Below are 72,089 nucleotides of genomic sequence, written 5' to 3'. Positions count from 1 at the left end.
CAAGCCTTGTACACACCGCCCGTCACTTAAGATTAGTGACATTTCTTGGACATATTGTGTTCAGTGAAGGTATCATGGTTATTCCTAAGAAAACAAAGCAGTTAATAATTGTCCTAGACCTCTATCTCCTTTGGATATTCAGAGTTTCTTGGGTTTGGCCAGCTATTATAGAAGGTTTGAAGAAGGGTTTTCACCGACTTCTTCACCTTTGACCAAGTTGACTCAAAATAAGGTGAGATTCCAATGGTTTGAGTCATGTGAGAAGAGTTTCCAAGAGTTGAAAGATCAACTTACTTCCGCTTCTATTTTGACCTTACCGGAAGGGTCCTATGGTTTTATTGTGTATTGTGATACCTCAAGAATTGGAGTTGGTTTTTTGTTAATACAATATGCTAATGTGATAGCCTATGCTTCTAGGAAACTTAAGATGTATAAAAAGAACTATCCGACACATGATTTGGAATTAGTGGTAGTTGTGTTTGCTTTGAAGATTTGGAGACACTACCTCTACAGTGGCTATGTAGATGTGTTCACCGATCTCAAGAGTTTTCAATATGTATATAAGTAAAAAGACTTGAACCTTCAACAAAAAAGATGACTTGAATTGTTGAAAGATTATGATATGAGTGTTTTATACCATATAGGTAAGGCCAATATGGTGGCCGATGAATTTAGTAGATTGCCCATGAATGGTGTTACCTATTTTGAGGATGAGAAGAATGAGTTGGTTCTTGATGTGTATAGACTATCCCATTTGGGAGTTCACTTGGTTGACTCTGATGAGGGCGGTGTGATTGTTCAAAATGGTTTTGAGTCGTCTTTATCATAGATATTAAGGTAAAACAAGATAATGATCTAGTTTTAGTTGAGTTGAAGAAATGAGTTGTCAAAAAAGCCATTGAGGCTTTATCTTAAGGAGGACATGGGATGCTTCATTATGAAGGTCATTTGTTTTTCCCCAATGTTGATAGCATGAGGGAAATGATATTGCTGAAGCTCATAGTTCTCGATATTCTATTTATCTGGGATCTACCAAAATGTATCTTGATTTGAGAGAAGTGTATTGGTGGAATGACATAAAGAAGGACATTGCAGAGTTTCTGGCCAAATGTCCTAATTGTCAACAAGTTAAGGTTGAGCATCAAAACCTGGGAGGTTTAGCTCAACATATTGAGATCCCTATTTGGAAGTTGGAGTACTTGGATTTTGTTACCGGCTTGCCTCATACTCGAGGAAACATGATTTGATTTGGGTTGTCATTGATAGAATGACTAAGGTAACAAATTTTCTACCCATTGTGACTTCTTATTTGGCCAAAGATTATGCAAGGATCTACATTCAAGAATTAGTAAAGCTTCATGGTTTTCCATTGTCTATTATTTTGGGTTTAAGGTACTCAATTTACTTCACAATTTTTGAAGCCCTTTTAAAAGGGTCTTGGTACAAAAGTCAAGCCAAGTACCATTTTTCACCCTCAATAAATGGTCAACCTGAAAGGAAAGTTCAAACTCTGGAAGACATGTTGAGGGCATGTTTTTTTGATTTCAAAGGAAATGAGCATCTAGAATTGATTGAGTTTGCCTTTAACAATCGCTACTATTCTAGTATCCAAATGGCTACATTTGAGGCTTTGTATGGTAGGAGATGTAAATCACCGATTGGGTGGTTTGAGATTGGTGAGTTCGCTTTAATAGGTCCCTAGTTGGTGGTTGAAGATATGAAAAAAGTTAGGCTCATTATAGAAAGGTTTAAGACCGCTCAAAGTAAAAAAAAGTCCTATGCCAATGTGAGAAAAAGGGAACTTGATTTGAAGTCAATGATTGAGTTTATTTGAAAATTTAACTCATGGAGTTGGTATCGGTGCAATTGGTGTTTCGTTTCTCCTTTTTGAAGAAGTGTATTAGTGATCCTAAGTTTATTGTTCCTTTGGAGAGTGTGGGTGTAAAGGAGAGCTTATCCTATAAGGAAGCTCTGGTTGAAATCCTAGACTAACAAGTAAGAAAACTGAGGAATAAGGAAGTTGCATCTGTTAAAGTACAATAGAGGAACCAAGATATTGAAAGTGCTACATGGGAGGCCGAAGCTGCTATGATTAACTACAACCCTTATCTCTTTCCATCTCTTTCATCCCAATGAATCTAGTTTCTTCATGTTCAACTCCTACAAATTCCTATATTTCAGTTTTCCATGTCTCTCATATGCATGCATTCAAAAAGTTGATTTTAAATTATGTTTTATGTTGAGTTTGAAAATTTCATGATTTATGTAATTTTAATGTGTCATTGCAGTCATGTTGGGTTGATAGTCTCTTTCCATGTCCCACTCATGCTATCTTGAGTTCCATTCGAGGATGGATTCTAAGGGGAGGTATTGCAAGACCACGAAAGCTAGAAGACTGATTATATATGTTGGAATAAAGTTCAATGGAAAAAGTTGCACGGGAGATTTTTACGAGACCCTCCACGGGTCGTGTAGGGATTCACGGTAAGTGGAGACTACCTATGAAAGGGCCCTCAAAATTAGAGTTTTGGGGTCACCTCCACTAGCCCCTCCACGGCTAGTAGTACCCTCTACAGCCCGTGATAGATTTCGTGGTGGTCATTCCATAATTAGCATAGACCTCCTCCCTACCACGGACCCTTGTATAGTTCGTGGTGCCCTCAATGGTCCATTTATAGATCCATGTAGGGGTTCCATTAGTTATTCTTCCAAGGACATTTTGAGTATTTTCCATTCATTTAATACCAAGGCTAGGTTATTTTGAGTATACTCCAAAGACCTATTACTACCCAATCCTTTAATTTATTCCCCCATTCCCTCTCAAACACTTCTTCTAAAAATTCTCTCTTTAAATTTCTGTCCCAAGGATTAAATCTTCTTTCTATGTACTAACACATATGTTTGCTCACGTACTCACGCATTCATATAGATGAAAGGTTTTCTCACTCTTGTATAGATTAAGATTTTAAGGAGTTATTCTTAAGATGTATTTTATGATGTGGATTGGTATCTAATTTTGCCTTTTCGAATGGCTATGATTATGATTAATGATTTAAATATTCTGTTGGGATATTAAATTAGCATCGAGAGGACTTTGAGGTGGGGTTCGGCAGGGAGTTCTATCAAGACCTCTAAGGGAGTTCTAGTAGCAACCTCTAGTCCAAAAATACGCCCCCATAGGTTTGCCTTAATGGCCTAGCTAGTTGATCCACATATATCTTATGAGGTTAAAAATGTTCTCTTGGAGTCTACCTTGGCAAGTAGTCACTCTCTTTTCAGTGTTGGAGCAACATCAGATTCCATGTTATAGCTCACATGGTATTAAATATCGGTTAAAGGTTATATCCCACAAATGAACTATGATTTCTTATGAGCTCTTACTATGTTTTTAAGTGATGCATTGACCATGCTCTTTTGATTTATGATTTTATTTCTCATGATTTTATGATTTATGATTTTGCATCTCATGTCTCATACTCATGATTATTTCATGTTTATTTTATGCATGTTTCTCACATACGTAGTACTTTCTATGTACTAACACATATTTTTGCCTATATTGTCTCATAATGTAGGGTTTGATGATCATCCTCCCATTTTTGTCTAGATTGGACTACTTAGCTCTTTCACTTGATTGGTGAGTCCTAATGCTTCGAGGGAAACAACCAATATGAGTTTATATTTCTTTCATGACTTTTATTTCCTATGTTTAGGGTGAGCTAGGGCTTGTCCTACACCCCATCTATACTAGTAAAGGCATATTTAGACTACCATGTTGAGTTGTAGTTCCTATTTATTCGGAGACTATTTTTTATTCTATTTCTATTGAGCTTCATGATTTCATTGATGTCTTTACTTACCTTATGTATGCTATGCATGCAAAGAGGCTTGGTTGGGGTCACTCAGGATTCTAATCGTCAAGTCACGTTTAGGGTCTAGCTTGTGTCGTAAAAAGACTTGGATTTGCACGTCTGATTCCATGAGCCCCTTGTATGATCCATACCTAGGCCTACGACCCATAGGTCCTAGTCTTTGGTCACTTCGACAGTTTTTAAGTGAAGGATATTTTGGACTTTTCTTATATACTTAACCCCTAAACTACAATGGTTTGGACCTATAACTACCCCTATAACCATTTTTACTCTTAAAGAGACTAACCTATTCCCTCTCATTCATTAAAAATCTCAAAATTCCCCAACTTATCTTCTTAAAATTCTATCTCAAGCTTAAGGAAGAAAGGTTTTAGGGGTTCAAGGTTCAAGTCCTTCAAGTTTCCATTGATTAGAGTTTGCTTTAGGGCTTTTATTTTCAAGGTATGTGGAAAGTAACCAATGGATCCCTTTCATCCATTGGATCCCAAAGGAATCTCATTCTTTCAAGTTTAATTTCACTCAATTCAACTAGGGTTTAGTCCAATCTTCATTGGTACATTTTATTTTGATTCAATTAATATTATTTTTCTTCATTATGCATGAATTTATCGAGATACATGATTTTCAATTGATTTCATATGGACTCATGCATTATGTATGATTTTTACTTATGAACTATGAATTATGATCATAAATTTGATAAATGATTTATGTATATTTTATAAAGGTAATGAAGTATATTTAAAGGATGATTTTAAATAAGTATCAATGATTTGTGAAAGTTTTTCTCACAATATGAAAGGAATCATGATTTAGATGCTTAGAACGGTAAGTATCAATATGAACAATGTTATGAATCATGATTTTTAAGGAGCTATTCTTATGCTATTTTATGATGTGGATCAGAGGTTGATTGTTTCCTGTTCTAATGTTATGATTAATGAAATTGATTTATCTATTCCGTTGGTATTTGACTTAGCACCGAGATGACTTTGCGGTTGAGACTTGGTAAGAAAGTCTCTAGTAGCAACCCCTAGTCCCAAATTATGTGCCCTCATAGGTTTGACTTAATCGACATAGATAGTGGATCCATATATAGCACATGATGACATGATACAGAGTAGCCTCTCTCTTTTCGGTGTGGGAGTTATATCAAATTTCATCTTATAGTTCACATGGTCTTAAATGTCGATTAAGGTTAATATCCCAAAAAAATGAACTATGTTTCCTTCAAAGCTTTTATTATGTCTCTTTAATAATGCATTGATCTTATCCTATGATTTACGATTTACTCACATGCTTTCAAAGGAGTTTGGTCATTTATTTCATGTTTATGTCTCTCAAGATATCAAGTTTTACATTATGCACCTTTCTCACATACTTAGTCGCACATAATAGTTAAGCCTCACAGATTTCACATTTTTATGAAGAACAAGTGATGAACAAATATAGAAATATGTAGAACCAGGATCAATAGTGTAAACACACATAAACCAAATAAGTGAAATTTATTGATAATCATGTCTTGTTCATCTTGATCATTCCTCGTCTCATAGCATAAGCTTGTGAAGTAGCCCTTGACTCACTAGCTTGGTTTGATCTACTTGCCCCCACTTCTTGGGTGTTTTTAGGTCTTGCACCGCTATTAGTTTGAGGAGGATTAGTAGAAGGCTTCTGAACAGAGCCTTCAAATCACAATGAAGGAACATGATTAGGATTAGGACAATTCTTCACTTTATGATCAAATCTCCTACAATTAAAACATGCAGTAGAAGCTCTCCTGCATGTACCATAATGATTCTTTCCACATTGTGCCCAAGTGAGAATGAGTGTCTTGCCTTGTCCATAATTCAGAGTGCTAGCTGTAGAAAAATATTATCTGTTTGGCTCATGTTGAACTGACTTATCAATGCTACCAACCTTAGAATCATCGAGCCTTTACCTTTTGGATGGACTCCAAAATCTTATCTAGGATTTCAAAAAAAATTTGTCTACTAGCTTCTTTTTTTATCAAGTCTTTTCCAAGTAAAAGCAAAAAAAAATATTTTATAAAAGGTCTCATATTGCAAGATTGCCACATTCTTTCTGATGGAATCATTCAAACCATCTTTGATTCTCCAGTACTTATCTTTTCCTTATTAATAATACCTCTAGTATAACGAGAAAGTCTGAGAAACTTTTGTTGATACTCAGCAATAGACATTTCCCGTTGCCTTAAATTTAAAAACTCCTTTTTTTTGCATTACTATAAGCAAGTGGGACATACTTCATATGAAATTCCTTAACAAAATCATCCCAAGTAAAGACCGACCAGAGTTTCTACCTTTGTATTTGGAACACTTACCCACTAATCGTAAGCACCCTTTTGTAATAGTAAGACAACATACTTAAATTTAGCAATATCTGAACACCCCAACTGCTCAAATACCCTCTCCATGCACTCTACCCATTGTTCAATAATTATGGGAGCACCAGTGCCTTTAAACTCAACTTCACCCATTTTCCTCATTGTCTCAAAATTTATCCCATTAGGATCATGCATCGTTTCAACTATGTGGTGGAAAGATTATGCCATCTGTTGGAAAGAAGGATTTATAACCCGAGTACTGGCTCATATGAGGATATGGACCAGCTTCGACATCATGTTTGTTTCCCACTTTAGACCCACTATTACGGGGAACAAATTGATATGAGGAATGTTTGCCAACCCCTTCTAGTGGATGAGGTTGGGAATAAGAGTCACTTGAACATTCACAAGCATCTTACATAGGTCTATTAGAAGAAGAGGCCATAACTTAAGCCCTTGAAAAGGGAATATCACATTGCATTAATGACATGTACATGATGCATATGCAATCTACATGCAATAAAAATAATATTAACCATGTAAGTGAGCAAATAAAATAATCTTATACCTTCTCAAAAAGAGACAAGTATAAAAGCAATTCACAACTAAACTCCTAAAACCACAAACCTAGGCTTACCAACACTTATAGCGATCCCTTTGGAAGGATGCCACTTTTTAAAATGAAAACTTATATAATACTTGCGAAATTTATAAGTATATTAACATAAGACCTATTAATCATAATCTAGTAGTAAAATTAGGCCTATTCAAATGTGTTATAGGTATTAAATTTTGTCATTTAAAAATTCTTATGATCTGGATTAACCAAATAAAAAATCCATTCTATGGCGAAACAACTTTTCAAAATAATTTAAGAAAATACCTTACGAGATTTTCATGTATCATTCCATATCACTACAACTCACGTAATAAACTATTACCAACTTACGAGTACCAAAGTTAACTGGTTCATGCTTTATTAAAAATATTCCAAATCAAACAGTAAATTTAGTACGTTACAGGATTTGGGCTGACACACCCAAAACAACAAAACATGTCATCAAATTTAAGTTGCAAACCATAATGTCTTGATCAAACTAATCTTCAAAATTTCATATGCATATACAACCCATGGATCATATACATGTCCCAATACTACTACAAAATATAGATTCCTATATGCAAATGTGATCTTTCTTAAAGCTCCCAAAAACTCTATCTCATATAGCCAGCTTCAAGTATCTCTTCGGACATTTCCTACATTAGAAACAACTATTGCTCGGCCTAAAGCTTGGTGGTGTAAAAACTATAGGTTTGAAGCCATGAGATTCACCAACTTACCTTTCTCAAGTCGTGGGAAGAACAATTGAAATATAATAAATCAAGTAAACAAATATATCAAGCGTATCAAGTTTGATATTTAAAGATCTAAGTGTCAAGAACTCATAGACCCATCTTTACAGGATATTAAATAGTAAATTTTGCTCAATATGTACATAATTCCATCACACCAAATATAACAAAGTATCAAGAAGAATCAAAGCCCTGTATCAAGAAGGGTCAAGATCCAATAATCAAGAGAACCAAGAACACTATTAAAAATGACTTTTTAGTTCGTACTTATAATGGATAATTTTCATACTTTAAATGAACCAAAAATTAAGATTCAAAATGGGATAATATCCAAATCAAGAGGAATGCCAATAGTGAAAAAGTACAATCGCAATAAGGACAAAGTCCCAACAAGAATGCCAAGTGATTGAGCAATCCATTCAAGTGGACGAGTTAAATAAGTGTCTTGCTAGTATTTAAAGATACCAACACGAAAATATAAACTCACAAGAAGGTAAAAAAGGTACCATGATAGAATTTCAAATATAATAGTATAAGTACAAATTATTAAAAACACCTTGGCTTTTTAACACATAACAACCCTACCACAGTTCAAACCATGGATAAACAAGTGCGTTAAATTCCTCAAACTAATTTCTTTAGTTTGTACAAGAGTATAAATACCTTGTAGACACAATCAAATACCCATTTAACATGTAACAATTTCAACAGCTGAAAAATAAACAATATAGATATCAAAAGTAGGCCTAGTTTATGAAAATCACACTGAATTCTCAAAATCCTGAGTACTTTGTGTTGTGAATAAATTCTGAATAGGTAAATGGAAAAACTAGACTTTTTAGCCTCATACAATCTGTAGATACATATCCCGGAATTGCAAGGATTCAGAAACCATCACAAAATATTATTTGTACAAAACAATATTCTTAAAATATAACAGCAGTACATAGAAGGTTTCTTAATCAAAAAAATTCACCAAAATTTTTTGTAATGACCCTCCAGGTCATTTTTATCTTTTCCTAGTAATCTCAGTATTTAGACCTTTCCTGTAGTGACCCCAAGTCAATTATAACTTGCTAGGACTGACTATATAGTCGCATTGTCTTTCATTTGGATTTTATGCCTGCTTTTCTATTTTGGAGTTCTTAGAGTTTAAATGATTGACTTCTATCAAAACTCTAGTAAAACAACCTTAGAATGGAATTTTGATAGTTCCATCAATTTTGATATGGTCTTTTTAGGCTACTAGCATGTTCGATGCGAGTTTGAGCCATTCGACATTTTATCCTTTAAGCTTTAGCCTAAGTATGACTTTGGTCAACATTATTAGAAAATGTGCTCGAATTGAAATTTTGTCAACGCAGTTAACTACAGAATGTCAGGTTTGGTCTAGAATGACCTTTCATAAAGTTCTCGAGGCTTTCGACCTTATTTTGAGACCTATTATAGAATTAACAAAATTGATGCTTGGGTATGGGACAAACTTTTATTTGATGACCTCGGATGGAAATTTTGACTACGTCATTGAGTTCAGAATATTAAATTTGGTGAGGATATCATAGTTCATTTGACATTCACGAAATTTTGAACGAATTCTGAGCACACCGTTAGAGATATTGGACTTTGTCAAAATATTATTGCCGCACTTTACTGGTGCAGGCCATTTTTGGCCTTCGCATTCATGGTCCCTCATAGCCATATTGGCGAAGTAGTGGCCCATTGGCCTCGATCACAGACCCTTGTGTCTTTGACATTCACCCTTGTGTCATAGCCATATTGGCGAAGTAGTGGCCCATCTGCTAGGCCTTCACATTCGTGTGCCAGTTGGACCTCATTCATGAAGAGTAAAGTCCTGACATTTTAATTAAGGACCATAGATGAACTGAGCATAGTTCCCAAACTTCCAACTTCGATTTCTCCCTCATTACCTCGCGTAAAGAAAAACACCATAGAAGATTTATAATTAGCCCTCAGTCGGGTCAAGTCTGATTTTGGTGATTCAAAGTTTTTGGCATTCAGAATTATGGTGGATACGTATTGGAATGCTTGGGAACTGTTGGGTATTCTATGTGAGAGGTAAATTCCATCAAATACATGTCGTCCTAGTTCTTTAATGATAATTTAATTGCAAAGTTATTGTTGTTTGAGTTCGGGCTATTTCGATCCCCGATTTGTGTTCTATTTTGGAATATATATTTTGGGAGGTAATTGGAACCTTTTCATAGAGTCAATTTTGATATTCTCAGTGTACGTCCCACAATTTCATTTTACACCCAATTTTGGTCTGTCTTCGACAAATATAATTTTGGTGTCAAAATGTCTATATTGATGAGGTAATCAATATTTTAATAGCGTGGCAGAAAATTGGAGGTGGTTCGGAAAGGAAGGATTCATATTCGTGAACTTTGGAGCATGTGTGTTTAGCTTCGAGGTAGGCTACATCTAATTGTTCTTAGATTATTCTTCATAAGATAATATTAAACATATATTATATGTGTGTGAGGAGTGTATGTGATGGGTTTAGGATTCTCTTCCCTATCCCTATTTCTTGACTCCCGTAAGAGCTTTGGGCTAGTTGATATTAGGAAATCCTTAGTTTCGATTGGTAATTCCTTTCTTATGCCTTAGTCTAGTGTGTGTTGGATTCCTTTGGAGTTGTTGAGAGATACTTCATTTCAGTCATGTGGTTAGTACCTTAGGTTGGCTTTTAATTGATCCTTAGTTATTATAGTGGTGTCTCATGAGAACTTCTTGGGTTTGGTGTCTTCGCTAGTGTAAGGACTGTGAGGTTGTGTTGAGATTTGTGAGGTTTGGCCCTACTTAGGCCTATAATTGTGATGAAATCCTTATCTTATGATTAGACCTTGTATCCTTCGATGAATATTACTTCCATAGGATGGAGTTAAAGGTACTTTGGTCCTTTAAAAGTATCTTTAGGTATATGTTGAGGTTCTTAAGTTACTCCTTTGTTTGTTGACTCTTTACAATTCCTTTAAATTCCTTAGTAGAGATGTGCCTTTTTGTACTATTGTTTTTGAGATGGTTGGAGTGTTTTGGGCCCGAGGCCATGATAAAGAATTAGCTAGATTCCAGGTTAGTTTTTGTACTCTAAGAGTGAGGTCCCTATTGTGTATATTATGTTGCTATTTGCTTGAGTTGTTTAGATGTTGGTGATGGCATTTATTTCATTAGTTTCTCATTTACACGTATTTTGTGGTAAGATGCTGGTGCATGCATTGGTTTGCTCATCAATTTTTGAGGAAGCAGGGTTGTTTCCCTTGTTACTAATAAACTTATCTATTAACGGGAGTCATATCACCTGGATCTTCTTGATAAACTAATTTAGAGGCATCTGGGATGTACTAACTATTTACTTGGTCGGTCAGGGTTCGTGGACTATTGCAATTATTCTGTTAGTTATATTGATCATCTCAGTCACACTGAAGGAGCAGAAAGTCCTGGATTGGGACTCCCGAGTTCCCCATTTATTCCTCTATCCATGTGACCCATTGAAATCAGAAGAGGAAGATGCACATGGGTCCTACCTCACTAGACGGGACTGAGGGGTAGGTATATATATCTTGGTACTATGGAATCACTGATTTTATTGCATTACTCTCATTCATATCCATTGCCTATCACCAACATAATTTGGTGTGGACATGTCTTATAGAAGTCGTACCGATTTTAGTTTGTGATTGTGTATCTACCAAGCATAGAGGGGCTCGATAAGGTTTTGGTTGGCTATTTGTATATTTCTTGTAGTCCAAAGGATGGTTCTTTTGTTTGAAGGTAGGTACTTCCCTTGTTCTCTTCTATTTTGCTCTTTTTATGTAGGGCATTTTAGAATAGCCCTCTTAGCTTTTACTTGTTGTGATTATTTTTTGCTGGTATGTTTCTGGCTAGTTGTCTCCTTTATTAGGGTTTTCTTTGTATAGGTTGATGGGCTAGAACATCCAGGTTCGTCCTTTGCTTCTTTTATCTGCTTCCTTTACTCTCTTGCAATGTTTCAGCTTGTCCATATTATGAGTTTCTTGTTGTTTCTTTGTTACTTCTGATCTATGTTCCTGTCTTACATGCCTATTATGATGATATTATCTTTGGAGCTCAGTTGGTCTATGCCTACTAAGTGCCACTTGTTGGTACTCATACTACATTTCTGTACCCTGCATATCACAGTACGAGTTTTCATTGCTAATTTGTATCTCATGTGGAGCTTCTCTTGGGATTCATAGACTGGGTGAGCTCCTGGCGTTCTGAGTTGCATATCTCCTTCTACACATGATAGGACTAGTCTTTACTTTATTTTTAGAGAAAGACTTACTTAAATGTTTCTTTGTAAAAGCTTTTACTCTTATTTCGATTAGAAGCTCCATTATTGATTAATACTAGGTCTTGGGAGTTTATTTCTATATTGATTTGACTCTCTCTCTCTCTCTCTTTCCTATATTTGTTGTTATTATTGTTATCTTCTACATTCTTCACTTCTGTGTGATTTCCCATTGTCTTTGGCTCCAAGCTATGGGTTAGGATATCTTATTGGTGGGATATGGTAGGTGTCACCATGACCGGAGAAATCAGGTCGTGACATTTTTTCTGTGTTGCATCCTTTTTTTTGACCCCATAAGAAAAAAATAGGCTTTTAAAATAAATATGGGAGTTTTAGGTATATATGTTATCTTTTGAAAATATATTTATTCACTCATGAAAGATTTATAAACAACAAGATATTCTAAAATTACTAACAGCTGCACAATTTCAAAAATGGATTTGATCATTTACCAAGAGGTAGAGAGTGTCTTGAGTTTCAGCCAAAAGGAAAAAGTTTTTCCTCTAATTTAGAGCACTAAAATTGTTATAAGAGAGTTCTCAAGGTTTCCCACTCTTAAAGGAATCTAAATCTCTAGAGGAGGTGGAAAACACATGTTATAAAATTGAAACCTATCACTTAATATAACTGTAAAGGGGTGGATGTCCAAACTTAAAGAGTTGGTTGTGCAAAAAGCATATATATATATATATATATATATATATATATATATATATATATATATATATCGCCTCTTTTTATCAAATTAAGGGTAATTTTAATTAGTATATTACTTAAATACCCCTATACAATCCCTTAAATTACAATCACAATTTATGGTAAGCAACTTTTTAAATATTGCAAAATTCCAAGTTCCTAAAATGTGAGTATTATCTTATATAATTGGGGGTGTTACAATTCACAAAGATGATATTAAAGTGTGTTGATAAGTGGTGGATTTACCACTTATTTATAGGCTTTTTCTTGTAAATTTGCACCTTCTAATAATCAAAAGAGACTACTTATGTGTGTATTATGTGTATTTCAGGTGAACAACTTTAAAAGAAGAATTGATGTGGAAAAGTACCAAAAAGGAGCTAAAAAGAGGACTTTTGACTATAAGTGAGCAGCCATGCCCTTCGCACTTGCGAAGAAAGCCATGCTCCTGCGATCCCGCACCAGTGGAAAAGTATTCGCCCCGTCAGAAGTTAATGAATAGGAGAAATTCACACCTGTAAAATAAAAATCACCACAGCGAAGGTCGCAGATGCGACTACTGGGCCGTATTTTTGCTTAACGGGCTACCGTGATGCCCACCAAGGTCTTTTCACACTTTTGGAAACCCAGTCCGTATAAAAGGCATCTCAACCCACGGGAAATATATCATTCACATCATTGACACCATTGATCATCAACCCTAATTTGCAAAGGAGAGAGCCACCACTCAACTTAAAGAGTGAAGATTGTGAGCTTAAATATGTGAATATTTTCAAATAGTTCATGAAATCTACGTCTTAAGCTGAGAGAGATGATACGGGAGGACTTGCAGTTTTATTGAAAAAGAAAAGGTAAAGAGAACTATTTGAAAATATTCTAAAATAATCAATGTCTCAATACTTCTTCCAACTTTTGAAAATAATATGGAGTCACAACTTAATTTTTAAAGGAAAATCAAGAAATCTTTAATTAATTTCGAAAGACTTAAAACAAAAAAAATCTTTTCAAAATTCCAAAAAGCAAAAAAATATTTTCAAAATTCCAAAGAACGGGTACAAGGTTCTCAGTTTCACTTTAAGAAGGTATTAGCAATTAAAGAGTCCACTAAGATGCAGTTATCCGGCAAATTATTTATTTGGCTAGAATTTAAAATATTTGCTTATTTAAAATTATGTGATAATAGAAACTTAAATTGATTTAAGGAAAGAACTTTGAATTCATTTAAAATATTTAAACAAGTGATGAACGAAATTGACATTCATTCCGTATTTAATAACATGCGAATTAAATAAGAAATAAAAGAGATTTTATTTACAAAAAAGTCAAATTTAACGAGGAATTCATTTAGATTGCAACTAATAGAATTAAACAAGAAATGATTGCAAGGATAAATAATTACAATTGAAATAAAATTAAACAAAACAAAACAAAGTAAATGTAATGACCCAAGCGTACGACCTAGACATGAAACAGCGAATGAGGAGCCCAGAGGTGCCTCACCCAAATCTCTTAGTAATTAATTATCTTTTCATAGGTAATGACAACAAACACTAAGAGGAAATAATATGGGAAAATGGGACTAGGGGAGAACCTCATCGAATAAGATCATTACCAACTTTAGATATTCATGCATTTGTGTCCAAACATACCTCTACTAATAGACTTTGTGAGGGCTAAAACATGTCCCTAGATCACCGTCAAAATGAGTACCAAGATATGCCATAATAGAAGTCTTAGGGTTTTACATAACATAAGCTAGAATAAAAAGCGATGTTGTTCCCGAAACATAGAAACTCACCACAAGCAACCTTCAAATCAATCCAATCTAGCCACGTAGAGGAGATCGAGTAAGAGTATTGGTTCCTACATGGTGATAACATGTAGGCAATAGAATATGCCTTAGTACTTTTATTGTACTACATATGTAGGCATGAATTATACAATGCGAAACATTATATCATTATATGATAAAGTACATGAGTAGGTGCATGCATGAGACACCAAGTAAATACCATCGAAGCATTCATTTGTGGAAAGATGACTATAACCGACATTAAGAACATAAGGGCTATTACATAAAATCCAACATAACCCCCTATGTTGGCACGCAAGACTACTTGCCGGATAGAACTCTATCAACTTTATTTATTTCTTTAACTTTAACTTTGGTGGCTATAGGTAGATCCACTATCCTAAAGTCTACAAGGGCTCCTGTGTTGGCATATAGTTAATGAGACAAGGGGTTGCTACTACGATTTCCTTACTGAATCCCACATCAATGCTTCATTCAGTGCTAAGTCAATCCCACAGAATAGTTTAATACTTCAAAATAATCATAGCATATAGCTTGAGAACTTGAACAACATATTAGGTAGAATAGATAATTGAAGCCTCTATGGATTCAAATATATGAAAATTGTCCTTATCACATAAAGAATCCTTCATTCATATCATTTCATCATTTCCTTCATTTCATAAAACTCCCTTTTGATCATAGACATTGCTTTCATAAACATTTATTTGTAGTCACAAGCTTAGTCAAACTTTATTGAAAATATAGTAAAACTAGGTGGGTTCTATTCAATTCAACTTTCAAATCAACAAAATCATTGTTAGCATGCATGAGAGTAATAGAATGCATCAATTAAATCATACTTGAAACAACCCACCGATTCACTTTAAAACACTTTTATACCTTCACATAAGGGCCTTTGATAAATCACAATTCAATGCATTTGAGAGTCAAAATAAGCTAAGATAGGTAAATAAACTCCAAATACTCAATAATATATGCATTTGAAGTTTTGATATGGAAATCCATAAAATTTCATACTTATATTAAAATAGAAGACTTTGAAAATTCATTTGGGATTCATGGATGAAAGGATCCATAAAGTAATACCCACATACCTTGGGGAACAAAGCCCTAATGCAATTCTTAAAAATGAAGACTTGAAGATCATAGATGGAACCCTAGCTTGGAAGAGGAAACCTTGAGAGAAATCTTCTTCCCTTAGAGTTATTTTAGACTGATTAAGAGTGGGGGACTTTAGAGGGATTGGTTAAGTATAATATAGGGAAAATGCCCAAAAGAGCCTAGGTTCTTAGAATACGACACTGAGATCGATGAAAATGCCCTTCATTTAACACTAGCTTGACGAACCTATGAATGACCCTTACAAGTTGTAGAAGGGTTGATGAGTCATAGAAATAACTCATCCTACAGGATTTGGAAAAACCCTGAGAACTAACCCTCGGCACTTTCTATATGACTCATCTCTAAGATTTGTAGACCTTTCTACGAGTCCCAAAGGGGCTTATACTTCAGGGTCTGAGAAACCCCTGAGGAATGAGTCTCTAAAGTTTCTCTACGAGTCATTCTTATGAGTCGTTAAAGGGCCTACGAGTCGTAGACTCAAGTTGTCCTGCAGGGTCTGAGATTTCCTGCAGTGCTCAGGCTCTATATTTCCTTGATGAGTCATTTCTACAACTCCTCTTACCTTCTACGAGTTGTAACATGGACTCGTAGTCTCTCTTCTTCCCTTAATCAAATTCCAAGCCTCATCTTTCCCTTTTTTGAGTTAGTCCTATGACTCACAGAAATACTTACGACTCGTAGGTTGATTTATAGAAGTCCATTCAGTTTATTTTCCAAATTTTGTCCCTTTATTTCGACTTTTTGACTTATGGTGTCTTACAATATCTTCCCCTTGGGAACATTCATCCTTGAATAAGATTCAACTAGCATAGAAAAGACACGAAACAAATACTAGCAACTCAACATGAGAACAATGACACATAAAATACATGATCCATGAGATCCTTATAGCATAAAACATGACTTTAATCAACTTTGTGAACATGCATGCATCTAAAAGACTTTAGGAAAAACTTAAACGTAGGAGTCTTAAGACAATTTGAGCATGAATAACTTAGTACCTTAGGCTTGAGTAGAGTGAAAGAGATGAGGTTATCGCTTTATCCTATCTGCTTGTGCTTCCCATGTAGAACTTTCAATTTGTTGATTCCTCCAAAGGACCTTAATGGATGCAACTTCTTTGTTCCTCAATATCTTGACTTGTCAATCCATAATTTCAATTAGAACCTCTTTATAGGTCAAGTTTTCTTCAACATCCACTACTTCCAAAGGCACGATGGAACTTGGATCACCCACACATTTTCTTAACATAGATACATGGAATATCAAATGAACCATAGCTATTTCTAATGGCAAATCCACCTCATAAAACCCTTGCCAACATGTCTCAAGATTCTATAAGTCCGTACATACCTAGGGCTCAACTTTCCCTTTTACCAAACCGAACTACACTCTTCATGGGTGAAACTTCAAGTATACAAAATCAACCACATTAAACTAAAGATCCCTTCTACAAGTATCAAAATAGAAATTTTGGTGACTTTAAGACGTATTCAACATTTCACTAATGATCCTCACCTTTTCCAAAGCATCAAGCACCAAATCAGGACTCAACAAGGTCAACTCCCACACTTCAAAACCAACCAAATGAAGACCTACATTGTCTCCCATACAAATCCTCGAACAGCTCCATCTCAATACTTTAGTGATAGATATTGTTATAGGTAAACTCAATGAGAGGTTAGTGGTTATCCCAACTTCCTTAAAAGTCCAATACACAAGCGCTCAAAATATCCTCTAGTGTTTGAATTTTCCGTTAAACTTGCCTATTGGTTTAGGGATGGAATATGGTACTTAACTGCACCTTAGTGCCAAGCACTCTTTGAAATAATTTCCAAAAATGAGAAGTGAATTGGATACCACGATCCAAAATAATTTACAACAGCACACCATGCAACCTTACCAATTCCCAAATATACAACTTTGCATAATCCTCGGCACTATAAAAAGTTTTAACCGGTAGAAAGTAAGCCAACTTCATCATTCGATCAACAATCACCTAAATTGAGTCATGATGTTTCCGAGTATGAGGCAAACCTACTACAAACTCTATGTTCTCATCTTCCCACATCTTAGTGGGGATTTCATTGTCATAGGCTAGGACACCCGGCCTTTGATGTTCAGCCTTGACTTGTTGACGATTTGGGCATTTGGCCATGAACCTTACTATGTCCTTTTTCATGCCACCAAACCAATAAATTTCCTTCAAGTCTCAATACACTTTAGTCGAACCAAGGTGAATATAATATGAAGAGTTATAAGCCTCCTTCAATATCAAATCCCTTAGGCCATCCACTTCCAAAACACATAACCAACCTTGCAAGTGAAGTACCCCATCTCCTTATTGTGAAAAGACCTCTACTTTCTTTTCTTCTACCAATCTCTTTAACTCCACCAATGTCGGATCAAGGTCTTATTTTAAATTAATATCCATTATCAAAGATGATTCAGACCCATTTTTTACAAGCACACCATCATCATCGAAACTACTCAACTTTACTCCTAATTTAGTCAACTGGTGAACATCATTTACCAAATCCCTCTTTCCTTCCTCAACATGAGACACACTCCTCATAGACAACCAACTAAGTGAATCAGCAATAATGTTGGCCTTACCCAGATGATAGTGCACACTCATGTCATAGTCTTTGAGGAGTTCAAGCCAGCTCCTTTGCCTTAGATTTAGGTCCTTTTGTGTGAACACATAGTGAAGACTCTTGTAATCGGTGAACACATCCACATTTACCCCATAGAGCTAGTGCAACCAAATCTTTAGAGCAAACAGAATGGCCACTAACTCAAGATCATGGGTAGGGTAGTTATGTTCATGGACCTTCAATTGCCTAGAAGCACAGGTTATAACCTTGCCATTTTACATCAAGACATAACACAAACCAACCCTTGAAGAATCACAATAAACTATAAACCCTTATAATCCTTCTGATAGAGTCAAAATAGGAGCGGAGATAAGTCGATCTTTCAAGGTTTGGAATCTCCTTTCACACTCATCCGTCCATGGGAACTTCTCTTTCTATTGGGTTAATTTTGTCATGGGAGATGAAATAGAAGAGATCCCTTCAACAAACCTTCTATAATACTCGGCTAGACCTAAAAAGCTCTTAATGTTCGAAGGAGACAATGATCTAGGACAATTCCTCATCTCCTCCATCTTCTTAGGATCATCTTTGATCCCATCACTAAATACTAGGTGATCAAGAAACACCACCTCTTTCAACCAAAATTCACACTTATTAAATTTGGCAAATAATTTCCTATCACTCAAGGTTTGGAGCATAACTCTCAAGTGACTCTTATGTTCCTCCTTATTTCGAGAGTAAATCAAAATATCGTCAATGAAGACCACCATGAAAGTATCAAGGTAGGGTTTGAACACCCTATCCATTAGATCTATAAACACCACCGGTGCATTTTTCAACCCAAATAACATTAGTACAAACTCAAAGTGACCACACCTTGTTCGAAATTCCATCTTAGAAATGCCACACTGCCTCACCCTTAGTTGATGATAGCCGAACTGGAGATCAATCTTGGAAAGATGAATTGCCCCTTGCAATTGGTTAAATAGATCATCTATCCTAGGAATTGAATAATTGTTCTTGATGGTCACCTTGTTCAATTGAAGGTTGTCTATGCACATCTGAAGCAACCAATCCTTCTTTCTCACAAACAACACGGGAGTACCCCATGGTGAAATATTTTGCCTTATGAACCCTTTCTCCAACAAGTCCTTTAACTATTCCTTTAACTTTTAAATTTTGTCGGGGCCATTTGGTAGGGAGGAATAGAGATGGTTTAGGTAATGGGGAGAATATTGATACAAAAATCAACTTCCCTTTCAGGAGGGATACCGAAAAGATCATCGGGAAAGATATCGAGAAACTCATTAACCACGGGGACCGACTCAATACAAGGACTTTTAGAGTTGACATTCCTCACCCTCAAAATATGATAGATACAACCCTTAGCAATCAACTTTCGGGCTTTAAGAAAATAAATGAGCCTACCCTTAACTACTAAATCATGACCCTTCCATTTGAGGATAGACTCATTTGGGAATAGAAACTTGACTCTACGGGTTCTACAATCTATAGAAGAATAAGATGCATGCAACGATTCCATCCCAAGAATGTCATCAAAATCTACCATGTCAAGCTCGATGAGATCACAAGGAATAAATTTTTACAATATAGATATGGGACAACCTTTATAGACCTTTCTAGTGACAACCGACTCACCAACAGGGGTACATACTAAATAAGGTTCTAATAACATTTTGGGTAGCACATAAAACCTATTAGCAAGGAATGGAGTAACAAACGACAAATTGTCCCCTGGATCTATTGAGGCATACACTTTAAAATTAAAGACCTTTAACATACCGGTAACAACATCGGGCACTTCCTCAACTTTTTATCTCTTATGCAAATAATAGAATCATTTGGCGCATTGACCACTCTCTTGAGCTTGTTGACCAAGAGTAATTTGGCCTTGAGGCCTACCACCACCACCTCTATAATCTCTAGCTTGATGGACCAGTTTACCATACTTGAAGCATGTATTGGAGCCGGCTAAGCATTCCCTCTTGTGAGGTTTCCCATATTTCTAGAAGGCAGGGAAAGCTTAAGCACCCACATTCTCCTTTTGAACCATCGGATTAGCACTCTTTCCCTTGTTGAACCTTGGAGGAGTATTAGTGGAACCTTTCCCCATAAATGGTTGCCCACATTGGCCGTTTTAAATACCATCATAACCGGATCTTGGAGGATTGGACCCTCCACAATCAACTCTAGTCTTCTTGAACCCTCTTGACCTCTCCCTTAGATTTTGTTCCTCAAATTGGCTCCATCTAAATTATAAGTCGGGATATGTCCATCTCCTTGACAAATATGGCCTTCCTTGCATTCCTTGGAAACCAAATTAGAAATGCCAGAGATAAATTTTCTCATTCTTGACCTTGGGTCGGTGACCATGAAAGGAGAATACTTAGAAAATTTAGTAAATTTCAGGGCTACTCCCTCACATTCCTGATCCCTTGACGAAGATTGATGAAATCTTGAATCTTTTCTTCCATTAGCTCCAAAGGAAAGAAGCGATCTTGGAAGGCACTCTTGAACTTTTCCCATTCTATGGATCTCATATCTTCACCCCCCTCAACAGCTCATTATTCATACCAAACCTTTTCCACGCCTTTGAGTTGATAAGCCACTAGCTTGGCCTTCTCATTTGGAGACACCCCCATGATATCCACAATCCGGTACACTTCCTCAATAAACTCCATAGGATCTTCATCTACCTTGGAGCCATCAAATTCGGGTGGATTCATTCTCTTGGAGTATCAAATCCTAGAAGCCAAAGTAGGCACTTGAGGAAGAAAAGGAGCAATGCCTTGGTTAGTTTGGTTGGTTGCTGCTTAAGCCAACAAAGTAATGATGTTACCAAACTCCACATGTAACTCCCTCCATGTGATGTGGAGCCTCGGAGACCAGAGGATCTTGGTCTCATCCTCAACTCTTGCTCTAGGTGGAGGTACTCTTCTTAGATACATGATCTAAAGGACATAAAATGGTTCACTACTTAGAGGAAATCTTAGAACAACCATTTGGCACAACATAAATCATGAAATAAAAGGAAACTTTCCTAAACATCTCATAGTCTCCTATTCATAATTATGGCGTTCTTCACACTCATAAATAAGACCCTATTAGATGTAGTATGTTGGACTCTGAAGACCATTTAAAACCTCAATACCAAGTTTGTTATGACCCAAACATAAGGCCTAGACATAACACGGTGAATGAGGAACCTGTAGATGCCTCACCCAACCCTCTTAGCATTAAATTAGCTTTTAATAGGTAATGACAATAAATAATAAGGGGAAATAAAAGGGGAAAACGAGACTAGGGGATAACCTTATCGAATAAGAGTCATTATCAATTTTAGATCATCATGCATTTGTATCTAAACATACCTCTACAAATAGACTTGGTTGGCACTAAGACATGTTCCTAGCTCACCCTCAAAATGAGTATCAAGATATACCATAATAACATGGAAAATGCTCACAGGCTCCAAAATTCTCTTTGAGACCCATTCTTTTCCTTTTAGTTGCTTGTGCAGGTATACTAAAGAACTCCTACACATGGAAGCTGCTGAACTGACACACTGCAACAACCAACAACATCAAACAACATATGGGAGTCTCTCAATATTGCAAATACAGAATTTGAGGAAGCCAGCTGCAACAGAGGAATGGCACCACATTCAGAACTGTTGGTACTGCTCTTGGAATTTTGTGTTTGCTTGTTTGTTTGCTTGTTTGTTTGTGCAGGTTGTTGGAGATACAGGCAACAGTGGAACTCAGATGGAACTCCAACAACCTCATAGACAACATCCAAGAACCAACAACAATATCATGAGTAGCTGTAACATGTTACATCTCCATCAACTTCATATACATACTGTGGGAACAAAATACCAAACAACTGCTCAACCACACACCAAACAACAACTAATCCACAGAGCTGAAGCTGAAAGTGCAGACTTGAAAGATGAAGTTCAACAGCATCAGCAACAACAGATGCCAAAAGCAACACACTCCCATGTACACCATGTTTGTTTGCTGCCTTGGCTACTTGTAGGTGCAGGTCTGCAGCAACCATACATTTGGACCCCCATGCAGGTGTTCGAATGCAGCTACACTTTTCTCCACAACAACTCCAAGGCTGTTGGCTACTATAGCTCCATATACTGCCTCTCCTTTCAGCCTCCTTAGCTGGTAATCATGATACTGATACAAAGGCACACTTCACCTGGATTTACTTGGTACGACAAGACTAAAAAGAGCAAAGATGAAAAGAATTTCCCATCCCATGCGAGATAGAAGTTTCGTATACTTGTTCTTCTTCAATGTAGCTATGTCTGGTATGTAGCATAGTTGGAATAGGACTAGTGTAGGTTACTTTCCTTTTTCTTATGGAAGGGGAGAGTCTCCCTCATTTATGCTTTCATAGTTGAATTGTACCGGGAGGAGTCCTCTCACAGGTTTACTGCTTTCTAGTTATAGTTAGTCTCTCTTTTTTTGTATCGGGGATGAGTTAGCCGACCTTAATAGGTTAGCCGACTTATGAACCACCATAGGATCGGAGGTAAGGTTTATGTCCCCCTCCTTGTATTTTATTTTGATTATTTATGTTAAGGCTTGGGGGTGTTGCTTAACCCCTGACTGTGCACGAGAGGTGGGAGCCTCGTGTAGGGTCTGTTCCCATAAAAAAAAAAAAAAAAAAAGATATACCATAATAGAAGTCTTAGTGTTTTACATAACATAAGCTAGAATAAAAAGAGTTGTTGTTACCAAAACATGAGAACTCACCAAAAGCAACCTTCAAATCAATCTGAGCTAGCCACGTGAAGGAGATCAAAGAAGAGCACCGGTTCCTACATGGTGATAACATGTAGGCAATATAATATGTGTTAGTAGTTTGAATGTACTAAGCATGTAGGCATGCATTATACAATGGGAATTATTATATCATTATAAAATAAAATACATGAGTAGGTGCATGCATGAGACATCAAGAAAATAGGATCGAAACATTCATTTGTGGGAAGATAATTCTAACCGACATTAAGATCATGCGAGCTATTCCATAAAATCCATCATAACCCCCTACGTTGGGATGGGGAGACTACTTGATAGGTATAACCCCATCTACTTCATTCATTTCTTTAACTTTAACTTTAGGCAACAATACATGGATACACTAGCCTAAAGCCTACAAGGGCTCCTATGTTGGCACATAGTTAATGAGACAAGAGGTTGCTACTAGGATTTCCTTACCGAATCCTACCTCAATGACCCATTCGGTGCTAAGTCAATACAATGGAATAGTTTAATACTTCAAAATAATCATAGCATATAGCTTGAGAACTCAAACATCATATTCAGTAGAATAGCTTATTGAAACCTTTATTGATTCAAATATGTAAGAATTGAACTTATCACATAAAGAATCATTCATTCATATCATTTCATCATTTTTTTTATTTCATAAGACTCCCTTTTGATCATAGACACCTTTTTCATAAATATTCATTTGGAGTCAAAAGTTTTCAAGTCAAACTTCATTGTAAACATAGTAAAACTAGGTGGGTTCTATTCAATTCAACTTTAAAATCATCAAAATCCATGTTAGCATGCATATGAGTAGTGGAATGCATCAATTAAAATGTACTTGAAACAACCCAACAATTCACTTTAAAACTCTTTTATGCCTTCACATAAGGGCCTTTGATAAATCAAAAATTCAATGCATTTGAGAGCCAATATAAGCTAAGAACGGTAAATAAACTCCAAATACTTAATAATCTATGTATTTGAAATTATGATATGAAAATTCATAAAATTTCATACTTACATTAAAATAAAAGAATCTGAAAATTCATTTGGGATTCATGGATGAAAGGATCCATGAAGAAATACCCACATACTTTTGAAATAAATACCTAATGCAATTCTTCAAAATGAATACTTGAAGAATTTGGATGGAACCCTAGTTTGGAAGAGGAAACCTTGAGAGAAATCTTCTTGCCTCAGAAATATTTTAGAGTGAATGAGAGTGGGGGACTTTGGAGGGATTGGGTAAGTGTAATATAGGGAAAATGCCCAAAAGAGCTTAGGTTCTTAGAATACAATATTGGGATGGATGAAAATTCACTTCTTTTAACACTGGCCAGGCGAACCTACGAACAATACTTACGAGTCATAGAAGGGTCGAGGAGTTATAAAAACGATCATCTTGCAGGGTTTGGGAAAACCCTAAGAACTGACCCTCAGGACTTTCTCTATGACTTATCTCTACGAGTCATAGATCTTTCTACGACTCATCTCTATGAGTCATAGATATTTCTACGAGCCGTAGAAGGGACTCGTCCTACAGGGTCTGAGAAACCCCTGAGGAGTGATCTATGAAGTTTCTCTATGATTCTTTCTTACGATTTATTGAAGGTCCTACGAGTTGTAGACTCAAGTCGTCCTGTAAGGTCTAAGATTTCCTACAAGGCTCAAGCTCTGAAGTTCCTTGATGAGTCATTTCTACGACTTGCCTTAGCTTCTACGAGTCGTAACATGGATTCATAGTCTCGCTCCTTCCCTTAATCAAATTTTAGGCCTCATACTTCCCTTCTATGAGTTAGTCCTACAAATCGTAGAAACACCTACGACTAGTAGGTTGAGTCATACAAAACAACTCAGTTTATTTTCCAAGTTTTGTCCCTTCGTTTCGAATTTTTGACGTACGGGGTTTTACACTAAAAAACTTGTACAATTGAAATAAATAAATGAACTAAGAAATGGGTTTAGAAGAATTTGAATGTCTAACTTAGGTCTTTTACCCATTTAAAAATCAAGAGACACAATTTTAGCCTTTGCCGATGGATTTTAGCTTCCCTTTCTTAGTAGCTTCCTTTTTTGAACTCCATAGCAATCCAACTGATGAGGTTGACTCAATAAAGAAGGATTTGGGCCTCTGTGGCCCAACATCAAAATGCAAGTGAAGAAAAAGAGTTCGTGAAAACTCGGGTAAAATTTATAACAAAAGAAGGAAACACAAATTAGCAAATGAACAAAGACAAAGTTGATTAGACTCATTTCTTAATTATAAAGGAAACTGAGGATAAAACCCTAGTCTACCATATTCTACTAGAAAAACTAAGGCTAAATTAATCTAAATGAAATACAACTTATCTATAACTCAAAGTGTAAGTATCAGATTATAATCAAAACAGTCAAATACACAATTGTCTGATAAAGAACTAGGATTAGAAAAATACACCGGTGGCTTCATTTACCTAGGGGCTTCATTTCTTATGTTGTGTTCTTAGTGTACTTAAGTACTTCTTATCTATAATATTACATCATAAATAAAAGTATAAGAAACTAACAAAGAAGTGAGACAAAGTTCGCAACACAATACTAACACATAAGCAACAAACTCAATAAATACGATAAGTAAATGGTGATCCCCACCCTTTCTCTTTGTATGCTTCCCAAACAAGATTATCAACATAATATTAGGTGAATCATACTCCCTCCATCCTTATTTTATCATATACAACTAGTTTCATACCTTAAAACAAACATAAAAACTTGAAATGATGGCTTCCAAACATCATCCCATCAGTTCTTTATCAAATAGCATAGAAATACTCTAATTAGAATTGTAGAAATACTCTAATTAGATTTGTAGATTTTAAAAACTACCTTTTATATAAAACTATACTATTTTCATTGACTTAACTGAGCTACAAAAGCTTAACTTTAAACTAGAAGCAAAAGAGAAATCCAACTTAGCAATTATGGTGGTAGTAGGCAAAACCTATGCTCGAGCCTTGAAAAATCATTACCTTTGATCTTGGATCAGCGAGAAACCCTTTTTAAGAGATTCTAAGTTGGATGGGTGAAAATATGATGAATAATGGCCTTTGAATCACATGAAAATCTTTTAACTAACTTAAATATATGGACTGACTTGATCAATTCACAGTCGCAGATCCCCTCGTGTATCAATACATGACCCCTAGATCTAACCATATGCTAGAAGTGGTCCAACACCTGATATTTCACCCCATCAAGACTTTTTCATGGCCCAACTAATGACCATACTTCTAATTAATGATCGTACTTTGTGTCATCAATTTCCTCAACAATGAAAATATTATAGTAAAATGGGTATAACATTTTACTCTAAAGTTAAATGAATGCATGATTTGGCTTGATGGAAACTAGATTCAAGTTAGCCCATACTCGAGTCCACTTGAAATACTCCACTGTAGTGAACGCATTAACTTCAGCTTTTGTTATAAGGATCCATTTAGCCCCTAGCCTTAATTTTAAACTCTTAATGACTTTTTGTAAGGGCTGGGAAGCACATGTGTGAGCCCATCTTATGAAAAGTCCTTTTCTATCAAAGGCGACAAACTTTCTATATCTCTGCAACTCTAATTATAATATAATTTGGGGAAGCTATTTAGTAAGGAAAGATTGTATCCCCATACAGAATCTTTGACTATAGAAGCAATATTTCTTGTAGGTATCAAGAAGACTAGTAGTATCGACAAAAGGCTACATAAATAAATGAAAATTTCAGGTAGTTTAGGTGCAGAGTTAAAAGTCCTATTTTTCCTAACCAAATAAGCCATTTTAAATTTAGTCTTATGATATTACATAGATTCTTCGGTGTTTACAAGTCAAACTCGTACTACAAACTACAGAGTGATACATCATACCATCTTAGGATCATTCATCCTTGAGTGGGGGCTATATCTTACAATAAATTTAAATTTTCCACTTTTTAAAATTTTAATTGAGTTTCATCTATAGCATGCCTATCTAAACATGTCTGCTAATGAACATATACAATTATGCTTTACAAAGCCTCACATAGAATAATGCTTATGTAATAGAAATCAAGGCTCCATGTGTCCTTGTACTTAATTGAAATCGTATTAAGTGATTTAGCTTACCTAGTACTTCCTTATCTCAACATCTCAATTCTAATATATATCTAAAACCTATCAATCATAGAATTCCACCTTATTCCCCTGTCCATCCATAATCACTCATAAAGAATTGGTGTCCCTTTAATACCCGACTAGTGTACAATCGTTGAGGTAGTCTTGTTAGTGGATATAGCCAAAATAAAAGACATTTTGAATCTAGTCACTAACAAAGGTAGGATGTGCCTATGACTAGTGGGGGCATTCCTTCGCACGAGAGTAGTTACACTGAGGTTCCCCTTTACACCTTTAAGTATGGCAATGTTCCCCCTATACAAGCCACAGGATTTGCTGCTCTAGATAAAACTACTTCAGGAATTGCACCCTCATCCACTATTCCATTAGCAGCTCAGTCACTTCTATACAGTGTTTCCTAGGGAAAACATCATCAAGATAGCTTTCTAGGCAGAACATTATTCCAGGAAAGATATGACCTTAGCATCTCAACTACTTTCCTAGGTTAAAAAGGCCATTTTGACACCTTTCAAATTGGTGAAAGAGTTGGTATAATATTCATACTAGATTGCCATCACTCATCTTGAGAGATTAGAATAGAGGATGTCGGAGTTATTGGAGAAGAATATATTAGTCACTGAGGTCAAAAACATGAGAAAGAATTAGCCAAAGCTAAGGCCCATATTGTTGTTCTCTAGGCTAAGGGGCTTGATGAGTTGGCTTTCCTAGCCATGGTCCCATCCACCACTATTTTAGTATAGTCCCCGATCATCAGCCTATTAATATCACGACAACCCACTGATAATGGAAAAGAAATTATGGCGAAGGGCACTGAGATCAATGATCAAGCTTCCGAAGAGATCGGGGTATATTTGAGGGACGACTTTCATATGACAAAGGAAAGCCAGTTGACATTCGACCAACAAAGGTACTTGGTAGCACCTGTATAGGTAATCATAATGTAGTATGGAGGTGTGGGATATAACTCCAATTGGAGGAGAAGGTCCCAGCCTCATGGACAATGAAAGTTGACACCATCACCAAAACCGCATTTCAAACTTCTTTAGTAGAGGCTTCCCATGATATACCAATAATCTAGAGAGATTTGTGAGTCAGTGGGAGTTCTAACCCCCTTCTTGTTCTTTATTTTATTTTTTGATGTGTAAGGGGAATTGAATAATTTTTAGTGTGGGGTGGGATAATAGTAGGTAGTAGTAGATGGAATCCTTTTATTTTGATTTTCTAAATTATATTCAAGTTTGTTGTCCCATGTTTGTTGTAAATATTTAGGTGTCAGTCCTAGTTGAGTCATCTCCTGATTTTTCTACTCATAGTTCTTTTTCATGATTTTATTTTAGTGCTTGAATCATAAAATTTTTAGGTTTAAATCTAGTCATAGAATAATAATTTTTTTATAATGATAGATTTGGCGGAGACTTTCTTAGGAAAATAAGTCATGTTTAATTTAACTAAAAAAGAGGAGTCAACTTATATGGTGGTAGCTTATTTGCTTAAGGATAAAAATTGTCTTGGTTATAAAAAATGGAACCTTTCAAAAAATTGTATGAGCTCAAATTGCGTATATTGACTTGTATATCACTTATTGTGACATTGTTAAAAATTGCTAAATGCTATGAGTACTAGTTTGGGAGTTAGAGTAAAAAGTTAAATGAAGTCCAGTATCATTGTGTGAGTAATTGTTGTTGTTTTTGTGTTTATGCATGCAATCTTGAACTCTCATGGTTAGTCGTCCCACGTTTCCAAGGATAGCTTAGATAAGAGATGAACATTGACTTTCTTTGTGGATTAAAATTAGCTATCATATGTCAGTAGGATCAAATTATTATCTCAATGCTATTCTCCATGCACAATTTTTGGGGATTAATATTTACACTCCCTCAAGGTGTTCTAAAGGTTGTGGATAGAAAATGTAGACAATTTCTATGGGCGAGGCGTTGATGGAAAAAAAATTACTTTGGTAGCCTGAAAAAAAGATATGCTTACCTAAGAAGCTTGGGGGGCAAAACATCAAAGATTCCAACCTCTAGAATATAGCATGTGTTGGGAAACTGATTAGATCCTAACTAACAAGGCAAATGTTCTATGGACAAATGAGTGTATATGAAGATTAAAAAGGAGCTGGACTTCTAAAATCATAGTCCACTTGTCGAAAAAAGTTGATACTGAAGGAAGCTACACAAATTTTGGGAGATAATGGGTTAGTGATACACAAAAAAAAAACTATTATCTTGATGTTTACGGAAAATACTCAGTTTTATTGAATTATTTACAATAATTGGGGGAAGGCATATGTGGTGGAGCTTATTAGAATTCATATAAAGTGCCATTACTATTCCTAAGCATAGGTTCTTTCTTTGGTTGGTTGTTCGAGGGATACCACTAACTAAAAGTAAAATGTTGTGAATGGAAATTACTAGCGAAAGTTGTGGTCAAATTGATGGACCGGTAGTCAGATGTTACATTGGCTGGCTAATTACTGTCGAAATAGAGACGTCTTATAGAATAAAGACTTTCATAACAGAGACCGGAGAAAATTGACTGAAAGGTGACAAATAAGTCTGTACTTAAAAAACAGTGAGAAATTGATCAAGCCTAAGTCAAATCTTTTATTAATCAGGAGATTAGGTTAAATTGGTTTAAAATGTAATTTTTAAAATTTATTAATCTTTTGTAAAATATAAAAAAGTCCCAAATGGTCTTGTCTTCTTTTTCAAATATATTCAAACTCCCTTTTGTCCATCTGACTTTTCAACTTCTTTCTGACTTTGCTCTCTCTCAAATCTCCTCTCCCAAAACAATTTTCTCTTCTTAATTTCCATTTCTTTCTATTTTTATTTTCCATTCATCTTTATCATCTATGTAGTCGTCGTTGTCGTCCCTGGTCACTTCTAGAGTTTCAATTTTTAGAGGTAAAATTCTCTTCTTTTCTCCTTATTGTCTTATTTTTAAAGTGAAAATGGTGATTTAGATTTAAATAAAAAAAGAAGAGCCTGAGTTTCACATACTTTATTATTGCATGCCCTAATAAATAATGTATTTGTTGTTATTATTGTGGATTTTACATATTTTTATTGTTGTTTGGTGGGTTTCTTGGTTGTTGTACTTAAAACAAATATTGTTGTTGTAGCAACTTAAGAACTTTTATAACTAAATCACATAGTTGTTGAGGTTGCTATAACAAGACATATGAATAGCTGAAGTTTTTTTGTAGCAATTGCTGAAACTAGTGCAGCAACTGCTGAAGCAACAATTAAAGTTTCAAACAACAATTGTTGAATTGATGCTTCTCAACTTCCTCAGTTGCTTCAGTAACTCAGCAAAATTTTTAACCATCTTTAAATTGTGAAAATGGTGATTCAGGTTTAAATATAAGGATACGAGCTTGAATTTCACAAATTTTGTTATTGCATTTCCTAATAAATAGTGTATTTGTTGTTATTTTTATGAATTTTACATATTTTGTTGTTGTTTGGTGGGTTGTTTTGTTGTTGTACTTAAACAATATGGAGAAAGGTCAAATATACTCTTGTACTTTTGGAAATAGTTTATATATACCGTTCGTTATACTTTTGATTTATTTATACCTCTCCCATTATTCTTTGGCACACATATACCCCTAATTTTAACGGAGGAACACATGTCAATTTAAGAATTTAAATAACCCACCCCCAATTTTAAATACCCACTTCCTTTGAAACCCACCTATTTAACCCATTTTCTGTAGTGACCCATCTTGAACCAAACCCATTTTAATTAGTAATTTTCTCTATCTAAAACTTTCATTAAAACCAGAACTCATCCACCATGAAAGCTCACTGTAAAACTCAAGCAGCTTGCAATTAGGAAATTAAAAAATATCAAAAATCAACGAATCTATTACAATTCATTTTCATCAAGGGAATTTAGTACAATTAAATTTTTTTGGAGTTAAAATAACTAATTTCAATATCCAATAATGTTGTTATCAATCCAACATCTCAATGTTGAGACTTAAACGAACTACCGATTCTAATTGGAATCACTTTAGTGCCCTAATTTTTAAGAACAAACTTCTCGAAAGAACCAAATTTGGACTTCCACCCCAAAATGGTCGCGCAGACAATTTCTCAAATTTTAAAAATCCTTATCCTTGATAATTCTAAGGTTAGCAGGCAAACCAATCATTTCCATACTTGGAGACATGTTAGCAGGGCAGCCAAGTGTTGTTCCCCAAGCATTGGCTATTTGTCCCATTTCACTATTAGTTTCTTGATTTTTACGGTGATATTTCATGGTGGTTGAGGGCTGATTTTAATGAAAGTTTCAGACATAGAGGATGACTCATGAAAATGGGTTTGGTTCAAAAGTGGGTCACTGTAGGAAATGGGTTAAATGGGTGGGTTTTGAAAGGAATTAGGTATTTAAAATTGGGGGTGGGCTATTTGATTTTTAAGCTGACATGTGTCCCTCCATTAAAATTAGGGGTATATGTGTATCAAAGTATAATAGAAGGGGTATATATGAACTGAAAGTATAACAAAGGGTATCTATAAACTATTTTGAATAGTACAAGGGTATATTTGACCATTTTCTAAAAAAAAAATGTTGTTGTTGCAGCAACTTAAGAACTTGTGTGTTATTAAATTACACAATAGTTGAGGTTGCTGTAACAAGTCATATGAACAACTGGAGTTTTTTGAAGCAACAACTAAAACTAGTGTAGTAACTATTGAAACAACAATTGAAGTTTGACACAGCAATTGCTGAAGTTGCTGCTTCTTAACTTCAACAGTTGCTTCAGCAACTTAAAAATGTTTTAATAATTTTGATACTTCATTGTTGCATGTGTGTAGTATTAAATAAATAACAGTCTTCCTAATTGGTGTTTGGTGATTTGGTTGTTGTTTAATGATTTTGTTGTACACACAAAATTGTGTGATTGAATCACACTATTGTTGAGGTTGCTATAACTAGTCATATGAATTGCTGAAGTTGTTGCTTCTCAACTTCAGCAGTTGCTTCAGTAACTTAGGAATTTTTTTTATCCATTTTTAAATTGTGAAAAATGATAATTTAGGTTTAAATAGAAGAATAAGAGCCGAAATTTCACATATTTTATTATTGCATGCCCTAATAAATAGTGTATTTGTTGTTATTGTTGTGGATTTTACATATTTTTATTATTGTTTGGTGGCTTGCTTGGATATTGTACTTAAAAAATATTTTTTTGTTGCAGTAACTTAAGACTTGTGCGATTAAATCACATAGTTGTTGAGGTTGCTGTAAAAAATCATATGAACAACTGAAGTTTTTCTGAAGAACCTACTGAAACTAGTGCAGCAACTACTGAATCAACAATTGAAGTTTCACATAACTATTGCTGAAGTTTCTTTTTCTCAACTTCAGCAGTTGCTTCAACAATATAAAAAAATATTTTTTATGTACTTGTTTGAACAACTACAGTAGTTTGCTTTTCCTATTTATTTTGAATCACTGGTTAAATTAATTGATGACTTCTTTCTTATTTCATATGATGTAGATAAATGGAACCCAGGAAAAGAAAGAAAATAATTGATGATGCTACTGCTTCTACTACTCCTATTAGATATTCTAAGAAGAGGACTTATGACACAGAGGCCAAACGAAGAAGAAGAAGCCTCCAAAAAATAGCATTAGTAAATTGTCCATTCCTTCTGCACATGCTCATGTCCTTGTTGAGAGTGAGGCAACTTCAAGATCTCAAAAAAAGCAAAATCCAGATCACAATAAAAATAAAAATCAAGATCACAAAAAGACAAAAGATTAAGATTGAAAACGGCTATAGAAGAAGAAGAAGAAGGTGAAAGGATGCTTCTTCTAAGAATGTAGATCTCTCTGTTGATAATGGTGGTGAGGCTGTAGAGGGTGGTGAGGAGGATAGAGGAACTGGATATGAATAGAGAACAAAATTCTGACATGATTGACCTATTCCAGAAGAGATAAGGACACCAGATTATGCCTAGTTTTCTTCAGTCAGATCTTCAAGTGATGACACCTCACTTATCAAGCTTGTCAGATATTCAAATTATAAAGTTGTGACCAAGATGGATAAATATTCAAATTTGTCTGATTTTGTTATCATTAAGTCCACTTTAGTGAAGTCTTATAGTGATTTTAGAAAAGTTTCACAGCATCAAAAGTTGGAATTTTTTTTAGGACTTCCATATTTCGCAACTATCTAAACCTACTAGAGAAGATGACTCAGCAGTTTCAAATAAAGTTGGTGTATCAACTTCTTCGACGTCAAATTAATTCCAAGCTATCAAAAGAGGTCTGGATAAATGTTTATGGCATGCCGACTCATTTTGGCATAAAAGAATTTGTCACTATGAAAGGTTTGAATTGTCACTTGCCAAAAGAATATGATGGTGAAAAAATATCGTCTAAAGTTAGAAATAGGCAACAAAATATTATTAATTTGGCAGAAAGGACTTTCAAGAATGATGATCTGATTGAGACTCTCAAATTTGATACTATTTCAAAAAGTGCAAAGAAGTCTTTGTTCTTAATTTATTTTGTGCATTGTATTCTTCTTGGGAGAGATCTAAACATAAAGACTTCGGCGAAAATGGTTTTACTTTTAGCCGATAGAATGGCATTTTGTACTTATTCATGGGGTCGTGAATCCTACAAACTAACAGTTGAATATCTATTGAAGGTCGTGAATAAAGATGTGAATACCAACAATGTTTATGTCTTTCCATGGGCCTTCATGGTAAATTTTCAATTTTTCAATTTTTTTTGGGTCCATTCATATTTTGATCATTTATATATGTCATTGTTTTATGTAATGTTGGGTATTTGAGGATATTTCCCATCTTTGAAATAAATTAAAGATGATTTCGAAATAAGTGACTTCGCCGTTGATCTATAGATGGATTTCGGCGGTCAACAATAAATCTGTTGAGGTTCACGACTTGTTTTATTCCCACGAAGATTTGGTAAGCCTTATATTATCTTTATATAACCTTTGTGTTTATTTTGATAAACATTTTTATCAATTGATTAATTATTTTAGTTAGTTTTTGCAGTTGTTTGTAGAAACTATTGTAGTTGTTCAGCAGTTGCTTCTTAATTACTCAGCAACTGCTAAATAACTACTAAATCCGAATACTAAAAATGTCAATTCAAGTTGTTTACAATAATTGTTATTAAAATCTCAACAGTTGTTAAATATTTCAGCAGCTGCAATAACATCTCAACAATTGTTGGGTCTGACTACTGAAATATATTGTGACAGTTGCAATAGTTTACAATAGTTGCTGTAAATATTTCAGCAGTTGCTATAACTCTTATAATTATTATAGACAAATACAACAGTTGTGTCACAACCCAACTCCGTGGGCCGCGACTGGGGTCCGACCTGGACCCCCATTTACGTAACTGTCGACTATAGTCAAATTGGACTATGTATAACGTGATACTGCTCACTAAAACCTCAATGGGTTAAAACTTTTTCATGTTCATATAGCCTCCTAGATATAGGAACCAAACATATGAACCCAGTGGGTGATAAAATATTCATACACGTGTGGCCTCTTTCATTTGCATTATGTCATGAAAGGGAAAGCCAGCCGATAAGGCTGCCACAACATAACAACTTTTACAACCTATCGCATAGGCATAACCAAAATAAACTCCTAAACAACTCACACACATATGTCTACAGACCTCTAAGAATAGGAACGACAACATATGGCGGGATAGGGCCCCCGCCGTACCCCTGCATAAACAAATATATATATCGTAGGACCAGTACCCAAAAGCTAGGCTCCGAAACAGTGAAGCACTTCCAACATAGCTGAGCGGAAATCCTACGCTGGCGGATCTTTGAAATGAACATCTGTACCTGCGGGCATGAAACGCAGCCCCCCGGAGAAAGGGGGGTCAGTACAATATATGTACTGAGTATATAAGCACAACATAACTGAGATAACAACTGAACCAGGGATGCAGGAAACCAAGTATAACATTTAATATGGTACTGTACCTGCACCTCACAAATTAAAGTCATGTATACGACTATCACATACCGTATCCGGCCCGCTTGGGGACTCGGTGTTACAAATACATCATCTATCATGATAGGTATATATATGTCATTAACGCTATGGGACATACAACCCAATCCCTCTATATAGAAAGTACATGACAAGGAACGACGGCCCAATCCATGTATCATATAATAATGCCGAGGAACAACTGCCCGATCTTTATATCCCATAACGATGCCGAGGTACGATCGCCCGATCTGTATAATGCATAATAATCTATCATGGAATGTACAACCCGATCCTTACATAGCAAAATGTGCCGAGGTACGTCCGGCCCGATCCATATATATATATATCATAATGCATATACGTGCATGCAAAACTCTGTAACATATCAAACATCCCTCAACCATTATCGTAAAGTATGACCAAGAACCCCCAGGTTTAGGAGCTTACACATCCAATCACTATTCAGCTTATAGAAGGCTCGAGGATCGTAGTTTAACTACTTTAAGGCCCTTACCATGTAGGAGTGAACTCGAATTATGAACCATGAACCATGTTCAGATCTCATGAATAGAGTTACCCCAAGCTTCATACACATATCACTTGTCACTTAGATCTGACACATGCCCAAAAGAAAGAACAGATAGGCTTTACATATTTAAAGAAAAACATGCCAAAAGAAGGAATAGCTTTACATATCTCTGGTCGACTGCTTTTAGCCCGGCTTGTTTCGTCGTCCTCTGAACCTATTTAACACGAAGGTAATACTAATATTAGTACCCTTCAACTTTCCAGCTTCTAAATCCACAACCAAGCATCCATAAGAACCAACTCCTTATTCTCCTTTCTCGACTAGTGTTGACTAGTTTATTAACTAATTAAGAAGTTAATGGAATTCGGGCAGCATCTCCTCTATAACTTGCCCTATCCGAATTCCCACTTCCATCCCTAATCACTACAGCCAACCAACAACAATAACCTGCAACTCATATACATATAAAACATGACAACATTACACAACATAGGCTCCAAACAACTTACTTAACATTACGATATCAAAATAGGGTCTTTAGCCTTTATTTCATAAAACCTTTAATCGTGCGGAACAGAGGGTCGTGTGGCTGCAACTGGCAGCTCCCACACCTATTTTAGAATTCCCTTAGGACCTGCAATATACCATCACACACCTGCAACAGCCCCCACACGCACAACGCCTCTTTTCGACTACAATTTAACTATAGCGATTCCAATTTAGTTTATTTCGGACGTCAAGCATATTTATTATATTTTCACATTTCCAGCCATAAAACAATGTATAATACCATCTATAACAACAACATAAACTCCAATTTAAAATTAAAGGCCTTACCTTACGTTAAACTTGTCAAACTCGCCAAAACTATCCAAAACGTGAAATCTGGACAGCCCACTGTCTTATATTGTCGCTTAGTTTCGGAGGGGTAATTGAGGGAAACAGGATTTGTGGAGTCAATGAAAGTTATAGACATGTGTATAAAGGTCGCAAAAAATTTTGAATTACCCTACATCAATTATTTACGAAAATATATGACCAATATACTCACAGCTGTCCGTGTAGGATTTCCAAAACCAAATCTGGGCAGCACCTCCCCCATACTTCATCACCCTTTTTCGAGCTGAGAAAAGAAAAATTGGGTTTTAGAGGCTAAATGAAAGTTATATCCCTATGAAATATCTTTCCAAAACATCTTGAATCACTCAAAAATAAGCCTTACACAAGGAGTTATACTCGTATTACCAACTTAGTGTTTCTCCAAACCATGGCTGCCTTTGCTTTCTTCTCCACATTTTCTCTCTATTTTTGTTCAAGGTTTTGGCTAAAAATGACTTAATAGTCATCCATACATAGATATATATATTTTTGGAGAGTGACACATGTCATCCCCTAAGGGTGACACATGTCACACCCTTAGGCAGCCACCTCAATTATGCAACCAATCCATGGTTACCACATGGCAGGTGGGGGTCCACTCCATGGTGTGTCACCTTCTGCCACGTGTCACTTTCATGTTCTTCCATGTGTACCTATCACGTGCTTCCATGTGTCAAGTAGGTGAGCCACCTACTTGCTACAAGTAGGTGCGTCGTTTCCATATTTCTCTTCCGTGGGTTCGTAATTTCGTCGCACTTTAAGAGCCTATGTATTCCTTGCTACTTAGTCTCAACACGCACTTGAGTAGCTTATGTACGTAAGACCTCCAAGTTGGTATCTTACGCGAGTCAATCGAGTCCTACGACTCATTTCTCGGCCTCCAACTCCTTTCGAATATTTATAACCCTATTTCCAATCTTCCTTATTATGAAGCATTTCGTTCTCCTTTCCTTAGAGTTATTTGATAGCATTATTAACTATCCAACTCACATAACGAATTTTAAGGAACTTAAGAGCTTTCCTAGAAACTTGAGAAGCTTAAGAAGCATTCTAAGGTACCAAAGTACGCGGTGTAACATCCTTCCCCCCTTTAGAACATTCGTCCCCGAATATTAACTAGCCTCATAAGGTCTTACGAGTGCTTCAGGATTTTTCTGTACTGGCTACCGTTCATAGGCCTTGTATCAACTCATATGGTCCATTTAAGAAGGTAGATTACCTGTAGGCATAGGGAACAGGTGATATTTCTTTTCCAACACATTCGGTATACTGCACCATATCTATGCCTTCCTTTATATCTTCCATACCTTTGGTTGCCTAGGTACGACAACTTAACACAATCATGAGGTGCTAATCCAGTCTAATTATGGGTACTCGAGTCACATAGCAATTTATTCGAAGCCACTTTCCATTTATTTTGATCAACAACTAGCTAGGGTTTACAGTCGTTTCCAATTCTCAAATAGGCAGTACTTACCTTCCGACGCTCAGTGTCCCAAACTTTGTCATAGTCCTAGCCTTATCCCAGCGGGTACCACTTGTCCCTTTAATGAATTCACAATGCGCTAGTTGGTTTGCAAAGCTACATCCCCTATCTCAAAGGGTCTTATCATCTTTCACGGTGGAGTTACGTATCCATAATACTTCTTTATATCAACAATGCCATGCACGGCCAACATATATATACATGCATATCATCTCATATCACAGCAACACAGGGCTTCTAGGGGGTCACCCATCCCAATATTACTCTTACCTAGGCATACTTAACTTTGGAGTTCTGGTGGGATCCGGTACGTTAGTGCTGGTATGATCGTACCCTACCCCATGGGGCGCATATCTATCAAAGAAGATGATGACCTAACAGCTGATCCAGTAGGCCAAGCTGCACCGCCCAAGTTACCCTTATATTCTTATTACACGGACCACATCCTATCTTTAGCCACTTCCTCACAAGGCTTTACTTATTTTCATAACTATCCTCATTATATTCACATCATATCCTGTTCGCATTCTACCCCATAGTATAACACTTCTTAACCTTTTTCACGATTCTTACTGTGGGTTACTTACCCTTCTTAGTTAGTCTTATCCTTAATATATCGTTCTATCCAGAACTATCAGTCTTTCCTAAATCCTTTTCCTTTTATTTCAAGGAAAATTTGGGCAGAGTTTCCTCTGTATTTCTTACTATCTCAACACCTGCATGCAGAAAATGCCAACAATGCCTCACAGGGGCAATACGCATAAAAAGACATATATACGTATCATATCACGTCATATCGCAGCCTCACAGGGTGACCAATATCAAAAATAGTATAAACTTATGGACTTACCTCATATGTCCAACTCGAACTGCACCTGTTTAAACTTTTCGTCTACTTTTCCTTTCAATTTTCAACTTTACATGTCAACTGTAATTCAATACCTAACCTGGCACCTATCATTCGTGCCTTGCTTACCTGCGTGCTGTGTAACTTCCACTATCGTCAGTAACCTTCTTCTATCGACGTTGTCCTTCTGCTGACATCACAAGTTAGTATAAGGAATTTCATTCCCTATGACTCGGCTCTATCGCACGATCATAGATATGAAAGAAAGGTAACATCCTAAATATCATGTAGCCTCTTGTCTATAGATGTGGTGCACAACACACCAATAAACAAGACTCTACTAGACATGATCTGTAGACACTCCAAGGACGAACTGCTCTAATACCACATTTTTCACGACCCAACCCCGTGGGCCGCGAGTGGGGTCTGACCTGGACCCCCATTTACGTAACTGTCGACTACAGTCAAATTGGGCTATGTATAATGTGATACTTCTCAGAAAAACCTCAATGGGTTAAAACTTTTTCATGTTCATATAGCCTCCTAGATATAGGAACCAAACACATGAACCCAGTGGGTGATAAAATATTCATACATGTGTGGCATCTTTCATTTGCATCATGTCATGAAAGGGAAAGCCACCCGATAAGGCTGCCACAACATAACAGCTTTTACAACATATCGCATAGGCATAAACGATATAAACTCCTAAACAACCCACACACATATGTCTACAGACCTCTAAGAATAGGAACGATAACATATGGTGGGACAGGGCCTCCGCTGTACCCCTGCATAAATAAATATATACATCGTAGGACCAGTATCCAAAAGCTAGGCTCCGAAATAGTGGAGCACTTCCAACATAGCTGAGTGGAAATCCTATGCTGGCGGATCTCTGAAATGAACATCTGTACCTGCAGGCATGAAACGTAGCCCTCTCGGAGAAAGGAGGGTCAGTATGATATATGTACTGAGTATATAAGCACAACATAACTGAGATAACAACTGAACCAGGGATGTAGGAAACCAAGTATAACATTTAATAGGCTACTGTACCTGCACCTCAAAAATTAAAGTCATGTATACCACTATCACATACCGTATCCGGCCCGCTTGGGGACTCAATGTTACAAACACATCATCTATCATGATAGGTATATATATGCCATTAACACCATGGGACGTACAGCCCAATCCATGTATATAGAAAGTACATGCTGAGGAACGACGGCCGGATCCATGTATCATGTAATAATGCCAAGGAACGATGGCCCAATCCGTATATCCCATGACAATGCCGAGGTATGACGGCCCAATCCGTATAATGCATAATAATCTATCGTGGAACGTACGACCCGATCCTTACATAGCAAAATATGCCGAGGTACGTCCGGCCCGATCCATATATTTATATCATAATGCATATATGTGCATGCAAAACTATGTAACATATCAAACATCCCTCAACCATTATCGTAAAGTATGCCCAAGAACCCCCAGGTTTAGGAGCTTATACATCTAATCACTATTCAGCCTATAGAAGGATCGAGGGTCGTAGTTTAACTACTTTAAGGCCCTTAGCATGTAGGAGTAAACTCGAATTATGAATCATGAACCATGTTCAGAGCTCATGAACCATGTTCAGAGCTCATGAATAGAGTTACCCCAAGCTTCATACACATATCACTTGTCACTTAGATCTGACACATGCCCAAAAGAAAGAACAGATAGGCTTTACATATTTATACCAAAACATGCCAAAAGAAGGAATAGCTTTACATACCTCTGGTCGACTGCTTTTACCCCGACTTGTTTCTTCGTCCTCTAAACCTATTTAAAACGAAGGTAATACTAATATAAGTACCCTTCAACTTTCCAGCTTCTAAATCCACAACCAAGTACCCATAGGAACCAACTCCTTATTCTCCTTTCTCGACTAGACTTGATTAGTTTATTAACTAATTAAGAAGTTAACGAAATTCGGGCATCATCTCCTCTATAACTTGCCCTATTCGAATTCCCACTTCCATCCCTAATCACTACAGCCAACCAACAACAATAACCTGCAACTCATATACATATAAAACATGACAACATTACACAACATAGGCTCCAAACAACTTACTTAACATTACGATATCAAAATAGGGTTTTTAGCCTTTATTTTGTAAAACCTTTAATCGAGCGGAATGGAGGGTCGTGTGGCTGCAAGCAGAAGCTCCCACACCTATTTTAGAATTCCCTTAGGACCTACAACACACAATCACACACCTGCAACAGCCCCCACACGCACAACGCCTCTTTTCGATTACAATTTAACTATAGCGATTCCAATTTAGTTTATTTCGGACGTCAAGCATATTTATCATATTTTCACATTTCCAGCCACTTTCACATGTATAATAACCTCTATAACATCACCATAAACTCTAATTTAAAAGTAAAGGCCTTACCTTACGTTAAACTTTTCAAACTCGCCAAAACTATCCAAAACGTGAAATCTGGACAGCCCACTGTCTTATATTGTCGCTTAGTTTCGGAGGGGTAATTGAGGGAAACAGGATTTTTGGCCTCAATTAAAGTTATATACATGTATATCAAGGTCGCAAACAATTTTGAATTACCCCTACAACAATTTTGTACGAAAATATATGACCAAAATACTCACAGCTGTCCGTGTAGGATTTCCAAAACCAAATCTGGGCAGAACCTCTCCCATACTTCATCACCTTTTTTCGAGCAGAGAAAAGAAAAACTGGGTTATAGAGCCTAAATTAAAGTTGTAGCCCTATGAAATATCTTCCCAAAATATCTTTAATCACTCAAAAATAAGCCTTACACAAGGAGTTATGCTCGTATTACCAACTTAGTATTTCTCCAAACCATGGCTGCCTTTGCTTTCTTCTCCACGTTTTTCTCTTTATTTTTGTTCAAGGTTTTGGCTAAAAATGACTTAATAGTCATCCATACATAGATATATATATATTTGGAGAGTGACACATGTCATCCCCTAAGGGTGACATGTGTCACACCCTTAGGTAGCCACCTCAATTATGCAACCAATCCATGGTTGCCACGTGGCAGGTGGGGGGGGGGGGGGTCCACCCTATGGTGTGTCACCTTCTTCCACATGTCACTTTCATGTGCTTCCATGTGTCCCTATTACGTGCTTCCATGTGTCAAGTAGGTGAGTCACCTAGTTGCTACAGGTAGGTGCGTCATTTCCTTATTTCTCTTCCGTGGGTTCATAATTTCGTTGCACTTTAAGAGCCTATGTATTCTTTGCTACTTAGTCTCAACACACACTCGATTAGGTTAAGTACGTAATACCTCCAATTTGGTAGCTTACACGAGTCAATCGAGTCCTACGACTCATTTCTCGGCCTCCAACTCCTTTCGAATTTTTATAACCCTATTTCCAATCTTCCTTATTATGAAGCATTTCGTTCTCCTTTCCTTAGAGTTATTTGATAGCATAATTAACTATCCGACTCACATAACGACTTTTAAAGAACTTAAGAGCCTTCCCAGAAACTTGAGAAGCTTAAGAAGCATTCTAAAGTACCAAAGTACGGGGTTTAACAAGCTGCTACAATTTTTATTGTTTCTATATTTTTTTTATTTAGTTTGATTAATTATATTTTAATTTTTTAAAATATATGTAGATTGTTCATCCATGGTTAGTGCCCACACCTAGTGAGATGGAGATAAATTTCTTACTGAGTTTGTGCCCTTGGAGTTGACCGAGGATGAGAAGATCAAAAAATTTAGAAAAGACTTGAATGATTTTGTAGCCATCAAAAGAGATACTACAGTTTTTTTGAAGACTTTTGATCCTTCAATGAACCTTATTATATGTGGTGATGTTGTTGGTGAATCATCAAGAGGTGTTGATGGTGATAACATAGAAGAGAAGGTATTTACTCCACATGTTGACATTGATCGTGATAGTGGTGTTGGTGTAGGAGGAGGGTCTTCCTCTTTTCTTCCTAGTGCTTTTGATATTGGTGGAGAAGGAGGATGTTTTCCTATCGGTGAGATTGTTCGAGTTCCTCCTACAACTCTATTCATAATAGATGAATCTTCTAAAGGCGGTATCAGTGCTTCTAAGGTGCCTCTTTATGCTTGTCAAGGTGAAATATGTGCTAGAGAGATGAATTTTATGACTCAAAGCATTCGATCTTTAGATGAATCCATTAAAAGTGTTATGGCCACGAGAGGTGTTAGACCAATAAGAAAAATTTCAAGTCCCTATACTCCGATTATCAGTAAGAGGAGAAAATTTTGAAGGCACTAGGAAATGCCAAAGAAAAGAAGGCTGCCAAGACCCCTATTGTGATGCCCATAATCGAGCGGAATTGGTGGATATCTGCAAACATGCAAGGAGTGGATCATACCAAATAGTAAAAGAAATCTTCAATGCTAAAGTTTCACAGAAAAAATCTTACACAATATATGAATTTAATTTTGAGGACTTCGACATGATGACCAACATGCAAAAGTGGTAGGAGGATCGGGTAAGTTTCAGCACTTCAATTTATTTTGATTAAACATTTCCAGTAGATGCAACACTTGTTGCACCTTGCTGCAATGATTTTTCGTGTTTTTGCATCAATTGCTTATTGCTTGTGTGTTGTTGCAGCAGATACATCAATCACCTTAAGTGGTCTCTACGCTTGCTGCATATGTTATAGCAACTTCTGTATCTCTCTCATCCTATTTTTTTATTATTGCAGCATGTAGATGAAATATTATACTTAATGCATCAAAGGCATGTTGAATATCCTCACCACTATGATGCAAAAGACATAACTCTTGATGTTAATTTTTCTAATTACTTTAAAAGTGTCTATGAGCAGTTGGTCAAAGAGAGTTCTCAACCGAGTACCATCTGTTTGAAGGAACGCATTAATCAATTTATCTTTGATGATTTCTCTTTGAATTATTGTAGAAGAGGTAAATAATTTTTTGACGGTGTCCCATGGCATGGTGCCAAGAGAATTATCACTGTGTTGAACCAAGACAAAAAATATTTTTTCTCACTTGAAATTCTTTAAATCAGGAAAATATTAATGTGTATGATTGCAACAGAGTTATTTTTTCTGGTGAGAAATTTTTCGCACACATTATGTCGATGACGAAATTATTTTCTAGATTCTTGAAACAAAACAAAATATTCGATAACTTGCCTGACAAACTGTTAAATAATGAATGAGATTTTGAGAGATCTACAAATGCCCCCAAAAATGATTCAGTTGCAGTATGCAGTTCATATACACTTGGATATATTGAGTACCGTATCACCAACACTCCTATGACCCTTATGAATGACTATACGGTTGACAAAATGCGATACAGGTGGATAGAGGGCATCATTACAGGGGAACTGAAGCCATAGTATTTATGTTTGTTAGTTTATGAATGATTCTAAGACAATTTATTTTTAAGTTATTTTTATTTTTATTTTTGTAAGACAATCTATGATTCTAAATAATATTATTAGATATTTTGTAAAAGTAAATTTGTTTGATTTGCTGTAAATTTTATTGTATGTATTACTTGTTCGAAATTGTTAATCTGCTTCAGCAATTGCTTTGCTGAATAAAATCTCAGCAAGTTAACAGTCTGCTTCAGCAACTGTTGTACTTGCTGATAAAAATTTCAACAAATAGGCATTTGCTTCAGCAATTGCTTCACTTGCTGAATAAAATCTCAGCAAGTAGGCAATCTGCTTTAGCAACTATTGTACTTGCTAAGAAAAATCTCAACAAGTAGGTAGTTTAGTAATAGTTGTATCTGTTTAGTAATTGATGCAACAATTATTGAAAAAGTTTCATCAATTGTTGTATTAATTGATGCAGTATCTGAAGCATCTAAAATAACAATTGTCGAAAATGTTTCAGTTTGTAGTATTTATTTCAGTAATTGATGCAACAATTATTGAAATAGATTCAGCAACTGTTGCAGCACTTACAATAATAATTACTGAATGTGTTTTAGCAAATGATAAAATATAAGCAACAATTAGTGCAATAATTGCTAAAATAGATGAATCAATTGCTGTAACATAAATAATAGTTACATTTGTTTCATTATTTACTACATTTGATTTAGTTGTTGATGAAGCACTTGCTGAAACATATGCAATAGTTGCTGAAACAAATTCAACAGTGATTGAAACAATAGAAAAAATCCAAATGAGCAATAGACACAATGGTTAAAAATATTTACTTACCAAAATGATCGAAAATCACCCCTCAGGCAATGCCCAATGCCACATCAACACAGTTTAGTTCCACATTGAAGAAATTTGAAAATAATTTCCAAATTAAAAAAGAAGAGAAAAAGAAGAGAGGTGCTCTTCTCTCTCTCTTCTTTCAGACACAGTAATACTAACAATACAATACAAGGAGAAAGAAGAAGTAGAAGAAAAAGAAGAAGAAGAAGAGGAAGAAGAGGAGGAGGAGGATAAAAACTCGCGAAATTGGATACTGCACGACACTTTTTTAAATTAGAATTTTATGAGAATGAGTCAAAGTATAAAAAAAATCTTGAGGACTTGTTTAAAAAAAGGTCAAAGCTCATTAATTACTAACCATAAAATTATCACCAACTCTCAATTTTTAAAACTCTTGTCAGTCTTTTTAAATTCTAACATCTTTTTATTATCCTTAATTAATTATCCTTAAAGACCGTCAACTGAAACAGTGTCGTATGATAACCAGGACAATGCATCAAGTATCATATTTGTTTGATTTTTTTATTAAATTTTGGTGGAGGTCAAGGCTCTTTTATTCAGGGTTAAATTCTCAAATAACCTTTAGCTACTCTAAGTATTTTATTCCTCATAAGAAAAGTTGAAAAAATAATTTCTATTCACTTAATGAAAATTTCTTAGATAGAATTTCTCTTCAAACTTAGTAAAATAAAGGAAGTTTTTATTTTGATAAGTACATGGAACTAAAAAAACTATTTTCTTTTTCCTTTTCTCTCTTTGTTTCTTTTCTTTTTCTCATTTGTCCTTTTTTCCTTTTTATTACGTTTTTTTTATTTTCCTTCTTTTTTCTTTTTCTCTTACATTTTTTTTCTTTTCCTTCCATTTTTTCTCTCTTACTTTTTTTGTCCTTTTTCCCTTTTTTATTATCTTTATTTTTTTTATTTCTTATTTTGTTTAATTATGGAACAAAAACACGATCTATTTTTTATTTACATTTTATATTTCATTTAAATAAAATTTATCTCTAGATTCAATTGTCAAGGTTCAAGACAATTGTTTTATATTTACTATTTTTACATGCTCATAGACTACTAATTTCACAATTAGGCCCCATGGGCAAGACTTGACACTAATACATTGTGACTTGATTTATCATATGCTCTATAACTCTTGCCCCTTAGCCCAAGGACTTCCAAACAACAAGTTAAGCCCCATGAGCAAGACTTGACAATATCACATTGTGTCTTGATTTATGAAACATTTAACTATACCCTCGAGGTAAGACTTGTTAGCCAAAAGACCTCCAACAACAAGTTAAGCCCCATGAGGAAGACTTGACACTACTGATGTGTCGCATATTTACGACACTTTTGACGCTCACAACGGGAAATTAGTGCGTGTTGCAAGCATGTGTTAGATATGATGTGTATTTTGTTCATTTTACAAGAAAACTAAGTCGCATATGAGTTTGTATGTGTTTAGAGGATATGATGTTATTTTGCTGAGGACCAAGGATTAGAGTACTACCATGAGTCGTAGTGCCTTGCACGGACCATGGTGGCTGGCGTACTATTAATATGAGGAAGAGGTGGATGCTGTAATTTTGACCTAGTGTAACACCACAGAACCATTCATGAGCTGTGGAACTCACAACGGATAGTGATGATGGCTCGTGAAGGATGGCCTAGGAAGATTGAGAATATTGCAAAGGATGAAACTATGGACCCCAATACAGGCTATAGTCAATATCACGGACCATAGTACTTGGCCTTAAACTGTTCCAATTTTTAAGTTTTCCTAGTTGGTTTAGGAGTAGGTTTCGTACTTCTATAAATACCCGAGTTTATTATATTTTTAGGGTTACGCATTTTATTATCAGCTTTGAGAATTATTGTGAACGACATTGGAAGACATATTCCACTACTTTTTGAGATTGACTTTTGAAATATAATTTTGGTTGTCATTCTTGATTGGTGGTTTGTGTGTGTGTCATTCAAGGTTTACTTTTTCATTCACAAGATTTTAATTCATGAATTCTACACCAATTCTTATTCCCTTACTTACAATTTTGAGTAGTTAAGCCCATAACTAGGGTTGTGGGAACCATGGCAACATAACGAAGTAGGCAAACATGTAAAGTGATTGTCATGATTTGTCTTGCATGTATTGTGATTTTCATCGTTGAAAATTCTTTCTTGATGAGTGCATGCATTGCAAACGTACCCATATTAATTGCTTTTCTAGGAGGGAGGTAGTTATTATGAAGAGATTATCACAACACAAATTCGAAGAAGCAAAATATCATCTAAGTCATTTGAGACCGGGAGAGGATAGTAAACTGAGACCTAGAGTGAGGTTTAGTGAAGCATACATTCTGAGACCAGGAGGAGATGAATAAAATGCATCTAAGAAGAACCGGGAGGTGAAGTAGATTTTATATAACTCGCTAGATTTTATATGCAACTCATTGAAATGTTACCACTAACATGATTAGTTTGATGAGTTAAAAGTCATGGGGAACACAATTCTAGCTAAATTCTGACATTGTTCACAACCTGATTACTAGTTAATTTATTGGTGCATTGTTAAGTGTTACTAAATCAATCAATAAAAAAACCATTTTACTTTATGCACTTTTGTTTTGAGAATTAGGAACTACAACTGAAAAGTGCTTGCTAATAGACTTGTTTTAACCTATTCCCTGTGGGATCGATCCCAACTCTTTGTTGGGTAAATATATTGCTAGCGATCGTCTATATTTCTTTTGAGAGGTATACTTGAACGTTATTAAAAATGGTGCCATTTTCGGGGAATAATACTTTGAAATATGCTATTAGTTACTATTTTAGTTTGTAGTTCTATTTTCTTTCTTTTTTTGCTTCTTGTTTTTGTTTTTGAAGGGAACATGTAGTGCATACCAAACACCTGCAGTAAGGGTAAACCCTACTTCTCTATGATCCTTAACTGAAAAAGTTAATTCAAAAAAGAAATGCACATGAGCGTGAGGCGCAAAGGCTACGAGGGCTTGCTGAAAATCAAGTATGAGATGATGCTGGCAATATGAATGAACTTAATGAAGTATTGAGATACAGAGGTTAGAGACCTTTGCTGGCAATATGAATGAACTTAATGATGCTGATACAGATGGCTAAGGAGATACTGGAGCTATAGTCCTTCCACCACTACCTCAAGGCGTGATGTTCACTATCACTAGTACCATGCTACAAATGTTGAAACTAAAAGGATTTTTAAGTGGAGCAGCAAGTGATGATGCCAACCAACACTTAATGAACTTTATCACCACGTTCAAGTCATATGAAATCCCTGGGTTAGCCAATAAGCCATACGAATGCATCTGTTTCCATTATCTCTGTCTGGGGAGACAATGAAGTGGTTGAATGAGATTCCACATTACTTTTTCACAAGCTAGAGGGAGCTAAAAAAAGCATTTCTAGAGAGGTTCTTCCCACCATCTAAGAAGCTGCAAATGAAAAATAAGATTAATACTCACAAGAAGCTACCTACTGAAGAAGTGCATGAGACTTGGGAGAGATTTAGACAGAAGCTAAAGCAGTGTCCCAATCATAATTTGACTGATGAGTACCAGAAGGAGATATTCTATGGGTCTTGCAACTTCGTGACCAAGCCAGTCATAAATGCGGCTTGTGGTGGTTCATTTATGGACAAGACATTTGAGGAAGCCACAATAATTTTGGATAAGGTCACAAAGAACAACAGGCTTGGTATACTAGAGATGCAGATTGTTCAGGATTTATGTTTGAGATGTCAGTAAAACAAAGGTGAAAGAAAGAGGAGAGTTATCAAGAAATGGCTCACATGAGGACACAAATGGATATGTTGACCAAGTGCTTGTTAAGTAGAGGGTTGGAGAAGGTGAAAGTTGTGGATACTAGAAGTGTATATGATGAGCCAGACTTTAATTATGAGGAGGAAGACAAGTTTCAAAATAGTTAGGGGGTTTTTGGACATATAATTTTAGGAACCAAGGTCAGAACTTTCAAATGGATAACGACTATGACTTGACCATAAATTGTGATCAAGGAAGTTGGCAAATCAAAGAAAACTTTAAGAATGACAGAAGTGGGATGTATGTGCCACGTATAAAGAAAGATCGAGCTGGAAACAATAATGATAACTATAAGCTGGAAGAAATGATGGCAAAGGTTCTATAGAAGGTTGAATCGACTGAGTCTGGAGTTAGAGATATGCAAGGCGACATGACTAATATAAGCCAATTTGTGGATTCACACTCTACTTCTATCAAGACGTTAGAGCATTAAGAAGATATCGATCAACATCCCATTAGTGGAAGCACTAGGGAAAATGTCAGGTTATGACAAGTTCATGAAGGATTTGGTTACAAAAAAAGGATAATCTCTTTTGAGCCAGCCAAGTATCTACATCACTGTAGAGACATTGCTACAAGGTCCTTAGTTGAAAGAAGGAATATTCAAGCGCGTTCACTAGTACCATTGGTGTTTTTGATTTCACAAGAGCCATATGTGATTTGTGGGCTAGCATCAACCTCATGCCGCTATCCATCTATAGACAGTTGGACTTGGGAGCCCCAAAATTGACTTCTATGAGGCTGCTAATGGTTGATAGATCTATGAAATGACTAGTAGGAATTTTGTGTAACGTGTTGGTACGAGTGGGCCTATTAATCTTCTCTGCCAATTTTATCATTCTGGATTGTCAAGTTGATTTTGAGGTCCCTATAATCTTAGGGAGACTATTTTTGGCAACTAGCAGAGCATTGTTATATGTAGGGCATGGTGAGATTACATTTAGACTAAACAATGAAGAATTCAAGTCCGGTATATGCGCCTTCATGAAGTATTCAAAAGATATAAAAGTGATGTATGTGTTTCATGTTAAGGTAGAGAGTGTCGTTGATTTACCCATTGAGGAAAAGCTTGTTGTTATACTTTTAGTAGTTGTAATCATGAATTTCGAAGGTGATGATATTGAGGGATATGGTGAGTCTGTGAATGCTTTGCATAGTATACGATCACATACCTATGCCTCTAAGAGGTTAGATCTTCACTTGAAGAACAGATCGGCTCCACCGGCTAAATTGACCATAGAGGAGCCTCTTGTACTTGAGCTCAAAGATTTGCCATGCCATTTGAGGTACATATTTCTTTGTGAGAGTAACACTTTATCAGTGATTGTTGATGCAAATTTGAGTGAAGGCAAATTTACAACACTGGTTGAGGTATTTTAAAGGTATAAGATGGCAATTTGTTAGACTATTACTGATATTATGTATTCTTTTGGGCATTTGTACTCACAAAATTTAGTTGGAGGAGATTGCAGTCCCAGTATTAAACACCAGAGGAGACTAAACCCGCCTATGTTGAAGGTGGTAAAGAAGGAAATTATCAAGTGGTTAGATGCAATTGTGTTATATCCCATATTAGATAGCAATTGGGTTAGCTCTATATAATATGTCCCTAAAAAGGAGGTATGACAGTCGTCGCAAATGATAAGAATGAGGTTGTCCCACTTAGGCAAGTCACTGGATGGAGAGTCTGCATGGATTACTGAAATATTAGTAAATGGACTTTAAAGGACTAATTTCCAATGCCCTTTATGAACCAAATGCTAGATAGGTTGGCAGGCAAAGGTTGGTACTATTTTTTGTATTGATACTCTGGCTATAATCAGATCTCCATAGTGCTAGAGGACCAAGAAAAGATGACTTTTACATATCCTTATGGTACCTTTGTGTTCAAGTGCATGATATTTGGACTATGCAATGCACCTGCTACATTCCAGCACTGCATGATGTCTATATTCTCTAATATGGTAGAGGTCACTCTTGAGGTACTCATAGATGATATTTCTATGGTATGTGATATTTTCGATGACTATTTGTTCAATCTTAGCAGGTCATTGTAAATATGTGAAGAGGCCAACCTAGTCCTGAACTAGAAAAAATACCACTTCATGGTCAAAAAGGGTATTGTGCTGGGCCACAAGATTTTTGAGAATGGTTTAGAGGTTGATAAGGTAAAGATAGAGGTAATTGAGAAACTGCCTCCACCTATCTCTGTAAAAGGTGTCCGATGCTTCTTGGGTCATGCAGGTTTCTACATGTGTTTTATTAAGGATTTCTCTAAAATTACACTCCCTTTGTGCATGTTATTAGAGAAGGAGATAAATCTCTACTTTGATGAGGCCTGCATGAAAGCGTTTGAATATTTGACGGACAAATTGATTTCAGCACTAGTGATTATTTCACCAGACTGGTGATTGTTTCACCAGACTGGTCTACCCTATTTTAGATCATGTATGATACTAGCGGTTTTGCTCTGGGTTGTTCTAGGTTAAAAGTATAACATGATCTTTCATCCCATATACTATGCTAGCAAAGTGCTAAAGGCAACCTAGAAGAATTATATTGTGACTGAGCAGGAATTATTTGTAGTAGTGTATGCATTCGAAAAATTCAGAGTATACCTTTGGGGAACCAATATGATAGTGCACACTGACCATGCAACCTTAAGATATATTATGACAAAAAGGATGCTAAGACAAGGTTAATTAGATGGGTGTTATTGCTTCATGAATTTGATTTTGAGGTGAAGGACCGTAAAGGTAGTGAAAATGAAGTGGCTGACCACTTGTCCAGACTAGAAGGTGAAAATAGAGGTAAGAAGGAGATTGACATCGACGATTTCTTCCCAGATGAATAGGTCTTGGTGACCACCTTTGATCTTTTTTCCTTGTTTGCTGATTATGCTAACTATCTTGCTAGTGATATTATGCTTGAGGATCTTACCTTCCGGCAGAGGAAGAAGTTCTTACATGATGTTAATAGGTACTTTTGGGATAAGCCATACTTATTCAAGATATCTGCTGACAATGTCATTATGAGGTGTATTCCTGAACCAGAAATGCTACGTATTTTAGAAGCTTGTCACTCATCTTAGGTAAGTGGACACCATGGTGGGAGTTGTACTACGCAAACAATACTGTAATGTGGATATTATTGGCCTTCTATCTATAAAGATGCACATGATTCAATAAAGAGCTGTGACCAGTGCCAAAGGCAAGGGAACATATCCAGGCGTCAAAAATTGCCTATGACATAAATCATGGAGGTGAAGCTGTTAGATGTGTGGGCCATCAATTTCATGGGCTTATATAGGATGAAGTAATCCTCTATAAGGCATTAATTTCATGGGCTCATCAATCGTGAGCTCACATAGGAACGATGAAGTATCTTCTTGTGGCATTTGACTATGTCTCAAAATGGGTGGAAGCGGTCGACTTACTAGATAATGAAAGAAAGAGTGTTGCTAATTTTCTGAGGAGAAATATCTTTTGCAGGTTTGGGACTCCTAGAGGTATCACCAGTGTTGGGGGTTCCTATTTTTGCTATAAGATCCTTTGGACTCTTTTGAAAAAATACGGTGTGGGGAAACATAAGGTAGGCACTTTATATCACCCTTAGTCTAGTGGGCAGATTGAGGTGTCAAACCACAAAATCTAGGAGATTTTGGCCTAGTTTGTGAATGATAATAGGACTGATTGCGCTAGGAAGTTGGATGATGCTCTATGAGAATATCGTACAACTTTCAAAACACCTATTGGTATGTCCCCATATGAGTTATTGTTTTGATATGCATGTCATTTTCCTATGGAGCTAGAACACAAGGTGTCCTAAAAAGGTTGAACTTGGGTTGGAGGGAAGCTGCACATATGAGGTTAGATCAAATCAATAAGATGGATGAGTTTCACTTTCGTACGTATGAGAGTTTTGCTTTTTACAAAGAGCTGATGAAATTATATCATAACAGGCATATTGAGAAGCGTAAATTCAGCATTGTTGACAAAGTGTTGCTGTTTAACTCCAGGCTAATGCTATTTCCAAGTAAGCTACGGTTAAATTGGTCGGGATGTTTCACCATGACACATGTATTTTCTCATGGTGATCGATCTAGAAGCTTAAAATGGTAATAGGTTCAATATGAGTAGACAACGTGTAAAATTGTACTTGGGATCCCCTAAAGAAGTGAAAGTTGTTGAAGAATTCCAACGTAATGAAGTCTGAGTAGTCAAGGAACTTATGTTGTGCCAGGATGTTAAATCAGGAACTACATGGGAGGAAACCCATAGGGAAAATCTACATGAAGTCTTAGCAGTGGAGCACCCGTGTCGTGCTAACGTTAAATCAAGTGTTGTTTGGGAGGCAACCAAATGATTGTATTTGTAATATAAAAGTTTAAATCCTGTTATTTGATGATTTTATAGTGTCACAGTGTGTTCTGTGAGTGCAGGGTCTCAATGGAATAGAAAATATTGAAAATTGGCCAAGGTTACCCACCATGAGTACTTATACGACCCATATTGATCACTACGTCTAATGGTGAAGTGGCATAGTGGGCAAATGCTTAATGACCTTCGGGATTACAGTAGAGATTAAGGCTCGTGATAAACCTCACAGACCGTTTTGCCTTTTGTGAATTCCAGGTAAGATTCCTTTCTTTTTGTCCAAGTCCCATGTCATGAAAGGGATAATGACCCATAATGAACTTCACGGACCATTTCAACTTCCGTGAATCCTAGCTAAATTCACTCATTTTTTTGTATAGTCCAATACCACAAAAGGGAATACGACCCTTGGTGATTTTCACAAGTGTCCATCCATGGCTGTGAATCCTACGCGACTATATAATGTTAGCCTTACCTAGTTTTGACCTGATCCTAAATTGAGTAGGTTTATTGTGTTTTAACCATTTGTCACCCAAACTTGACCATTTCCCTTCTCCTCCACTACGAAGCAAGTCACTCCATTTTCAAATCATAAAACTCACTCATATTTCCACTGATTCAAGTCCAAATTAGTGTTTAGTGTGTGTACTTCACGTGCCCTATTACAAAGAACTATGAGAGTGTAATTTAATCAAGTAAGTTCTCCTTTTAATTCTTTAAGTCAATGTAAAATGGGAGTTGTGACGTTGTTTTAATTATATATGCATAGTTATTGGGATAAGTTCGGACTTGGTGTCTTTGTGAATATGATAACTATGTGGGGATAGGGTGCTTTGAATTCAAGGATTAGTAGTTTGACTTTGTCATTGAATTTTAGTTGTGATTGCTTAAACATGAGTTCATGAAGTTTAATTTGCATTAATTAAATGGTTTAATGTATGGAATGTGTTTGAAATTGTGTGAATATTGAGGTGTGAAATGTGAGGAATTTCGAACACTGGTAGAACTGAGGGGCTGGGGATGACGGACTTCACCACGGACCGTATTTCACTTTATGATCCATGATGGAGGCCTGTTGTCTACACTTTTGATAATTATCTAAGTGTAGGATCACTGAAGGCATCACAGACCATGAACTTCATCACTAGATGTTGTGTTTCTCCGTGGTACCAACACTTAGAAAATTTTCAAGGTAACCACTGATTCCTTGGCTCTAGAAGGCACCACGGAGACCTTCATGGTCCGTGAAGAACTTCATGGCCGGTAAAGGTCCATCGAACTAATATACTTTGAAATTTTTTTGAAAAACTAAAAATTTCAAAAAGATTTTTAGTTCTGTGTTAGCTTGCAATCACCCTATGATAGATTGAGCGATGTCATTTCTTAAGGGTTATTGTCATGCTTGTATGCAATACGGAGAAGTCTAAGTACCCATTAAAATTCATTGCATTGTCTTGTATGAATACTAACCACTTCCCACTTTTTCAGGTACCATGGAATGACCGCACACCAAGAATGCATCCTGACTCTATGACTCTATAATCAAAGAATCAATTAATGAAGTGGAGCAGGAGTTGGGAAGCAACGCATCTAGTGGATCTGAGGAATAGGTTGCCACCAATATCTCTCCTTATTCACCTCCTACGACTAGATCCAAGGCGACTACCAAGGCCAATGCCTCTACCTCCCAATGTAAAGTGAGGCAGTTGGCTCGGCCAATGAGAAAAACATGGTCAAGACACAATTCAATAAGAAGGGTAGTGAAGTAGGTGCACCAGGTAGAGAGGAAGACAGGCTGGATGATATCGAGAAGTTTGCCCACAAGAGAGATAGTGACCCATTTGCACGCCATAAACTTATTGATTTTCTGAGAAATAGGTGGCTTGTTCTGGGTTAGTATGACATCTTTGCCAATGGTCTAATCAAAGGGTCCAAAAGCTTGACTAAATGACCCATTGTGTTAGAGGTCTGGGTGATCACGATTTATCTCTCTACCCTGCCTGAGCTAAAAGATCTCTTTTACAAGAATCATTTTGAGTGGATGACGAAGCACCTACGATATTATGGTGAAAACCTAGTTCGTGAGTTCTACTCTACCTACGCGGCTAATATGATAAATGCGATGTCCGAGGAGACCTCAAAAAATAAGAAAAAGGGCCTTGTAATTAAATTCACCACCATAGAGTGAGGTTATGGTTCGTCATAAGGTGGTTGATATTTCTGTGTCAACATTAAATAGGTTTTTATATGGTCCACAATTCTAGACCGATGTTCGTATGGGTCTTTACGAGCATCGGCACCATGGGGTTAGTGATGAGAAGAGGATGAGGGACAATAGACTATGTAGTGGATTGCCGACAACATTACGATTGAGGGTGTAAATGCGCCTTAGGTCACTAACCCCAGGCAATTGTTTACTAAGGCTTCTCTCACATTCTTGACAAAGTTCTAGTGGGCCATTGTCCGTGCTCATCTTCAACCAACAGGGAGCGATAACACACTATACCCAACACAAGTGTCATTAGTAGACTATATCATGGTTCACTTTAGATTGCAAAACAGTCGGTTAATTGCAATGGAGATTCGCGATAGAGTATTTAATGAGTGAGATAGGCTCCATTCCCGTTTCTAATGAAAAGGTTGTGTGAGTGTGCGGGTACCCTGGTATGCAAATAATTTGACAAGTGCATCACAATGATGAAGTCCTCAAATGCAGCACAAATAAAGGATTTGGAAAACCTGCTATACAAGACCAAGCAGAGTTGACCCATTGCACTAGTCTTTATGACCACTAGTCTAACCCATCCTACTATAGCTTTAGAGGGTTATACTTGAGTCCCTATGATGGAGGAGGTCGCAGAGCAGCCCAAGGGAGACACCGGGCTTACCCCTTCTATGTCCGCGACTTTAGGTATGATGATTACTTTTTCTTATGCACTCCTTGAGAGATTGGTGCAGGATCAGCGGCAGATACGAGCATTAGTAGATTTCATGATTGAGCATCTACATATGATAGTCCTGATATAGATATAGAAAGAAGCGACTCAGCTTCGTACTAAGCTCAAGTAGGAGATTACACTAGTAAAGGGTTGCATAGATGGCCTTAAGGCCCGTATCACTACTTAGAGTGGTCATCTAGGTGATAAGGAAACTGCATCTACACAGGCAGAGTTGGATGCCTTACGAGAGGCCGTTGGTAAATTGGAAGAAAAATAATCCTCTATTGTCCCTATTAGTGTTATAGATACTTTGTTACAACTGTCGTCAGCACCTCCTACACTTGTACAGCTAGATATGGTATGAGCATCCATTTTCCCACCCAGTCCAGATAAAAAGGGCAAGGGTAAGAAACAGTGGCAGAGAGATAACTTTCTTGACGAGGGAGAAAGGGTAAAAAAAGGTTGAGAAGAAAACCATGAAGAAGGCTAAATGAGCTTTCGAAAAGGAAGCCTAGGAGACAACGGATATACAGAGGAAGAAACTTAAGGATGCTAAGGTTGGTGCATCATCTAGTGGGGCTACCCTTTCTAGTACCCTGGATGTAACTATAGTGAGGTGCTTCCCAACAGTCTCACTCCTCCTACTAGCGATGACCCTTTTGGGGAGCCTATATCATAAAGTGCACTGACTGACATTGGTGCCACTACAACACTACTGACTGACTTCTAGGGCATCACAAGTATGATCACTTCCTCTGTATTTATTTTTGAGCCTTTTGAAGTGCAATTGAGGACAATGCACAATTTTTTGATAGGGGGTGGGACATCTTGATGCTTGGAGTTTTTATTGTCATGTTTCTTTTCTCTCAAGCATATATCTAGTAGAACTAGCATTTTAGGTTATTTTTGTGTAAATACAAGAGTCTATAGAAGTATATAGTAGCCTATGAAAAGAATGAGTTGAACTTAACAAAAATGACTCCCAACTAAAAATTTTGTGAAATACTATGGGATAGATCTGGTTTGTGAAAATTGACTTGTAAGGATCTTTGTAGGACATTGTACATATTGACTTATTGATCAAATCCTAGCTTGGACATGACAGAGTTGATTATTGCTGAATAGTATAACATATGTTTCATGTGTGTGAGCTTAATGACTTAGTTTGAACAATGCATCTGCAAGTTAGAACTTGCCTAGTTTGTCTCACTGAAATGATTAAATAGCTTGATTAGGACAGGATCATAGGTCGTTGTTGAAAATGAGTCACTTAACCTAAAAATAAGCGACAAAATGAAGTTATACCCTTTGAACCAAAATATTGAGCTTTAATAGACTTTTTCTTTGATTAAACACAATTCACCTTCCCTCGTAGTTTGTGGATCTCTATTTTGGACCTAGTCTCTCGAAGGACAATATTTACCTCAACTCATGCTAAAATCCTAAGCTGATGGTGGCTACTATAGGGAGAAGCAGTCTATAAACCTTTATCTGGGCCGTGGTCCCTCCTAGGATAATGTGTACCTCAACTCAGGCCAAAAGCCTAAGTTGAGGGTGGCTACTATAAGGATAAGCATAAAAGTTAGGATATAAAAAGAATAGTGTAATGAGAAGAAAAGGGTATGAAAAGAATAGCGATGAGAAGAAAAGAAAAGCGTGAGTTGTGGTCGTAAATGAAAGAGAAAAAAGTGCAAAAATGAGTAATAAAGAAAGAAAAAGAATGAACAAGTGGAAACCACTCCCGAGAAGAATGAATGAGTGAATATGGGAGTAACAAGAATTTGGGGGTTCGAAAATAAGTAGCCATGTCAAAGTAGCGTCTGGAGAGGCAAAGTAGTAATTTTTAATGTATCCTATTTGAGCCAGAGCCTACATTACAAGCAAACAAAGTCCTAATGTTATCCTAAAAGATCTATTCGAAAATGAAGTGTAGAAAATAAAGGCAAGCCTATGATCTGTACATGTGCATTAATTGAACTTGATTTGTGAGTTTGAGTGAGTTCATCTCAGTATCTGTTCTATTTTTGCACGACTATACAAGAGACTTATTTGTTGTGAGGGCACTATGATTATATTGTTGAGTTGCTATATTGACTAGTACACTATCATTTGTATTTGCTTGGTTGACTGTGAGTTGTGTGATGTCATAAATTGATCATTGTGAGTAGTTGGATTGCCAATGTATTGCATAGTTGAGTAAATTGAATAAGAGGGTCATAGTTCATGTGTTGGGATGCTATATGTTTTCTTATAGTCATTTGTGTTTTCGCATCGTGTTGTTTCTTTATGTCATTTTGTGAGGATAAACAATGGTTCTAAGTTGAGGGTGTTGATGTGTCGTGTATTTCCGACACTTTCGATGCTCAAAATAGTGGATTAGTATGTGTCCCAAGAATGTATATGTAGATATGATGTGTGTTTCATTCATTTTTTTGGAAAACTAAGTTGCGGATAAGTTTGGATGAGTTTTTAGGATATGATGTTGTTTTGCTGAGGATCAAGGACTACGAGTGCTACCATAAGCCGCAGTACCTTGCATAGGCCATGGTGGCTGGCATAATGCTGATCTGAGGAAGAGGCTGATGCTAAAATTTTGACCAAGTGTAACTCCACAGAATGCTTCACAGGTCGTGGAGCTCACTATGTATCGTAATGGTGGCTCATGAAGGCTGGTCTAGGAAGATTGGGAATATTGAAAAGGATGAAACTACGGACCCCAGTACAGGCCATAGTTAGTACCACAGGGCATGTTGCTTGCCCATGAAGAATTTAAGGCCCACATAATGGTGGGGCCAAGTCCATCACCATGGATAGGATCATAGATCATGAATATCTATACAGACCATAGTACTTGGCCGTAAACTGTGCCGACTTAAGTTTTCCCAGTTTTTTAGGAGTAGATTTTGTCCTTTTATAAATACCCAAATTTATTGTATTTTTAGGGTTACACATTTTTATTATCAATTTTGAGTATTATTGTGAACGGCATTGGAAGACACATACCACTACTTTTTGAGATTGACTTTTAAAATATAATTTCGATTTTCATTCTTGATTCATGATTCGTGTGTGTGTGATTCAAGGTTTACTTCTTCATTCAAGTAGATATTGATTGACGAAATTCTACACCAATTATTATTCTCTTACTTATAATTATGAGTAGTTAAGCCCACAACTGGGGTTGTGGGAACCATGATAATATAACGAAGTAGGCAAACATGTTAAGTGATTATCGTGATTAGTCTTGCATGTATTATGATTTTCTTCATTTAAAAGTCTTTCTTGATGAGTGCACGCATTGGAAACCTACTCATATTCATTGCTTTTCTGAGAGGGAGGTAGTGATTAGGAAAAGATTATCATAACAGAAATCAGAGGAATAAAACTTCGTCTAAGACACTTGAGCCTGGGAGGGGATAGTACTCTGAGTTTAAGAGCAAGGGTTAGTAAAGCATACATTTTGTGACTTGGGGGAGATGAATGAAATGCATCTAAGAATAACCAAGAGGTGAATTAGATGTTACATAACTCACTAAATTTTACATGCAACTCATTGAAACATTAAAACTAACACGATTAGTCTATTGAGTTCAACGTCACGGGGAACACAATCCTAGCTAAATTCTCATATTATTCACAACCTGATTACTAGTTACTTTAGTGGTGCATTGTTTAGTGTTACTAAATCAATCAATAAAAACCCATATTTTACTTTATGCACTTTCTTTTAGGGAAGTAGGAACTACAGCTGAAAAGTACTTGCTAATAGACTTGTTTCAACCTATTTCCTTTGGGATCTACCCCGAATCCTAGTTGGGCAAATATATTGCTAACGATCGTCTATATTTCTTTTGAGAGGTATACTTGAACGTTATCAACTACCACATTATGTATTGATTTAAAAGATGTTGTATAACTTTTTCCTTAGAGGCAAGACTTAGCCCAAGTACTTCAAAGAACAAGTTGTGCCTCACGGGCAATATTTTACACTATTTTTACTAAGTCTAACTTATTAGGAACGTGATAACTTTTTCTTTAGAGGCAAAACATACCTCAGGGGTTAAAAGAAATTAACATATGCCTCATGGGCAATAGTTTACACTATTTCACTATGTTTAAATTATGAGATGCTCTATAACTTTTACCTTAGAAATATTACTTAGACAAAGAACTTCAAAATATCAAATTATTCCCTATGGGCAAAACATGACACTATCAAACTATATCTTGATTTATGAGATGTTCTATAACTCTTGCCTTAGAGGCAAGACTTAGCTCAAGAACTTCCAAATAACAAGTTGCGCCTCATGGAAAATAATTTACACCATTTTTACTAATTCAAACTTATGGGGAACACAATAACTTTTTGTCTTAGAAGAAAAATGTAACACAAGTGTTTTAAAAAATATATATTTCTCATGGGCAATGGTTTACACTATTTCACTATGTTTAACTTCTAAGATGCTCTATAACTCTTAATTTAGAGGTAGGACTTAGACCAAAGACATCAAAACAACAAATTACGCTCCATGGGCAAGACTTGACACAACTATATTGTGCCTTGATTTATCAGATGCTATATTGTTCTTGCCTTAGAGGCAAGACTTAGCCCAGGTAATTGAAAAAATAAGTCGCACCCCATGGGCAAAACTTGACACTACCACCTTATGTCTTAATTTATCAGATGCTTCATAACTCTTGTCTTATAGGAAAGACTAAGCCAAATGACTTTCAAAGAATTAGATACGCCCTAAGGGCACGAGGTCTTGATTTATGAGATATTTTATAATTATTGCCTTTTAGGTAAGCCTTATTAGTTCAACGAGTCCCAAACAACAAGTTAAGCCCCACGAGCCAAAAAAAAAGAGGGAAAAAAGAGGGAATAATTTTTATAAAAATAAGAGAGAAAATATAAAAAAATGAAAGAAAAATGAAGAAAGAGAAAACTAAAATAGGGCAAAGTATAGTTGAAAAAATGAAAAAAGAAGCTAAAATAACAATAAATAAAAGAAAAAAAAAGAAAGAGAAAAAAAAAGAAAAAAAATAGAAGTTAAAAAAATTGAAAAAGAAAAGAAGTTTTAAAAAACAAGAAAAATAAAGAAAGAGAAAAATTTTAAAATAAATTGAGAGGCAATTGAGCATGGAGAGTTGTTTAAAAATATTTGAGGTGTAGAGGTATGGGTGACATCGGCATTGGAGCCGGTACAATCGAACTGAATTTTTTCAGAATCGGACCGAAACTGGCGTCAACCAGGCTAGACCCGATCGGAATCGAAATAGAACTGGTACCATATGTACCGATAATTATAGGAACGGTCGTCCCGATCTAGTATGTACCGAGATCGGACCGGATCGAAATTCTGAATCCTCCCCCCCCCTCCCCCCCCTTTTAATATTTTTTAATTAAATTAAAACTTGATGTTTATAATTGAAAAACTTTAAAATAAATAACTTATTTAGTATTTCTTCTAAAAGTATAACTTAATAAGTTAGACTTTTCTTAAAGCTTAAATTTCAAACTATTAGCTCTTAAGTCTTAAAAGTTTAAATTTAAAATTTTCAAACTATAACTAACTTAATTAAGTTTAAAACTTTTACAACTATATCAAACTTTCCATTTTCAACCTCTTTTAATTTCAAATTGTTTTTTAAGTTTGAAACATTTGAAAATTGAAATATATAAAATGACTTGCATTAAATTGAAAATAATAATTAAAAAAATATTAAGACGGTTAGCCTACAATTTTATTCATGAAAAATAAAATAGTACAATTTGTATTACAAATATTAGAAGAAGACCTAGTCTACATAGCCACCTTCTAGGAAGGGTTATGTTTGAGTTAGGCCTCAAATTATCATACTAATATTTGTGTCCTTAATAATAGTATAGTCTTAGATTTTCTAACATTTCTTTGTCAAAAACCAAGCCTAGGGCCTAGACGTGACACGACGAATGAAGCACCCGGATGTACCTCAACCAAGCCTCTTAGCATTCATTGAGCAATTCATAATGATAAATAACAAGCGGAAACATAAGGGGTAATCGAGACTAAGAGATTTTTTGTATTCAGTAAGAGTCAAAGTCAACATATCATCCTTTTGTTTGTCCAACAATACCTTCTACATTAAAACTTGGCAGGGGCTAAGACATGTCCGTAGATCACCTTCAAGATTAGATCAAAATACCAATATACAACTTAAATGTCTAAACATAAGCTAGATTGTTTTGGAGTGTTGTTCCTAAAACATGGGAACTCACCAAAAGAGATAGCCTTCAATGATCAACTTAGACACGGGAAGGATAGTGCGAAGCAACGCTGGTTCCTACATGGTGATATCATATACGTAAAAGTATGTGCTATACTATAAATGTACTAAGTATGAGCGCATGCTATAATGAAGAACATCAATTCATATATATAAGCAATATGTAATAAGTAATGCATCTATGAGGAACATCATATGAAACCTTAAAACAATCATTTTGTAGGAAAGTGACTGTAATCGCTATTTAGGACCATGAGAGATATTAAATGGAGTCCAACATAAATCCCTACATACGGGGAGACTACTTTTCGGATAGAACTCCATCAACTTTAATAATTTCATTACCTTTAACTTTAATGGCTAATTGTGGATCCACTTGCCTAGAATAGTCAATAAGGGCCCCTATGTTGGTGCATAGTTAATGCATCATGAGACTTTACTTAAGGAGCCCTTTGGTGGAGTCCTCATCCACATGCTACATTTGGTCCTAGGTCAATCCCACAGAATACCATTTAAACATCATAATAGCATAAGCATTTATACAACTTTAACATAAAATTGTCATTTGGTGGAATATCTCATTAAAACCTTTCATTTGATTCAATGCACGAATTGGCCTTTCATATTGTAACCTTACTTTGGCTAAGAAGTCCTTTCATTATTCAATCAATCATAAGACTCCCATTAAATAAACTCTTTCTTCATATCATTAATTTGGAGTCAAGCTTTCATTTCAACTTTACTTTAATAGAAGGAAACTGGGTGGGTTCATTTCATAAAAACCTTCAAATGCATTTAGACAATACTTGCAGGCATGAGAGGGATGGAAACACATCAAAACACACATCATGAAACAACCCACCATATATGCCTTAAAACCCTTTTCAATCCTTCATATAAGAACTTTAGCAAATCATTCATTTGATGAAATTAAGAGTCACTATACATCAATATATGTAAATAAACTTAAAATACATCATAATCTATGCATTTAGAGTCATTGTGTAAAAACCCATGAAGATTCATCATTAGAATTGAAATATCTAGTTGAGAGGAACTTTTGGGCTCCATTGGAGGAAGGACCCACGGATGAAAAACTCACATACCTTGGGGACAAAAAATTCCTATGGAAACTTGAAGAAGCAAAGAGAATTGAAATGCCTTGAGATAAAAATCGTAGCATTGCCTTGAAGTTCTTGGGAGAGTTTGAAAGGAGGTAAAATTTTGTGTGTTGGGTCTAAGTATGGATAATGAGGGTTTTAGAAGTTTTAGGGTCTTCATATAGCAGAACTCAGCCTCCAAAATGACATCATTTAGAATTAAAATACAGAAAAAGACTAAAATACCCCTTTAAAAATCTGGTCGGAAAGGACTTTACGTGGAACCTTCATGGTCCAGGGTGTCCACCACGAGGAAACACCACAGTCCATGGATGGTTCCACAATTCGTGTGGTCGTCTGTGGACCTTGTCTTGTCAAAATTCTTGAGGGTCTTGGGGAGGGCTCACAACAGAGGGCTTCCTTCGTAGTTCCTTCCTTTCAAGTGATGAGTCTCTAAATTTCTACCACGGTTGTTCACCATGGTTCGTGGTACTTACCACGGTTCGTGATGGATTCCGTAGTCAGCTCCTGGTGCCAGTTTTCTACATTTTCTAAGAATTCTTCCTTGGTTCCTTGGGAACATTCATGCTCGAATGAGAACCATTAGCATAGACAGAAACAGGGAATGAGTAATAGCAACCCAACATATATACAATGACAATTGAAATGCATCAAACATGAAATATTTAAACTTTAGCATAAATCATATCTTTAAAATTCAACTTCATGAATATGCATGCATATGAAGACTTTGGAAAATTGAAACATTAGAGTCCTAAAACTTGAGCATGAATGACTTAGTACCTTAGGGTTGAGTAGAATGAAAGAGATGAGGGTAATGTGTCATCATATCCGCTTCCGCTTCCCATGTAGTACTTTCAACTTATTGATTTCTCCAAAAGACTTTAACGGATACAACTTCCTTATTCCTTAATCTGTTGACTTGCCGATCTAAAATTTCAACCAAAACCTCTTTATAGGTCAAATTTTGTTCAACATTCACTATCTCTAAGGGAACTATGGAACTTGGATCTCCCACACATTTCCTCAACATAGACACATGGAACACCGGATGAACCATGCCCATCTCTGAAGGCAATTCCAACTCATGTGCAACCTTGCCAAACCACTTTAAGATTCTATGAGGACCTACCTACTTAGGACTCAATTTCCCTTTCTTACCAAACCGAACCACACCCTTCATGGTTGGAACTTTTAAATACACTCAATCATTCACATTAAACTCAAGATCCCTTCTCCTAGTATCGGAATAGGACTTTTGACGACTTTGAGATGTCTTCAACCTTTCTCTGATGACTTTCACATTCTCTAGAGCATTAAGTACCAAATCAGTACCAAACAAGGTCATTTTGCCTACTTCCAACCAACAAGTTGGAGATCTACATCGTCTCCCAAAATGAGCCTCAAACGGCGCCATTTAGAAACTTCAGTGGTAGCTATTATTACAGGCAAGTTCGATGAGTGGTACATGATCATCCCAAGTCCCCTTAAACTTCAACACCCAAGCCCTTAACATAATTTTCTAGTTTTTGAATTGTCCTTTCGACTTTCCCATCGATTTGAGTATGGAATGCGGTGCTTAACCTTACCTTAGTTCTGAATCCCCTTTGAAACGACCTCCAAAAGGGATAAGTAAATTGGGTAACACAATTTGAAATGATTGACAACTGCATACCATGAAACCTCATCAACTCCCAAATATACAACTTTAAGTAATCTTCGACACTATATGAAGTCTTGACCGCTAAAAAGTGAGCCAACTTAGTCATTCTATCAATAATTATCCAAATAGAATCATGACGCTTTCGGGTATGAGGCAATCCCACTACAAAATCCATATTCACATCTTCCCACTTCCAAGTAGGGATTTCAATGTCTTGGGCTAGGACACCCGACCTTTGATGTTCAGCCTTCACTTTTTCGGAAATTTGGACATTCGTACACAAACCTTGCTATGTCCTTTTTCATACCACCCCACCAATAGAACTCTTGTAAGTCTCGGTACATTTTAGTCCAACCGGGGTGAATAGAGTATAAAGAATTATGAGCCTCCATCAAGACTAAACTCCTTAATCAATCCACATCCTGAACATATGACCGACCTTGGTAATATAGCACCCCATCTCCCCATTGTAAAAATATATCTACCTTTGTTTCCCTGTCTAACTTCTTTAACTCAATAAGTGTTGGGTCAAGGTCTTGTTTTGACTTGACATCTATCACAAAGGAAGATTTGGACCTATTTTAAAACTATACCACCATCATCGGTACCACATAACTTCACCCCTAATCTAGCCAACTAGAGAACATATTTTACCAACTCCTTCTTCCTTTTATCAACATGGGCCACACTCCACATAGCCAATCTACTAAGTACATCGACAACTACATTGGCTTTACCTGAGTGATAATGCACACTTATGTCATAGTCTTTGAGGAGCTCTAGCCACCTCATTTGCCTTAGATTAAGGTCCTTTTGGTGAACACATATTGAAGACTTTTATGATCGGTATACACATCCACATGCACCCCATAGAGGTAATGCTGCCAAATATTTAAAGAAAAAACAATGGCCGCAAACTCAAGAGTATGGGTAGGGTAGTTATTTTCATACACTTTCAATTGCCTAGAAGCATAGGCTATGACCTTATCATTTTTCATCAAGATACAACCCAAACAAATCTTTGAAGCATCACAATAAAAGCAACAAGGTAGGGTTTGAACACCCTATTCATTAGGTCCATAAACTCCACCGATGTATTTATCAACCCAAAACTCATAACTGCAAACTTAATGTGACCATACCTCATTCAAAATGTCATCTTGGGTATGTCAGACTTCCTCACCCTCAATTGATGATAACCGAACAGAAAATCTATATTGGAGAAGTTACTTGCTCCTTACAATTGATCAAACAACTAATCTATTCTAGGGATTGGGTACTTGTTCTTAATGGTAACTTTGTTCAATTTCTGGCAGTCTATGCACATTCGAAGCGACCCATCCTTCTTCTTCACAAAGAGAAGGGGAGCACCCAATGACGAAATACTTGGCCTTATGAACCCCTTTTGTAACAAGTCCTTCAATTGTTCCTTCAACTATTTCAATTCCACCAGGGCCATTTGGTAAGGAGGAATCGAGATAGGTTGGGTATCGGGGAGAAAATAGATACCAAAATAAACTTCCCTTTTTAGGAGGGATACCGGGAAGGTCATCGGAAAAGACATCGTGAAACTCATTGACTACGGAAATAGACACAAGAAGAGGATTTTTGGATTTTACATACCTAACCCACACATTTTTAGGGCCTTAAGACAAGAACAAACTTATCATTTACTACCAAATCATGACCTTTCCACTTAAGAATAGACTTATTTGGGAATTGAAACTTGACTCTACGAGTTCTAGATTCTATAGAAGCATATGGCGCATGCAATCAATCCATCCCAAGAAGAACATCAATATCTACAATGTCAAGCTCAATGAGATTACAAAGAACAACTTTGTGCCGGATAGACATGGGAGAACCCTTATAGAATTTTCTAGCAATAACCAACTCACCAAGGAGTTACACACCAAATAGGTTCCAATAATATTTCGAAAGATATATCAAACTTATTATCAAGAAATGAAGTAACAAATTCCAAATTGGCACCTGGATCTAATAATGCATACACGTCAAAATCAAAGACCTTTAACTTATCGGATGAAGCAGCTCGAGCCATATCCCTTCCTTTTCTAGTAGCCACCAGAAAATTCCTCATCTTATGCCCTACATACGACACTCGTAGAAACCCTCCTTACCATCCATGCATTATACTTGGTGAGTCCTACCACACCTCCTGCAAAGAGGAAATGGACATTCTTCTTTATTAGTCCTAGACACTGGACATTAGCAAAAGATGAACCACTAGCAGTCCGCACCCTTTTGAAGTCCCTATATTTCTCCCTTATAGCATTCTTTTTTCTCAACCATTCCTTTTTCTTACCACCCACGATCAAAGGAGTCACCTTTCATTGATTTAACTGAGCGGTCATAGTCCAAGCCAATAATAGGATATTATCAAAAAATTCTGCATTATTCACTTGTTCAGCTAGAGGATCATTAGAGACTTGTTTCTCATTAGAATCAACCCCTCTATGAATTGGAGCCTTGAGAACTAGAGGAATTTGGTCCTTGATAGCATCCATTGCTCTAGGTGGGGATACTCTTCTTCGAGGCATCATCTAGAGAGAACGACATGATTTGTTAGATAAGGGAAGTCTTAGGACAACTCTAAGGCATGACATGAATTATGAAAGAAAGGGAAACTTGAATCATGAAAGAAACATAATTTTTTTTAAATGCCTTATAGTCTCCTATTCATAGTTGTGGTGTGCTTCACAACCATGAACAAGACTCTATTTGATGTGGTAAGTTGGACTTTGAGGATCATTTCAAAACCTCATGCGCTTATACCAAGTTTTTCATAATCCAAGCCTAGAGCCTAGACGTGACACATCGAATGAAGCACCCATAGGCGCCTCACCCAAGCCTCTTAGCATTCATTGAGCAATTTATTGGTAATAAACAAAAAGAAGAAAATAAGAGGTAATCGAGACTAAGGGATTTCGCATTCAATAAGAGTCAAAGTTAACATATCATCCTTTTCTTTGTCCAACAATACCTTCTACATTAAGACTTGAAAGGGTCTAAGATATGTCCCTAGCTCACCCTCAAAATTAGATCAAAACACCAATATATAACTCAAATGTCTAAACATAACATGAGTTAGATAGGTTAAGAGTGATTTTCTCGGAACATGGAAACTCACCAAAAGCGATAGCCTTCAATAATCAACTTAGCTATGGGGAGGAGAGTATGGAGCAACGCCGTTTCCTACATGGTGATATCATTTACAAAAAAGTATGTGTTAGTACTTTGAATGTACCAAATATAAGAGAAACCTATAATAAAGAACATCAATTCATAAGAATGCATGCATGAGAAACATCATATGAAACCTTAAAACATTCATTTTTTGCGAAAGTAACCGTAATCGACATTTAAGACCATGCGATCTATTATATGGAAATCAACATAACTCCCTATGTTGGCACAGGGAGACAACTTACCGGGTAGAACTCCATCAACTTTAATCATTTCTTTAACTTTAACTTTAATTGCTAATCATAAAAACCTTCAAATGCATTTAAACAACACTTGCATGCATGAGAGTGATGGAAATACATTTGAAGATATTTTTATGAAATGAACCCACCCAATTTCTTTATGTTAAAGTAAAGTTAAAATTAAAGCTTGACTCAAAATGAATACTTGCATGCATACATCATAGTGATGAAAATGCATCAAAACACACATCATGAAACAACCCACCATATACGCCTTAAAACCCTTTTCAAGCCTTCATATAAGAACTTTAGAAAATCATTCATTTGATGAAATTAAGAGTCACTATACATCAATATATGTAAATAAACTTAAAATACATCATAATTTATGCATTTAGATGCATTGTGTAAACATCCATGAATATTCATCATTATAACTAAAATTTCAAGTTGAGAGGAAATTTTGGGTTCCATGTATGGAAAAATGACATACCTTGGGGACAAAAAATCCCTATGGAAACTTGAAGAAGAAAGGAGAATTGAAATGCCATGAGATGAAAACCCTAGCTTTGCCTTAAAGTACTTGGGAGAGTTTGAACAGAGGGAAAATTTTCTGTGTTGGGTATAAGTATGGAGATGAGGGTTTTAGAGGTTTTAGGTTCTTTAGATAGAAGAACTCAGCCTCCAAAATGACACCATTTAGAATTAAAACACAGAAAAAGAATAAAATACCCCTTTAAAAATTTATCTAGAAAGGACTTCACGGGGACCCTTCATGGTTCCTGGTGCACACCATGGCTTGTGGTGGGTTCCTGTGGTCAGGGACTTATAAATATTTTTTAGAAAAGGGCCTGTAGGGTAGTCTCTGATGTTTTACAATGGAACCTCCCCACGATTTCTGAAGTGCACGACGGGCCATGAAAGGTGGACGTGGTATAGGTCCTACTGATGGATTTGTAGGGTATACACCACGAGGACACACCATGATCCATTGAGGGTTACACAATCCGTGGTGGTCATCCATGGACCCTTCCTTGGGAAAATCCTTGAGGGTCTTGGGGAGGGCTCACCACGGAGGGCTTTACGGCCTATGGCACTCACCACAGTCCGTGGTCCTCCTTCGTAGTTCTTTTCATGCAAGTTCTAAGTCTCCTAATCTCTACCACGGTTTGTGGTTATTACCACGGTCCGTGATGGCTTTTATGGTTAGCTCCTGGTGCCAGTTTGTTGCATTTTTAGGAAATTCTTCCTTAATTCCTTGGTTTTGGGCCTTCATAAATTCTAGGGTCTTGCATTATTCCTCCAATGAATCCTTTTCGTCTTCACTACAATCCACAAAAATATTATCTATATCATATTTAAATTGGTCAGTTTAATATAGACGCTCATAACTCCTTCTTTCGGTATTGATCCAATCTTTAAACAATACTAATATCTCCAAGCTGTCTGATGCTAATGAATACCTATACTATCCAATTTGAAATCTTTTCGCACTAAAAGTTCCCTTTGAATCTACTGAAGATGCTTGAATACCTAGCACTTCGCGAACCACCCGTTGAAGTGTTGGAAATGTCTTGCCGCATCTCTTCCACCATTCTAAAAGTTGAGGTTTGCCTTGTGCATCCTTAATACTTTATGTTCCCTCATTAACATATTCAATAAAATCATTCTTTTCATTAGAAGTAACACCAAGATAATTTCTAACACATCATCAACATTATCTTCAGAACTACACCTAGAAGTTTCAAGTTCATTACGTATTACTTCACTTATTCTACCAGAATTATACAAGTCATACAATTTTTCAGATTTAATTTTTATGTTATTTTTAACTATTGTCAAATTAGGTAATTGAGAAACTAGGTCATATTCTCCATATATGTAAGATTTTGGCATTTAGAACTTTTTTTATAGCGATCACAAGTCATTGCAGGGACTGATAGTTCAACCACCTAGTCATTCATTTAATTTTTTATGCAGGTTTCTATGATTTAAAGCCTTTAAAGTCTGAATGACTGAATTCAGTCAAAACTTCAGAAACAAAGCTCATAATGTATTTTTGATGATTTCTTTAGCTCCGGAATGATGAGTTTGGTCTAGTAGGACCTTTTGTTTGGGTCTTGAGGCTTTCAGACTCATTTTGAGCCACCTTGTGGCTTATGGCTAAAATAGAGACTTGGGTGTGGCCCCCCTTTTTATTAAAAAGACCTTTTTTAGAAGTTTCAATACCCCCTTTCAGTCTGTAATGTCAAAATTAATGGAGTAGCATAGTTTGTTTGCATGCATAGAATTCAAAAACAATCCTGAGAACCCGAGTAGAGTCCGTTGGGACATAGCTAAATTTGCTCGTTCTAATAGTTGGTGTAGCCACCTAAATGGCCTTCACATCACTTAAGTGGTGGTCTCTTAAGCAACCAAGGAGCCATGTTAGCGAGTCGTGACAACTTCATGTAGATTAATATAGCAAACTTGTGTCTGATAGTATGAATCCTTAGCTATACGACAACTTAGCTCTTGTAATGCTTCATTTATAAATTTCTTTATGTTTTGGACATGGTATGGTTTTTTTGTAATTTTGGGTCTTGTTGATTATATTTGTTTAGGTTTTAGGTGTCAAGCTGGAGTGGGTCCCTAACATATCTATTAGTCACGGTTCGAGGCCATCACACATATCTGTTAATCAGGTTTCGAGGCTCTAGCACATATCTATTAGTCATGGTTTGAGGCCCTGGCGCATATCTATTAGTCACGGTATATCTATTAGTCACGGTTTGTAGCCCTGGTGCATACCTATTTTTCATGGTTCGAAGCCCTGGCGTATATCTATTAGTCACGGATCGAGGTCCTGGCATATTTATATTAGTCACGGTTTGAGGCCCATTTTATTGTTCGAGGCCTTGGTGCATATCTATTAGTCATGATTCGAGGCGTTGGTGCATTACCACGAGCTACTATTTGAGGGCAGGTATGCTTTTATTTGTCAGGTTTAAGTACTGGCATTATGGTTTCATTGGGTTCTTTGGGGTGCCTTCACTGCGGTTCAAGTCTAGGGTTGGCTGTTTTAATTCTAGAATATTTTTGTCTTAACTGGTCTTACCTTTAGCTTTTTTGTGTACTCATCGGGATTATTGGGGTCTATTTGGGTTATTTACTATTCAATTGCGTACTAGTGAATTTTCTAGGCTTATGGGGGTCTAGCTAGGCTATAGTTAGCTACTTTACTTTTCTTCTTCCCTCATTTTAGATCCGTGAGCTATGCAGTTATAATTTCCATTATGGCTTCATTTTATAACCTCTAGTCACTATTTATTTCCTCACTTTTTATATTGTATTTACTT

The sequence above is a fragment of the Solanum dulcamara genome, chromosome 7, assembly GCF_947179165.1.
Source record: "Solanum dulcamara chromosome 7, daSolDulc1.2, whole genome shotgun sequence".
Taxonomy (NCBI): domain Eukaryota; kingdom Viridiplantae; phylum Streptophyta; class Magnoliopsida; order Solanales; family Solanaceae; genus Solanum; species Solanum dulcamara.
Note: the sequence above shows the minus strand (reverse complement) of the source record.